Below are 71,486 nucleotides of genomic sequence, written 5' to 3'. Positions count from 1 at the left end.
GTGAAATACAACTATGAAATAACAAACGTTACCACATCATCGTTCGAGTGAGATTGAGCCGGCTCAATGACCTATTTTCATCGTCATACGTACGGTGGGACGTATGCCGTTGGTCGTTGATGGCCGAAACACCATTTTTAAGCATAATGATACTAATGTCGTTTCAACTGTGAAGAAACGATACCGATGTCGTTGCACTTATAATTTCAACTGAAACGATTTCTAACTCGTCAGATTTGTAAAGAAACGAGATGGATCAACTTTCAGAAACCATTACGCTAGAACAATATCAATGTCGTTTTGAACGAGAAGAAACGATAATCAGAGAAGCAGTGTGTATTTAACATTGAAACGATATAAATGTCGTTTTGTGTCTCGAAAACGATGTAGGAATTGTTTTAGTTTCAATTTTAACTGAAACGACTTATAAATCGTTATGTGAGATTATAACGATTTTCAAGTCGTTACTCAAGATCAGAGAAGCAGTGTGTATTTAACGTTGAAACGATATAAATGTCGTTTTGTGTCTCAGGAACGAGTTAGAAATCGTTTTAATATCAATTTTAACTGAAACGACTTTTATGTCGTTATTTCTGTTCATAACGAATTCTAAGTCGTTACGCAAAATCAAAGAAGCAGTGTGTATTTAACATTGAAACGATATTAATGTCGTTTTGTGTCCAAGAAACGAGTTAGAAATCGTTTTAGTATCAATTTTAACTGAAACAACCTTTAAGTCGTTATTTAGGTTCATAACGTGTTCTAAGTCGTTACGCAAAATCAGAGAAGCAGTGTGTATTTAACATTGAGACGATATGAATGTCGTTTTGTGTCTCGAAAACGATGTAGGAATCGTTTTAGTTTCAATTTTAACTGAAACGACTTATAAATCGTTATGTGAGATTATAACGATTTTCAAGTCGTTACTCAAGATCAGAGAAGCAGTGTGTATTTAACGTTGAAACGATATAAATGTCGTTTTGTGTCTCAGGAACGAGTTAGAAATCGTTTTAATATCAATTTTAATTGAAACGACTTTTATGTCGTTATTTCTGTTTATAACGAATTCTAAGTCGTTACGCAAAATTAGAGAAGCAGTGTGTATTTAACATTGAAACAATATTAATGTCGTTTTGTGTCCAAGAAACGAGTTAGAAATCGTTTTAGTATCAATTTTAACTGAAACGACCTTTAAGTCGTTATTTAGGTTCACAACGTGTTATAAGTCGTTACGCAAAATCAGAGAAGCAGTGTGTATTTAACATTGAGACGATATGAATGTCGTTTTGTGTCTCGAAAACGATGTAGGAATAATTTTAGTTTCAATTTTAACTGAAACGACTTATAAGTCGTTATGTGAGATTATAACGATTTCCAAGTCGTTACTCAAGATCAGAGAAGCAGTGTGTATTTAACGTTGGAACGATATTCATGTCGTTTTGTGTCTTGGGAATGAGGTCGAAATCGTTTTAGTATTAATTCTAACTGAAACGACTTAAAAGTCGTTATGTGTGGTCATAATGACTTCTAAGTCGTTACGCAAAATTAGAGAAGCAGTGTGTATTTAACATTGCAATGATATTAATGTCGTTTTGTGTCCAAAAAACGAGTTTTAAATTGTTTTAGTATCAATTTTAACTGAAACGATTTCGGAGTCATTATGTGTGGTCATCACGAGTTCTAAGTCGTTATGCAAATAAGGATAGCAGTGTGCATCTTACATTGCAACAACATGACAATGGAAGATAATGAAAAACATGTAGGCTTGTACATGTAAGACTCAACAACCTGACATGGACAATGTCTAAACTTTAAAGTTATAGAAGACAATGGAAAATATGCATATTGAAATTGTATTCAAACTCCAAAATAGCTGCTTCTCCAAAGCCAAAACAACCAAGTGACTACATAACGTTATAAAAATATAAAAAAATACGAGCAAAGCACAATCTACGGCTCAAAATCCCAAGCCAACAACTCTGCAGCTAGTTTCTTTCTCCATACTGGTACGTAATCCGGTCAAATTGTATTTACATCCATATTTGCGTGCAGAAATTCTATGAATTTGATAGCGAATATTCCACAATCGGATCTACAAAAAAGTTGTAAAATTTTTGTATTAATTTTCAACACTCAAGATAATATGGTACTACTAATTATGAAATTAGTCATTCTTACCCGTTCACTTGTTGGGGAACATCTTTTACGTTGACAAATTTGAAGTTCTCCGTACTATATTTGCTTTCACTGGTGACATGAGATTTTATTATCAACGGAATAAGCACCTGTAGAGGCAAAAGGTAAGCTTCCAACGCTGCTCGGCGAATGTGACCCTTCAGACTATCAAACATTAAAATGGCCCGTTCCTCAATGTCGACTTGAACTGCAAACCAATGGTCGCGGGTCCAACAAGGAAGATACAAATATTTACAGTCCCTCCAAGGTTTACCGAGCTCCGAAGTAGCCCCTCTCACATAATTCATTAGACTCTTACTACATTTGAGCTCTTTACTGGACTGTAATTGGCCATATGCATTGACAACAAATTGATAGAAATAAGTGTCCAATATGCAACAGTCTTGCCGAAACAGATTGGGAAATCTGGAAGCCCTTTCTCGTATCTGATATAGGGCCTCGTTCATAATCTACAAAAATAAACTAATAAATTCAAACTGAATTCTTTTGTGACATTATCGTAAAATCATTAAAGTTGGATTACTTACACTGTTATTAATCCAACCATCCTCTTTCGAAAGATCCATCAAACTTTTTGCTTGAATATCATAGAAGCGCAAAGGTATAATTTGGCTGTGCATACAACAAAATCAACACGAAGTTATATTTAGGTAATACTATCATTACTTTCACATGTACTTACAACTATATGTAATAATTTACCACGAAGGTGTAGTTTCCATCCATTTGCAAAAATCCTCAACCTTGCTGGGATCTACTTCTCGATAAGGATCGTAAACATTGATGTCCGACAATTTTCTCCTCTTCGTCGGGTCAATGTACGGAGAACACAGTAAGCGCGCTTTTCTCTTCAGACAATACCCTCATCCTTTCAATGGATCGGATCCCGCCTCATCAATTTCTACAACGTCCCCTATATGTTGCAAATAACAACAATTAGAAGTGGAAAATCTATTTCATTTGGATATAAAGATGTAAAACTTAACTTTGAATTCATTTTTACATACCTTGCGTGGATTCATTTGTATCTACATCATGCTTTTCAGGCATCACAAAATCAGCAATCCCTTTCTCCACGTCGGGACGCTCGTCCTCTAATATTATTTCTTTTCCAACACTCTCCTTGATCATTTTTTCATTTTCTTGCTCATCTATATCATTCCCAGATCCAGCTTCCTTTTCCAAGTCCTTACCTTCTACATTTTTGCCTCTAACCTCCTCCTCTAACTTTGGGTCCTCCTCACGCGCTTCTACATTTGTTTCAGCGGCAGGCACATCTCTCACATCATCAAATCCAGGCTCAGTTTCCAACTCCTTCCCTCCTACATTTTTTCCTCTAACCTCCTCCTCTAACTTTGAATCCTCTTCAGGCAGATCACCTTTCTTTCAACAGCATGCACATCTGTCACATGATCAAACCCAACCTCCTTTTCCAACTCATCCTTCGGTTTATTTTCTGGTACATAAGCTGTGCTACTAGTGGCACCATCAAATGCACTAGTTGCTGGATGGAACCGACCCGTCACAGCCAATTCAACTAACCTATCAACCTTTTTCTCCACCCGATCAAATCGAGTCGATATAACTGCTTGTAGCCTTCCCTCAAGTTTTTCAATTTCCGTTCTCAATAAATCCTCTATGTTGATCTCAAAACCACGTTGTGGTGGTTGAGCTGCTCTAGGAGACTCTTCGTGGTATGCATGCCGTGGCTCGGCATCTTGCTCAGCCTCGTCTCCTTCGGAATGATATGAAACACTCTCATCTTCTTCCACGATTGATTTCAACTCTTTCCAATAGGCCTCTTCGAGTTCAGCTTCGGTGGGAATCAACGTGGAATTAACCTCCAACTGCAAATATTAAAAGGTACAAGTCATTAGTCATTCATGAAGCTAATTCCACAATTTGTTCCCATTAAACTTAATAAAGACAATTTTACCTCCTTCGAATTCAACACATTCTCAATGGCAGCAGACGTTAACCTCTTCGGCATTTCCCAAGCGACCATTCTTGGTATTATATCTGGATATTTCATACCAAACTTCATTCCCAAAGTTGGGATCGCTTCAAATGCCCAAATCTATTGCAAAACAAACATTTATATTATCTCACAACACAAATTTATATATATAAAAAAAAATATGAGTCAAGTGTATTATTTGTTCATACCATCGTAGCCCACAGGACGTACGCCAAGATTACGATCAATCCTAACTTATACTTATCGCTCTTTCTTTTCTTGCAAATTACAAATGCATTGTAAGCATCTCCCTTCGTTATCTTCCCCCCACTATTCCTAAAATACTCTTTCACGATCCGACACTCTTCCCCCAAGGTCTTATCTACGTCGTTCTCATCACCCGCATTTAAGCCGGTAACTAAAATAAATTCTTCCAACCCAAATTTTGTATTTTTCTCTCCTATCTTAAACCAAACTTCTTTTTTGTTGGTCCTTAACTTTCGCAATAATAACTGATGTATAACTTGTGAAGCCAACTTTATGTCCTTCAACCTAAGGAGAGATCCAAAGCAGCTTTCACTAAGTTTGTTTTTGTAATTTGTATCGAGCTTCTCATACACATCTCGCACTATTTGCAATCTGCATCTCGTCGTAATCGTAGCATCTACTTGAAGAATCTTCTCCATAGCACTGCAAATTATAAAATATGTACTAATATTAGAACTGATTATAGTAAAGCACATAATAACAAATATAAAAACTAGAAATATTAAAACAAGCTACCTAGTTCTTCTAGTTTTTCTTGTAGTAGAAATTTTTTTGAATATGAAATTTAATAGCATGTATTATCATTGCTAACAACAAAGTATATTTTATTTGATATTCACTTATTAGGCGTTCTTAGCTTATGTGCTTTATAGAACTTGTAAGTACAATGCATTATAAATTGTGTATAATGATGAATATATATTTCTTGTTTGAAAGATCAACGTGAACTCAAGAAAGCTCTTAGAAGAAGAATAGGCAAAAAAAATGACATTACTTGATATTGCAAATATTTCATCTGATGCAACTTTATTTGTAGACTTACTTTCAAATGTATTGACAAATTCAGAGCCTTGACTTTGTATTTATTTAGAATGAACCTCAACTTAGTGATGTTGCTTCAATAGATTAGTTCAAGTGGAATGACAATCATGAAAATAAAGTTAAAATGATCTATAATTCAATGGTGTAAGACATTTGAAGAGCGGTGTACTCAACAATGCAAATCAAAATTTGGATCGAGGAGAGCAGAACGCCAAACATTCAAAGAAACTTTTGTGTACAGATAATACAATTTTCATACAAAGGGGCAAATGAATATGTTCAAGTAAGAGATGTACTAAATTAAAGGTATAAACAAGAGCAATGAGCAGATTACATCTCTTCATCTTATCAGTCTTTAGCATTTAACTAGACATAAGATCGAGTTTAATTTTTCAATCTAGAAGATCTTTGACAATGTCTGTGATGGTAGAAAACTGGTTTGTGGTATGATGCATGACAATCTCTAGTTGGATGCAACCTAGCAGCAAATCTAAGGGTATGGTGCAGTTCAAAACATTTTAACTGAACAAACTAGTCGAACTAATTGCCAGGGATGAACAAATTCTTAGGAATATGATCTCCATCACAAGAATGTAGAAAATAGTTTGTCTACGTGAATTTCCACATTATTTTGGTTCGAGATGCAGAGTTCATAGGACACTTTTGGCAATGTCTTAGAATGTATATAATCAGCTCGATTAAAAAAAAAAACAAAAAAAAAAACCCTATTTTCAGTTGCTAATTAATCACCCAACATCCAACAAAAAATAGTATCAAAACTTCAACAATTCATCATCAAGTCATAAATTAGTATACTTATACAAATATATCTGTTCATAGCAGAGAAAAATTTGAGAGGGGCGACAAACCTGTGAGTGGGAGATGGAGAGGCGAAAAATTTGTTGTAGATAATCTTGTAAGAATCTTGAACTTTTGAAGTGGAAGGAAAACAGATGGTGAGTTCAAATGTCGAAGATGATGAATTTGAAAGAGAAGAAGATTTTTAATTTGGAGAAGAAGAAGTTTGGAGCCAAGGGAGGTTTTCACGTGATGAATGGTAAAAAATCCCCAATTCTTTCTTCCTTCATTTTCATTTTAGAGGATAGGGTAAAAGGGTCTTTTGATAGTTTTAAATATTTAAGATTTCTTTTATTTTGTTATTTTCGATCAAAGGCCTTTTGAACAAATATGATTTTAGTGGTGGCCATTCCAACTTATTTTCCCGAATTTTATCTCGCATATTTTAAATCTATAAAGATAGTGACTTTTAAAAAATTGATTTTGGTTTGCGAAATATATTTCCAGAAACATCTGTTTGGTTTTGCTTGAATTCCTTCAAACGTGCCCACCAACAGAAAGAAGAATCAAAACAATAGCCATGGCTCTTTGGATGGAGGCGGGTTCGGAACCTAAAACCCATGATGAAATAGCTGACCTTGAAGCCATATCTGCCCTAAAAGAGTCTGCTGCTATTGAATTTAAGGTTTCCTTAATGGCTTCCCTTTTGCAATTATTGATTTTATTTTAAATCTTTCATTATTCTTTCTGCTTAATTTGGTTTAGTTTCATCTTTATGCTGGGACAAATGGCTTTCTTTTTTGGCCTTTTGAGTGATTCAACAGAAAATTTGCAGAATATGATGATTTTATATTATTAATTTTACTATGATGTTTGCATGTCTGATGATATACGTTAAATAAACTTGGTCAAAATTCGATCTTTTATTGCATTATCAGTGAAGATTCAATCTCTGAATGGAAAAATCCTTCACTATTTCTCCGACCCATATGCATATGCGTACTTAGTACACTGGTCCAACCTTTGAACTCAATGACAAGAGAAGGATTTGTAAGATGTTTCTTGATGTTTACGAGATTGTCTATTGATACCTGAAATTTGTTTTGCTTTTGTTATAGTCCTGTTTGCATAAGTAAGGGAAACGATGTTTTTTGAGCAAGCTCAAAAATGATTATAAAGAAGATTTATTGTTGTTCTGTCCGCTTTTAGGAAAAGGGTAATGAGTATGTGAAAAGGGGCAAAAAGCACTATTTGGATGCTATTGATTGTTACAACAGAGCTATAAATCAGAAGGCTTTAAGCAATTCAGAGAATTCAATTGTTTATTCAAATAGAGCTCATGTCAATCTGCTCCTGGGAAATTACAGACGCGCTTTCCAGGATGCTGAGGAGGCAATCAGACTCTGTCCAACAAATGTTAAGGTTGTAATTTTGTGTTAAATATCTTGGTCATAAGGTGAATTATTATTTTTCTATATCATTAACAGCTATACTCCATTTTAGGCACTTTACAGAGCAGTCAAAGCATCACTGTCACTGGATTTGTTGAATGAAGCGAAGTCATACTGTGAAAAAGGACTAGAGCAATCACCTGATAACGAAGAATTGAAGAAGCTATCCAAGCAAATTGATCTAAAGCAAGCAGTACATGAACAGAGCCTAGCTGAAATTTCCAAGGCTGTGGAAGCAGCCAAGGTTAAAAATTTATGGTGTTAAGCAAAACTCAAGTTCTTAAATATTGGGTGTGCTTTTTACCTTTTAGTTTGAATACATGCAGGGCCTTGTCTCCGCCTTTGAGCATAGAGGACTACGAATTGGGAAGGCAATGTATCAAGAACTCACTGGACTTAAAAAACCAAAGCTAGACAAAAACAATATTCTTCATTGGCCTGTTATCCTTCTTTATGCAGAGGTTATGTCCAGTGACATCATTGAGGATTTTTGTGAGACTGACATGTTTTCAGCTCATCTTGACATGATATCCTTGGGCCACCGTTTTCTCTTCCCCCCTTCCCCTCCCAATGTACAGGCTCCATTTCTTCGTGATTATATTCAGTATTCAAGTTAATTCTTGTGATCCTTAGCTTCCAAACATGTTCTCAGATGATTGCCTTCCTTTGTCCTGGGATACAGGAAAAGCTTACACTCGTGGCGCTATTGAGTTGTACTATGAGGTATGCATTTTTCTGTGACTTCTTGATTTTTGCGTTGGTAATTCTTATTTGGGCTATTGGTTTTGCAAAAAAGGGGGTCGTGAATGGTTCTACTTGAAAATCTTTATGGTAATTGTTTAACACAATCTTAACCATTAGGAAGAGTTTCTTTGAGAAGTCAGCATACCGACTCGCTTTCATCCTTTCCCGTTCGTAGTCCAAAATTTTCCTTTATTTCTTCTTTTGTCTTTCATTATAAATTTTTCTATACTAAGCATTCATCTTAGATTCAATCGGATTCAAGAATCAATTGTCGAAACATCTACAAGAGTTGGCTGTTCATTTATGATGTTTGAGGATCATAGTGTTGCGTTACTTAGTATTATGCTTCCTGTTTTATGATTTATTCGATTAGGGAATTTTAACAATCTATGAAGTTCATGCAACAGTTTTTGGCGCATGGCACTGAGATTTATTTTTTATTTTTTATTTTTATTTTTTTGGGTTCAAATACAAAACAGAGTGCTAGATTGTTGATCAAATATTTGTTTGAAATATTTAGCATCTCACCTAATTAAGATTCCTTCCAAAAATAGAAGAAGAAAAAACCCAAAAGATGGTGAACATAAATAAATAAAAGTGAAACAGAAATGGACTTTCTATGCTGGAATTATTTGAGTGTTTTTTGAGAGGTTTTATCACAGAGTTGAGTCTATAGCTAAAATGAATGCTGTGATTGTGTACGCCCTGTAATAATGATTAGGTTGTATAAAGTGGAAGAGCAGATACAAGATGGTGTACCTTGATTTTGGGGCGACGCCTTCTCAGGAGTAAAGTTTAGTGAAGAAGTGGGTATGAGTCCGTCCTGTAAGCACGTTTGTTCACATAATGAACAAGTGGGATATTCCCCTATTGTAACCTGGAGAACAAATCAGCACACAGAATATCTGCTTCTTGTTGTGATGCTCACTCTGACTTGCGGATCATGAGGGGGGCAGCTTTATTTATTAATGACAGGATGTATGACACTGTCAAAATAGAAGCCTCAGGATTGAACCAGATCAGTCTTACATTGTTTAAGGAAGACACACGTCTTAAGAAGACCAGATGTAATCTCAATCCCCATGGAAGATCTGAATTGTTCCATTCTTTTTGGTTTTACATTCTCTTCCAACAGAGTTGAATTACCACTAGAAAGGTTTGCTGGTTTGATGTAGTCAACGACTCCTTAGGGACTAAGGTTGGAAGTTATAAACATAGCATGACAGATAAAATCGAAGATATTAATGTATTGGAAGTTCAGGCTGGAAGGTTCTTCACTTGGTTTTTGGAAAAGGTCGATGAGTATAGGAGTTGGAGATGTGGAGATTGTTATTTATTTACTTCAAAGAGTCTGGACACGAAATTTATTACCATTTGTTCTTTAGACAAATAAATCCTCTAAAAAATCTTAACATACTGTAGATGGTGCTCTATATGACGTACTTGAAAGCTTGCATCCATTTAATTGTTTGTACCATCCACTTATGTTGGAAGCTTAATTGATTGTTACTTTGAATCTTGAAATCCACATTGGCTTGCATTTCTTGGTGACAAAAATCTTGATTCAACAGGCTGGTTCTGGAGTTTGTTTATCCAATAACAAAATCATCCAATATCTCTTAGAAGGTACAGCTGCTTCTCATCTGGAAAACGATGACAGTGAAGATAAAGATGTCGTTTCTGGTTCAGTCGTTAGAGGTAAGTTTTCGTGCATCCAACAATGACGAGTTTCTTATCTAGAATTCAATATTTCTTTTATCAAGATAAGACGAATCACTTGGAAATTAGGCCCCTGTTTGGTTTTGCTAAAAATTAGACTTTTAGTATATTTTGATAAAAGTTTATGAAATATATGATTGAAAAGTCGATAAAAGCTGTGAATCTCATGAAAAGTGGGGTTAAGATTAATTGTTGACTTTGACTTCAATTTTTATCTACTTTTTTTAGTTGAACCAAACAGGGGTTAGGTGTTAATCCTCTAGATTAGCTTTACTGTAGAAGTAAAATCATTTGGATGGCAGTTGAATAAACTACGAACATCTAATCTGCATTGAAGAACGGCAAATTAGTTTCTCTCTTCTTTAGCTCTGTACAGAACTGTATTGCAAGAGTACTTGATTGGATGCCTAAATTCAATTAAACTGAAGAATGGGGAAATGTTACTTTCTTCGCAATTGAGTCCACCAACTGGTAGGAAATCTTGAGGTCATTGGTTCTGGTGGACATTAGTATTCTGATCATTTACAATGAGGCTGAAAGTCCCTAACATCTGAGCTAAAACAACTTGGTTCAGAGGAGGAATTCTTTGCTCTTGGTTTTAATCTCGTAGACCAATGACACATGATTTGAGCTACGTAATATGCTAACACTGGTTATTTCTAATGCGAAGTAATTGTCTGAGAATCTGAGGGCCTAAATTACTGCTTTTATTCGTACAATGACGTGTTTGGATTTACTTATTTTTTCATCATATAATCTGTTGCTAAAATATATGTCGATGAATGTATGTAACATGGGATATGTCGTAAACCTCTAGTAAGATTTCAAATTACACTCTCATGTATCTGTTTGAGTAATTTTTCCTTGATCTCTTCACTGATTGATTCAGGCACTGATTCTAAGTGGGTTAGAGTCAACGAGAAGAGAACACTTCATGATGTTCTAAAAGATCCTAATATGATTATTCCTGGAATTCCTGGTATGTTAATTTCATTCGAGACAATTGCTGCTTGTTTCATTTTGATTCTGAGAAGTGCTTATTTGAAAAGTGTGATTTTGGTGAAGGTGTGGTTAAAAAGTAGGGAAAAGTTATGGGGAAATGTGAAATTTATTTTTTTGGGGAATGTGTCGTTGAAAATGAGCGTGGGAGACAATTGACTGTCGAATAATCAATATCAAACAAGGGCGTAGTTTGTCTTAAAATTTTTATCCATTTCAAGGCAATCCTACTGCATTGTGTCTCAAATCTTTATTTTACATTGCGTTGGTTGCAGTATTTTTTGCTGTTTCTAGGAAATCCAGCTTCTACAAAGATTTCAAATCTGGAAATTGGGCTCCGCCAGAGATTGCATGATCAAGACGCTAGGTAGTAACGCATGCATTTTGTCGAGGCAACCTGGATGACGTGGTTAGTGCAGTTGGTCGTCTGTGTATTAGCAATTAGATTAATTGACGAGTGACTATTTTTTCCAACATTTTTATTACATAAAAGTTTTTACAATTTCATCTCGTTTATCATACCTTGTCTTTATTAATGCACGTGAATTGTAGCATGTATGCTCAATGAGTCGAGTAGTTCTTACTTGTGCGACACACTTTCTGAGAGAATAAAGGCACACATTATAAAATGAGCCGTGTATATGTTTAGGTGATATAATATACAAGAGTGGGAATTTTGATTCTTGATTATGGTTAGGCAACAAGCATGAAAACTGGAATTTTACCAATTTGTTTCTAATCAGATTAACTGACTGAAATCATTGATGTCTTCACTATTGCCTAAATGTTTTCTTGTGTCAGCAAGCAGAAATGAAATGTTCAACAAACCAAACCTTGTTCCGTGTCAACATTTGTTGTCGATGTTGCCACTAACCTGGATATTATGGGAGTCAATAGGTCGAGGTTTTATTTTATTTTTTGACCCAACTGAAGAACTTGTGCAAAAGAAACTCTAGAAACATTAGAAGCCTTGTATTTCTGGTTATTTAAGCAGTCGCAGTCATTGAATTTGATCTGTAACATGTCCTTTTTGCTGCACACTGGTGAATAGGTTACAAAGGAAAAACCTATAAAATCATTGACATTGTAGGACAAGAAGAGACAAGTGTAGGAGGATTAACCTCCGGGAGAGCCATTCAAGATTTGCCGCACAAGGCATTGGAACATCTGTCCCAGCAATCCTCTCAACAGGTGCATCAAGATAATCCAAGTATTCTTCAACATCTCATGCACTGAAGAAATGAATATACTTAATAAGTACGAAAGACGAAAAAGGGGACAATCTCAATGACTAAAGAGAGGTGCAGTATCGTAAAAAGGTACCATATTTCTGCACCGATACCATGTTGGGCAAACCCTTCTTCGACAGTCACAAGCCTATTGGTTTTTTTGACAGAATCATATATCGTCAATCTATCAAGAGGGCGGATGGAGCGAAGAGTTATCACCCGCAGATAAAAAAAATATGAACTAAAATAACAAAAAACTATTTTTCTTTGTCATCGTGTATAAACATTCTCCGAGTTACCTCAGTACTGATTCCATCCTTTGCGAGAATCTCGGCAGCCTAAATATTATTATACGAAAGGGTAGAACATGCATATTTATTCATACAAATATGATGACAAACCTGAAGAGCATAGCCAACCATTTTTGAGAAAGCAGCGATTGTCACATCCTTTCCTTCTCAGAAAGCAGCGATGGTCACATCCTTTCCTTCTCGTTCTATATAGGAGAGAAATGACAAACTTATACACTGCAAGCATAAAAAACAATATATAATTTAGAGTAAATACCTTGGCTTTCCCAATTGGAACACAGAAACTAGAATCAAGAGTTTCTACTGAAACAGGAAATGATTCGCCATACCTATGATAAAAACCACAAGAGTAACTAACACAAAAATAGGTTTATGCTGAAAAATCATTCGTATAAAAATGGAACATTGCTGCTTACAGCAATTCGTTTTCCAGAGACAACAGCATCTGGATCCCTTATAGCAGCTTTTAGGAGGCCATGAGCATCCTCTGATGAATATGGAGGCATGGAGCTAGTACTTTTAACCCTTGACAAGAGGCATATCATGCTGCATAGCACTGCAAATGTCAAAACAAGGCTATAAGAAGAATCCACAGTCGAGATAATGCATTCATTCTCTCTCGTTTGAAAAATAGAATCCATTTTTCCAATCGAAAGAAGGCCTCTTGTGTTAGAATTTTCGCCATTAGAAACTAGAAATGAAATCGTGTATGTTAAGGTATAAATCTCACACCAGTTAATAATCTAAATATAAATTAACTTATAAGAGTTTGAGCTACTCCTCTTAATAAAGTTGATCGTTTCTTAATATGATGTGAGAGATCAATAAGCTTCAACTAGTCATTCGATTCAATAAAGACTCAAATAAGCACACAGATTTAAGATTGATATACTCAAATGAGTCATTATCTTATTGGGACATGTTAAGGGATAAATTTTATATCGATTAAAAACCGAAATATAAATAGATTTATAAGAGTTTGAAATACTCCTTTTGATAAAATTGACATTTTAAGATGAAACCTCAAGCCTTAATAGTGTAGTTGTAAGGACGCTACTCTATCCCACTCGACCTTCATCTTCTACGCTGTAACAAAGAGCCTTGCTTATACACAGGCACATAGAAATCTAAATGGAATCCTATAGTAACCTTGCTTAAACAAGAAGATGGCATTAAGAGAACTCGTACGTGGGAATGTTAAGCGCCCACACCAGCGGCAGCACCATTAGGACCTCTAAAAACAATAGGCACTGATATCTGACCAGTGGACATGTCGTTTGATTTTGCTGCAGAATTTATAATATGATCAATGGCTAGCAACAGATGAAGATGAACACGCTCAGGTTACATGTGACAGCATCAAATTGTGAACCCAGTCATTTCTATTTAAAGGCAAAATATTTCACTTGCCAACAATAACGTCCAATCCCACTCAAGTAAACATAGAGACGAGGATTAGCTAAAGACCTGCAATGAGAAGTTAATCGTCATGAACTCGACTACAGGCTTCAGGCCATAGTATCCCAGCAAAGCCAGCCTACAAAATATCATATTGATGAGCATGGAAAAGATTTCCTACCAAAATCTAACAAATCATGGTACACAGTATGATAAAGAAGATTTCGACATTCTTTTCTTATTTAATACTGTTTAATCATATCAAATCTTCTGAGCCAAACGTGTTATAAAGTAGAGGGCAAAAACCAACCTCGGTAATTGGTGTATCGAAAACCCTTTCAGGACCATACTTTTCTGGAGCCCCTTGGTGATCTGGAAGGCAATGCAGTGACTCAAAAACTGATTACTAAAAGAACATAAAAGTGCGAACGAAATCCCATATTAACTAGACAATTTATAACGAAATTTCTGAATATGTCAATTTTTGGGATTAAACATTGGCCAACGCTCACCTTATATGCACCTTGATATTCACCAACCTGTACAAGAGCACATAATAAGTCCTAAAAAAAAAAAAAAAATGTTGCGGCAAGTAAAAAGATTAAATGAACCAGGTCAACATTTGTACAATTACCTCTTCATCCATCAAAAACACTCTGGGATCAGCAGACATTTCTTCATCAAGTGCTGAATTTAAAGCATCACGCGCTGTCATCTGTGCAAAAATGGTGCAACCAATTGCATTAATCCCTTAAAAAGGCATTTTTGTACGTATACTCAGTCAGAAATGTGGATGTGTGGTGGTTTTAAAATAGATAAAGTGAACACATATTACCTTTTTCCTGTTAGAAAAATATGCCTGGGACGCAACTACTCGAATTCCTTGCTCCAAAGTCTCTCAATAGAAAGCATAAAAAATATCTTCAAGTCACATAAAAATCTAAAAAAGTGTAAAATTCAAAATAATTAATTCAAACAATCTGCATTTACCAGAGCAGGAATGCCTTTACAGGATGATATCATGTGGTTCAAATAATTAAAAAAAAGGTTGAACCCCAACCTTAAGGGCCCCCACCGACCCTGCCCTGGGCCATCGTGGAGGAGGTAAATCGCAGGATGTGCCTCCCAGGAGCCAGGGTGAAGAGCTCATGGATAGGCCAAGGCTGTTAACCCATTTGGTAACTCCCGCTTGCAACAAAGCCAATTCCACCTTGCGGGGAATCGAACTCTGCACACTGCCGCGCTGAGCCCTATCCACCCTCCCCTTTGCCACTGGGAGATATGCCCTGGGGGCAAAACTGTGTAGGGTAAACTTTTTAAAGTGACTGGCCCCACCGCACTGCGGCCCCATACTCCAGAAACCCCACCTCCGGCCTGGCCCTACGGGTTAGTATACACCGCTTGGCCCTACACGTATGGAGGGATTTTTTGGAGAGGCACAGTACCACCATGCTGGTAAGAGGACGGTTCAAATAATTAATTGGGATGACTGGTAGAGAGAGGATGACACCCGCTATGTCGGGTAACGCTTATCATAATATGGCGACTCCCATAGTGTCAGCTCGACCGACGCTACCTTCGCTTGCTCGTAAGGTGCAGACAGCTTTGACATGTTAGGTGATGCTAGTCATATTAGAATGCTAATTGCTATGCTAGTTCGACTCCCGTCACGCGCGGAGCAATCGCCGTCTACCCGAACAACATTGGAATCAGTCAACAACCATCGAACGATCATCATTAAACCCACTACCTGGGTAACTGAATAAATGGAAAAAACCGTCTGAGGAGTGGGCAGGTTTCATGAGGACACGTGGATGACAATTGTCCGGCGATTATGTGATGCTAGACTGATGGGGACACGTGGATGGCAACTGTCCAGTTGTTACGTGATGCCAGACGCCTATAAATAGCTTATGGATGTATCACGGGGTTCTTTCTTTTTTCAGGAAAAAATACTTTCCTCTGTAACTATTGCAATTCTTTATCTAAAAACGATTACTGATTCTCACACCGGAGATAAAATGGGAGAGTGAGCCCCCAGCCTCTTTTTGCAGCATCACCAGAGGACAAGAGACCACTCTTTCATAAAAAAGACACGAGTTACACCAGAACTATTTCACGGAGGCCACTCTTCGCCTTATAATTCCCAACAGTTGTCTTCTTTTCAATTTACCAGATTTACACCAACGGTACAAAAGATCATATAGAAGTAAAATCAGATCAAATCATATTCTGGACAGAGAATTCTGTATACGTTATGGTACAATTATATATATATAGCAGTTACCAGTAAATAGAGCTAACAAGATGTTAAAAGAATGTTGCTGAGTGTGAAACTATACATAAATGAATAGTACGAATAGAGAGAGAGTGGGTAGACCTGGTTGTTTGTGTATTATTGCGGGAATTCTGTTGGAGAAGAAGATAATTGGAATTTGACTGTCAGGGTGCTATATTTGTTACGAACGCATTTTTGTGCTATTTATATTAATTTTTCAAAGTTACCGAACTGGCCCAGGCCCAAATCTTCAATCCTATTTGACATCTCTTTTCTTGGGTTTTGTTAGGGTTTTTCTCCCATTAGATTAGACCGTGACAGAGAGTGGTTCAGATTCACGTTTCACTTACCAGAAAGGAAATTATCGGATAATCAATGGATTCTTCTTCTCTTAACTCCCCTGAATTGCAGCAATTTATCAGTGTAAGAACTTCGAAAACTATGTATTCGTTTATTTATTATGTTGTGCTCCATACTGCTAAAATTTCCAAACGAACTCGATGTTATAATGTTATCGAGCTTGTTCAAATAATTTATGCATCTACTGGAAGCATTCAAATGCATTGTTTGCCTGTGGTTTGGTGATGGGGATTGTCTTCTTCGGCCTTGAATATTTCTTTTATGCAGTTTCAGGAATATAAATCCAAATTTCCATGATGGGTTCACTCATTGCCAGTTCAATGAGGAAATTCTATAGCTGTCCCTTATTACTTGTTTTATTTCACTTTCAAGTTGTTATTTACATATCAGCTTTTGGGATAAATTGAGGTTAAAACCTTTTTTTTTTTTTTAATGCTGCCCTAATGTCTGAAACTATTTTCTGCTTTGGAGGGAGAAGAACATTTCTTCCAATTATGAAAATTGAATTATGGAGGTGGAGGAGATGTAGGGACATTTGAATATGGAAGAAGACAAGAAGTTAACTAGATATCTTAGACCTTTTGTCCCTTATTCTTCTTTCTTCTTCTTCCTCTTTATTTATTTATTTCAAAAATAAAAATGGCTTTCTTAACAATCTGAAAAATGAAGTGTTCACTTTGGCTTATTCATGCCTATGCTGGTTTAGATGCTAGAAGCCCATGTGCCTCGCAGTTGTCATTTTGGTATTAGTGCTCGAGTAGATGTCTATGGCATGTTTCATGAAGATTTTTTGAGAATAGATTTTGTGAAAAGTGACTTTTTTGAAAAATGTGTGGTTAAATGTAGCCAAAAATTGTTGGTTTACGTGCAAACTTATTGTATTGGGAGAATGCAAGCCTAATCTTCTGCCCACTCGGGGCAGGATAAAAACTTCCTACTGCTGGTAAAAGAACCTTAATTATTGTTCCTTAAAATAGTCATAAATTCAGAGAACATAATTAAGGTTCATTAAATTTCTCTTGCTACATCAGTGGTGAGAAGTTTTTATCGTGCCCTCAGTGGGCAGGAGATCAATTCTTTGAAAGAATGTGTGACTGAAATGAATTTGGGGAAAAAATAAATTTTAAAGAATTTTTAACAAACAGAGGCTTAATTTAAAGAGTGGAAACTTAGAGAATCCAAAAGCTGCTGCATATTTAGACAAAAATATGGTTTCAATTTTATACATATTAGATGGCATGTTATGTGGACATTGGGCATCTGGTAGATTACTGTTTTGTTTTGTGCATAACTTTGTAAAACCATATGTGATAAATTCAGATTTTTATGGGGGATAAAGGGTCTTATGTTCAACGAAGCAGTACTCTTGTCCATTGTTTTTTCATGTGGCATTCTAATTATTGCCATACCCAGTCTTCATTTGAATCAGTCAGAACATCTCTTTCCAATAAACCCTCTTAGTATCCAAATAAGCTTCGTCTATAGTTTATGTCATTTGTTGACTCGTCAAAGCTTTGGCATGTAAGATCCCGTCTTTCTGACTTTTGACAATGATATCTGAATCTTTACAGCAAGAAAAGGAGAAGGCTATGGTTAATGAAATGATTGCGAAGCTTACAACTGTTTGCTGGGACAAATGCATCACAGGCACTCCTGGGAGCAAGTTCAGTTCTAGCGAGTCGTCTTGTCTCACCAACTGTGCTCAACGTTACATGGATATGAGTCTCATCATCATGAAACGCTTCCAGAACATGCAGTGAAATTAAATCTGTGTCTCTGAGTGACTTTTCTTGATCTCTAAAGCTTATTCTTAGTAACCTTTTTGCTACTTCTACCAAGTGAGATGTTGGTTATATTTTTGCTAGTAATGTTATGAATTGATAATTTCCTGGCGAACCAAAAGGGCTGCAACTTACAAGTTTTTGCCTTCAATGCATTGCTAAATAATACTGCAAAGAAATTAGTATCGTGGATAAAATGTAGTAATTTATCGTATGGCTGTACAGAAGGCATATCTTGAAAGATAACAGAAATTTGCCACGAATATGAATGCAGTCGGCTGAGCACGGGCATCATGTTAGACAGACAATTTATAACCTGTTTTGAGCAGTGAACTGGAAAAGGTGAAGGGTCGAGGATTAAATAGCTTAATCTGGGTTGCATTAGAGTCAAATGCAAGGTCACAATTAATCGAGTTCTAGCCAAGAATCATTTTGATATTTTGACGTTCGATGGCATTTAATTGGGACATAGAAATTGCACTTTTGGACATAAAAATTATATTAAATTTTGAATACTAAATCCGTTGATTCCACGACACGAAAATAACTCAAGAGTTGAGCTTTGGGTTTAGTTTCTGATGACTAACACATTTTTTAAACTTCTAAAATTCATTTTCATGCATAAACTTTATTAACTTTTCAACATTGCATTCTTAAATTTTATTAAAATTTACTAAAAAATTAAATTTTTTTAATGAATCGACTGGGGATAATATTTAGTGACCAACACAAGTTTTAAACTGCCCAGTCCATTTTATCTCCAAACAGAAATTGGACGAGCAGCCCCAAAATTTATGAGGCTTTCAAACTGCAGTTATTAATAAAAAAAGGTCCTACCGGGAGTCGAACCCAGGTCGCTGGATTCAAAGTCCAGAGTGCTAACCACTACACCATAGAACCTTATTTACAACAAATGTGTAGATAGAAACCCTAATTATTCATAGACGACTTAGTTGACTACCAACCATCTCTTAAAATCTGTTCTTTGCCTGTTGTTAATATATTTATAATATATTAACCTTTATAATATATTAACTATCACGTAAAGTGAGAATCATTTTTAAAAAGATTTTAACCCTACTATTATTCAATTATTTCAATAACACATTAATTTTCTTTTTTTAATATGTATTTAATTCATTTAACAATTTAGTTACCGTTAATGTACAAATACATTTGACAGATTCATTTCGCCTGTGTGCTCGTATTAATGTATGAATTCCCTATTATTAATTCTCAATTAATTAACATTTAAAGTCATTTAATTAATATTCATCTTCATATATGTATTTTAGTATTATTCATTATAATTATAAGTCAATTTGAATTTCACATTCGAGAATGTATTTCATCATTTACGTTCATGTATGCTAATTAAAATCCAATTTCATTTAATTGGAGATTAAATAAATGATTTAACATTCATTATCACGTATATATTCTTTGGTATTAATTTTAAATTAATTAACATTGACACATCTTCCAATATTACTTTTACAACGCTTATAAAGGATTTTATAATAACATGCAATGAACGTTCAATGTTGACTAGTATTATATAAGTCTCTAATAGAATTGATTTATTTTATTTTTGGTGATTGAAGGATTGAGATACTGAACATCATTTCCTAGTTTAGAGGTAAAATGGTTGGGTACCCGGTCCAATTCGTGTCCTATACTATGAGTAATGTTGTTTATCGTTAGTAGTGATAATGAATTGCATTATTCCCACTATATCAAATATCAAATGAATTTGAGATAAACATGTCTCGCACAGCTTCACATTTTCTCTAGAATTCAAGCACACAATTCAAATAAACAATAAGATTGAGTTACTCAAAAAGCGTTTTCTAGTATCGAGTAAAATTTCACTCTCACAGTTACTATTTGCATTATCTTGTATTCAAGAAGGATATTGTAACATAATTATGTGATTAAAGTTAATTTTGTGTTGTTTCTATTTTGTTTATTTTATTGATATGTTATTACGTGTTGAAAAGATAACGTCTACATATGGGTATTGTCTAATATTTCAAACACTATATTTTCATCCATTACAGCTGGCATCGACCAACTTTGCGATACAGATGGACATGAAGAAGAATGCGAGCAGTGGAAATGCAAAAGAGCATAGCAAAGATTCCCAATCCAGCCTTAGGGAGGAAAAAGCATTTTGGCTTGTAATAGAATTTTAACAATCTTGAGTCTTGATGTGACTGGCTTTGATCTGATAATTCCACTATCCCATTTTCTAGCAAAAAAGGATTCCTATCAAGCTGTTATTATTACATGGGTTTGCCTTGTTTTTTCTTTACGTGTATTTGTTGCTCTTTGTGCATTGTGGTAAGGTTAATTATTGGTAAGTTGCTTCTTCTTTACATGTTTGACTAAGCTTAAGAAATTTACTTATAAGTTTTTGCAGAGACAAGTTATAAGGACTAATAGTGTGAGATTCATGACATTTCTTTTATCAATTTTCCTCACATTAAGCGTTTTTACTTGGTTCTTCTATGACTTATTGTGCAAGGACTATAAGAATATATCTAAGAGACTCTTTAAATATGAGATGCTCTCTATTTCAAGGGTTGAATCTTTAATTTATAGTTTTTTTTTTTTTAAAATTCAACCCTTAAAATCATACTCCAAAATTTCTTTAAATTAACATTTTAATTTAAAAAGTGGATTTGGAGAGCTAAACAAAACTCTATAATTATATGCATTCAAAATATTTCAATTTTTAATATAAAAAAATATATATAATAATTTTAAAAAAAGTTAGTTAAAATAAAAGATAAAGGAAAATAATAAATATTTTTTTAGAGTAATAAAATTAAGTGTTAAATATAAAAAGTCTATTGGAGTGCTTCAAAATTTTTATTCTTCGAATTTATAGATGATTTCTAAATAATAGAATATGTTCTTTAAAAATAGAGAGTCATTTGGAGATAATATAACATTGCTGTAAATCTATACTATACATGATGCGCACGCATGTGCACGTGCTCATGAACATAAACATTTTTATTTTTGGATACAAAGTTCCATGCATTTTTTATATTTATTACCTCTTTTTTGACAAAAAAAAAGGGAAATCATGCAAAAATCGGGACCAAAAATTCTCCGAGTTCTTTTAATGTGCTTCTATTATCTCTAGTATAATGGATATATCTGTATATAAAAAAATATACATAATGGATTACATAATATGATTTGAAAGGAAAAGAATTGATGAAAAAGTTGATTATGTTTTAAAGTGACAAATGATAAATTGTCATATGATCTTATGTAATCCATTATGTAAATCCTTTCGCAGATGTAGTAAGATCCAATGGATATTTGGTAAACAAGACAACGCTATAAATAGTAAAAATATGATATATTTTTGTATACAGTATTTTCTAGCGCTCTTATAATCATTTTCTGCACATATTTAGCACATTACAAGTGCATTAAAAAGGATTTTAGTCAGCAAGCAATGGAAGAAACAGAGAGAGGATAACTGTAGGTGTTTGCATACTGGAAGGAGATTGTATAACCGTACTCTAGAGGTTTACCATCATTGACCAGGCAATCGTTGAAGTGGAGCCGCTTGAAGACATGGGGGTTGATGAGCCGAGCGGAGCTGAACCACCCACAGCTGACATGGATCCTTGAAATGTTGCATGCCGCAACACACACGTTCATGATCTCCACTGTGTAAGTAGGTATCCCATTTGGCAGCGGCTGCGTTTGTCCTTGGCTTATAACTATGTCTGAACAATTTCTTTTAGCATATTTTCTATGTCGCCATCACTTAAATATAATCCTTTATGTCCATTACGTTTAAAAGAAAGGTCTAACTTAAAAAGTGTCAAAAACTACCAAACTCCACTAACCCGAGTGCCCAATATAGACACAGCATGGACTGTAGACCATCTACCCAGATCACAAGCCAGGCCATGGCCATGGCCATGCCGCGACATCTATATATATTTTTTTTTTTTTTTTTCACAATTTCTTTTAGCATATTTTCTATGTCGCCATCACTTAAATATAATCCTTTATGTCCATTACGTTTAAAAGAAAGGTCTAACTTAAAAAGTGTCAAAAACTACCAAACTCCACTAACCCGAGTGCCCAATATAGACACAGCATGGACTGTAGACCATCTACCCAGATCACAAGCCAGGCCATGGCCATGGCCATGCCGCGACATCTCAAAATCAAGTTGTGTGCCGTCCAACATTGACACCTCAAGACTAAACTGTAGCGTTGAACAAGATGTTCAAGGTAATAATAGAAAACTTAAGCTCCACTTTGTGCCTCATTTTTTTTAAATTCATTTTTTCTCAAATTTATTTTCAATCACATTTTTCTAATGAAAAAACTTTACACATAAATCCAATATTTTTGGTATTTTTTAATCTCACGTTCTCCAAAAAAAAAAAAAAAAAGATCACTTTTTATAGTATGAATTCTATAAAAAATAGGAATCGGAGGCTAAAACTTTTGGGAGGTGCTGCAAAGGCAAAATGAAAGAGACAATAGAGCCAAAAAGAGTGAATAAATGCTTTCAAGTCAACCTAGCCAAAAGAGGCAAAGGATTAGGGGAGAATATAGACCATTTATTTAATTTATGCATTCAATCTTTCTTCCAGCTTTTTAAAATTAACTATTCCACTCTGTAAAGCTAACATGCTGCAGCATTAATTGTTAACAATTGAGAGGTCTTAATCAAAACACACGTGAGCCAACATCTACTTGAAAGCAAAATAATGCAGCCAAATTCTTAATTACTTACCTAATAACTCAAAATGTAACTTTAAAGTAACACATAATCCTAGGAATATAGGACTTCAAGAAGCAGAAATAGGCTCTAAGAAAAAGGGGTAGGGTATCGGTCGGCCTAGAGCATACCAAGCAATGCAGAGTGCGCTTGGCGACTCAGGCTTCGATGGCCCAACACATTTTAGCACCGAGGGACGGAAGAAGGGACCGAGATGCACCACCCGAAATGGACTTGAAGGAGTAGGTAGTAGGCTAGTTCGTTGGGGAGGGCGTGGAGCAAAAGTGGCTAAGGACCTGGTGAGCCAGTAAAGTAGGCACAATTGTACACAGACTGAGAGAAAAAAGGGTGGCTAAGGCTGTGCCAATGGTGCTTGGTGCTGCAGTCTTGCCTCTCGCATATATAGGCAAAGAAGGACAATGCAAAAAGCAAAACAGTCACAGAATACAGAATTACACATAAACACATACATGTTTGTAACAGTGCTATGTACACTGGGCATTCAGAGTCTCTTTTTTGTACTCTTTGTTCATGCATAATCCAAATCCCATTAATGAAGGAGGTTTATCACTGTACGAATAATGGATTAATTATTGAATACTTTAAAGATAGAGAATGGATTAATTACCAATAAAGAAAAGTTTCCGATGAGAAGAATAGAAACTGTTGTTCTGGGCAGTACTGTTTGTGCTCTTCTTCACAGAAGAAACTGGACTGAAAGTGAACTTCATCAAGCCATGATCTGAAACTAATAAAACAAAAGATTAGGAAAAAAAAAAGAAAAAACCAATTCTTTGCAAATCTAGCAATATTATTCAATTTTTAGGAACTTTAAAAGTTAAATGGAATTGGAATCATTGAATCATCCCGAATCACTTAAATTACAAAACAAGAACACGACAGAAAAGGGATTAAATAAGGAATCAAGCATGTCGTCGCTGAAAGAGAGGCCATAATTAAACAAATTAAAGCAATGTATTATAGTGTGTACCTACAAAACAAAGATGGAATACAATACACAAAAAACACGCACAAACACTCATGTTCAATGAATACTGACCTGTATAGATTCCCATAATTAACAATAATGCGATAGAAAACACCACCGTGAGTGGAGCGTTGATCCGACACCTTATTGATGATTCGAAACTCATTTTTTTCCCCGAACGAAACCCTAAAATTTAATCTCCGGGCAAGATTAGGAGCTAGTTAGTTGCGTTTTGTTGAGTTCACTCGGAGATAGCTGCTAATAGCCCTGGGAACTAGACCAGCAAATCACCGCTAAAACGGAACAGGATAATCAGTACACTGATGAAATCTCAGCTTTATATTCTTTTAATTTTTGACTGACTAGACAACTCTGCCACACATGACACATTAGCATCAAACGATTTATTTTTCACATCAATATATATATCGATACAAACTATAACAGTACATATATATGTATGAATGAATACACATGTAAACATTATTCTAGCCTGGTTTATTCACCCATCAGGTATTAAAGGAGGTAGAATTTTTGCTTATTTTTAGGAACTTTAAAAGTTAAATGGAATTGGAATCATTGAATCATCCCGAATCACTTAAATTACAAAACAAGAACACGACAGAAAAGGGATTAAATAAGGAATCAAGCATGTCGTCGCTGAAAGAGAGGCCATAATTAAACAAATTAAAGCAATGTATTATAGTGTGTACCTACAAAACAAAGATGGAATACAATACACAAAAAACACGCACAAACACTCATGTTCAATGAATACTGACCTGTATAGATTCCCATAATTAACAATAATGCGATAGAAAACACCACCGTGAGTGGAGCGTTGATCCGACACCTTATTGATGATTCGAAACTCATTTTTTTCCCCGAACGAAACCCTAAAATTTAATCTCCGGGCAAGATTAGGAGCTAGTTAGTTGCGTTTTGTTGAGTTCACTCGGAGATAGCTGCTAATAGCCCTGGGAACTAGACCAGCAAATCACCGCTAAAACGGAACAGGATAATCAGTACACTGATGAAATCTCAGCTTTATATTCTTTTAATTTTTGACTGACTAGACAACTCTGCCACACATGACACATTAGCATCAAACGATTTATTTTTCACATCAATATATATATCGATACAAACTATAACAGTACATATATATGTATGAATGAATACACATGTAAACATTATTCTAGCCTGGTTTATTCACCCATCAGGTATTAAAGGAGGTAGAATTTTGGCTTTGAAAGAAACAATCACGTGGGGGTTTTTTACATACACGTGTGTGGGTGAAGAAGAAGAAGAAGAAGAAGAAGGAAGAAGAAGAAGAAGAAGAAGAAGAAGAAGAAGAATGAAATTTTAAAATACCTCTGGAATTTTCACAGAACAAATTCATCAATAAAAGAAAGTTTCTCTTTATCAAAAAACAAAAAGAAAAAAAGAAAGGAAGTTCCCCAAAACTGTTAACGGCAAACACAGTATTATTCCTTTCCAGTTTAATGCAAACCCAGAAGGAATAAAAAAAAAAAAAAAAACTGATGATACATTGGCTTAAGCATGAAGATGTATTTATATATAAGACACACACACACACACACATTCAAGGAAACAAAGCATTTGAAATCTATGAAATGCAGCGTTCACCATATCATTTTCACCTCTGATTTTTGGGAGAAAGGGAGAAGAATCCAATTCGAGGACGAGTGCGCGCAATTGCAATTTCCTGCTAAGAGCTTTTGCTGCAGTGTGGGTTCTTATGTAGGAGTCTGGACTTGCGGGCCTAAGGCTCCGTTTGTTTCCATTCTTTGGCAAAAAAAAAAAAAATGAAGAATATTCATCACATCAAGCCATAATATTTGACTTCCTATCTCCTGTGTAAATTTCGTAATGACTATATTTTTTATTCTCATTCTTATAAGAATGAGAATCAAATGGGGGCTTAATTAGAGAAAATTTCAGACATAAAATACAATGACATTGAAAAATTAAAAGTAACATATTGAAAAAAGAATCTTAGTGTGTATTTGAGCCACATTATATTGTCATAATGTATTTTGGAACAGTAGAGTAATGGAGAATGTGTGGCTAAAAAATTAGGAAAAACTTTCAATTTGCGTGTAAAATTATTTCATTGAAGAATGCGTGATTGAAATAATATCATATTACTATTTAAGAATGTATTTCTTTGAAAAAAATGTAGTTCAAACAGGGCCTTAAATTTATTGGGCCAAATGACCCTACTAGCTCAACCTCCCTCTACCACCAGACCTTATAAAGAATGAAAATTTTCAAGGCGAACGGTATGATACTAATTACGTGAACATTAAAGGTGTTTTGACAATTATCGTGATCAATTTTTGAGACTTGAAGCAAAAAACACCTGTAATTCGATCTATTCCGAAGTCAATGAAGTCCACTTACTTCTCTATCTACTTGTGTGGTACTTAAACATTTAGGACAACGATAGAATGCAAGATTGTTGCTCCATTGGGAGGTACAACGAATGTATGCATTTCGACGACGATCAAATTAGATACAAAAATTAGGTGTGGAGAGACAAGTTGACATAATTTTGACTAGGATTAATCACATATCTAGCTTAAATGATTATGTAGCGTATATATAGAGTTCAAATATCTAAGGGACATTTTTACCTCATGGTCAAACTTTTTTCCGCCCATAAGTTGATAGTAGATGAGTGGTGAATCCGTTACATCACTTTTCTAAAGTGGCTGTTCACGGAAGTCATTTCTATCTGTACCTCAAGTGTACCTAATTTAGTAATTATAATAGGGCATGAGAATGTTGATTCTCTAGAGCTTCAACCCTATTATGCTCAGGGAATCGGACTCAAAGCTCGAACCCTAAGTATATTAGCGTGGGGTCCAACCCAAGTTTGGTCTGATTCTTCGGCTCTTCTACGTGTTTAAAGCCTCCACATGGCTTGTGTAGGATGACTAGAGCTTCCCATGAGGTGGAAATGTAATAATACTCCTCCAAGTTCGAGGCTATTGTTTATTTCAGGCTTCATGACTTAGGTTAGATTGTGCTTTTTGAGCTCGATGTACTCAAATTTGGACTTCTCCAACTTTGAGGATTGTCATTTATCGTATAGGATTGCTTGACTAAGCCTCAACCACCATTTTGAGCTTTAGGCTTTAGCCTGCTTGACTTGTTAAGTTCCTAGGCTTGAACTTGAGCTTAGGCCCCAGTGTTTCATTTAAGTCATATGAGACTCAACTAGACTTTTGATTTGCCAATTGAGGTTTTAACTCATTTCGGCTAGTCCATAAGTGTGAGACTCTATGTCGTATGTATGAGCATTCACTTGCCCTCTTACATAGACGTGATAGACCTACGCAAGGTGGAGGCTTAACAATAATTCCCGAGTCTGAGGCTATTCTTTAGGCTAGGCTGTAGGACTTATGGCTTATTTGGTGTCTCGGGTTGTAGTTAGCCTTCGGTTTGACTAGAGTTAAGGTGCATCACATGTTGCTTGCCTTGGAGATTCAAAAAGTGGAATGGGGTGCGTGTTTGGTAGGGCCTACTGATTAGTGTCAACTGTCAGTGCGAGATGCTTTGACAGGCAATGATGACAGATAGTCATGATGACCATTTATTGTGCTATCCTAGTTGCGCGCGTATAACGCGTGCGCGATGCGTGCGCGATGCGTGCGCGATTTAAGCTACTTATTCAAAATCTTTAATTCACTCATCTTCATGTCCGCTGTTTACATTTAATCTGGTCAATGAGCCCAATTCAATTGTTTTTATCAAACGTTTAAGGTTTCTAGAGGAAAAGCTAAAATAAGGATTTCCTCCACCATTGGATGTAACGCGCCCAATTCGTTTGTTTTTATCAAACGGCTGAGGTTTCTAGAAGAAAAATTATAAATAAGGATTTCCTCCGCCATTGGATGTAACGCCACAAAAATTTGTAACCTTTTTTTAATTTATTGAAAAGAAAAAAATAAATTACAAAGTCAAATTAGTTTTATGATCCAAAAAAATCAAGACATTGATGAACAATTTTAGATTGGAATTTATTAGAGATGCGATAAATAATTTAGAGACCAACTGAACTCTGATTAGAAGTTTTTATATGTTTAGGAATTAATTGGAAGAAGGCAAAAGTTTGGGTTGAGGAGCAAAAGAGTTGAAAAATTAAACTTAGACACCCAGCTTGGCTCGTCGAACGACCATTTTTTTAGGCTTTTACACGACATATGTGTTCATTAAAGTTTATGATTCCAAGTGCTTGCGAAGTAAACGACGAGACCTTGAAATGTCATTCGATTTGCATATATTTAGTTATGGCTTGTTTAACAAGGCTCCAAGTATAGTTCACATGGCTGTAAATTAGGAAGCCTTATTAGGCCCACAATCCACATCACAATCCTATTTGTCCTAAATGAGGGCATAACTAAGATAGTCAAAGTGATGCATCACCACACCTGAAGTACTATGTAGAGGCAACCCTTCATGACATAAGCGAGGTGCTATAACCAATTGTAGATTAAATTCGAGGCACTTACCTTTTATATGAGGAGGCATCCCCCACTTTACCTATTTCGAAATATCTTCCATACGAGATCTCTTCTACAATTGATTGATGTGATATCTCTACGGCAAACTCATCACAGTCAACTTGTCAGTCTATTTTTTGAGGTCAGACCTAGGTTATAAGTTGACTACTTTTTAGAAACATTAAATTTTCTTGAGCTTAACACCTAGGAGAAGACGTATCAACCTTCAAGATGGGACAACATGTCTTTCCATCCGATCGTAACCACTTATCATATTTTTACTTCAAAAACTCACACTTTATTCCTATTTGAAGGTAATGGAATTTTACATTCTTCATAATATTGCTATTATATGTGTTCTCTTATTACCTTCGATGCCCATACATTGGTGTGACTCACATCTTTTGTCCGTCTAACACTCAAATACACCTACAGAAGTTGATTGACTTGATTGTCGAAGTGCTTGCGATGGTCTCTCCCATCTTAGAAGAAGGCCACACACTTTTAATGATTTGTCTTAGTATGCATGAGATATACCATGTAGGCATAAGTGGAACTGCGATCTATTGGCCACATCATCGTGCAAAATTTGAGGTCAACATGATTAACTAATCCCCTGTTTAAGTCCCAATCTTTAAAAAAATATATTTTTAAACAATATTTTGACATTATTTCAACCACACATTCTTCAATAATATTTTATTACATTCAAATTCAAAAAATGTTCTTATTTTTTAACCTCATATTTTTCATCAATACATTATTCAAAAATGCATTCTTATAAAAAAAATGGAGCTCAAACAAGGGCTAAAACGCAAGCCACAAAGTTAAGCATCAATGTAAACCCGAACATGATAATCTAGAAATAGAGATGGCAATGGGGCCCGAAACTAGCTCCACTTAGACGGGTTGGGGCCCGTTTGTTTTTTTTAAATATTTTCATTTTCAAAAATTTCTTTTTCAATAACATTAGGTTTTTCTTCCATTTCAATCAATATTTCACCTGAAAATTTCTATTTCTGTCCTTATTTTGATAAGAAACAATAAAAGAAGAATGAAAAAAGGAATAAAAATCTGTCACCCCCTTCAAATAACCTAGCCCATCCACTCCTCTCTGATAGAAATTTGCAAATGCTTAACTCTCGACTTTTCTCGCGATGAAGGTTTAGAAAGAGTATGGGAAATGAAACCATCGGTGAATGGAAAAGGATATCATCCCTCTGGTTCTGCAGACGAATGTATTGATTGGATGAGAGCCCCTTTTTTTAATAAGAGGGCAGTGGGGGCAAGGTGGCAGCTTCCTCATTTTTTATGAGGAGGGTTTGGGCCCGCCCTGTCAACCTATCGGGACAGATTTTTTTGGCCCCATTCGAGCAGGACGGAACGGGACAGGGCAGGTTATTTTGTCATTTCTATCTAGAAATTTAGAAACATTTCAACATTTATAAGTCGAACAGCAATTTATAAAGAAGTTGCAGTTGTCTATTTATGCAATTTAAAATGCATTACAAGCTCTACGTAAGGTGTTCCAGATAGTATAAAAGATGTAGATTTATCATCATGGGACGACCCTTAAATATAAGGTTAAAGATGCCACTTTGATATGTGAAATAACTAATTTATTATAAGTTTTATCTTATCTTCGACAAGTGGCATTCAATTGTTTTTTATTTTATAAAATTTTATTATTATCGATAACATGTGAAAGTAATATATTTGTTTGGCCCATAGTTTGCATAAACCATAGCTTTGGAAATTCTATGGAAAGTCGATGGGTATCAATATCCTCAATGACGAGTATCAATATACTTGCAAGGATGCGTGGAGTTATCTATGAATGCTTCAAGAGAGGTCACATCCACACACCCTACATCAGTCTCTCATTTCTAATCTCTTCTTTCCCCAATATATGTAATAATATATTAAAAAGGGAAAAAGGGTTTTCTATATCTAAAGCGTCAAAACCTAAATCACGTGCCATTTGAATGGATGAACCACCAACCTTTTAGGAGCTTCTTCAATCCCAAGATGTGATGAGTCGACACCGATGTGCCAAACGAAATGCTCTTGGGAGTCATTAGCTTGTTATCCCCAACATAGCTTTGATCCCTTTAGTAAAAGCCTTTCCACACGAGACTCCTACAATACTATGTTGACTTTCATCTCTATTTGACCAGTTGATCTCACAATGAGACAGATTTATACAATAAAATCTCTCTATTGTCATACTGTTGAGACAAAAGTAATTTCCTTACTATAAGAAGATTATAACTTAATACAAAAAATTAATAGAGAATGTTAAATCAAAGGTATCGATGAGAATGTAAAATGCTATATTTTTTATCTCTTTATTTTATGCTCTTGTGATTAATTGATGTCTAGAAGCACGCATTATTCTTATATTTTGATTTAGGTTGCAATTGGATGAATATAGTGAAATTTAGAAAAAATAAGAGAAAAATGACTAAAGTGAAAGAACATAAAAGTTCAAGGACTAAACTACAAATATCCAAAAGATGGCTTGAAAGGCAAAATGGAGATGTTAAAGATTTGAAGACGAAGAAGAAAAACGAGAAAAAAAATCAAGAATCGAGAAAAGGGAGTTTGAGAACTAAAATGCAAAAGTTGGAAAGTGGCTAACACTATGCGGGTGCATAGTGTTACAACAATGCAGTTGCATACCCTATTATAGAGAAAGTGAAAATTGAATTTCATTGTTGTATGCGATCATATTCATTTTAACTATGCGGTCATATAGTACAATTACGGCAATAAAATTTTGGTTTCCTTATGAGATCTACATTATTTTCATTGTTTAATTCATGTATTAAATATTGAATGTTCTTCTATACGTATTTTCATAATTGTTGCGTTTAATTGCGAGGAAGCCTACTAGTTTATCATATATTGCAATCTATAGTTGAGTTAAATATCAAACCCGTAATTGTTTGATCCTTTTAATTTGTGAGGTAATTAGGATTTAATGATTTGTTGGGTTAGAGATTGTTAAATCTTAGGAAGCACGTTTGACTAGATTAAATACAACCGATTATACTTGTGTTATTTAGTTTCATTGATTTCTCTAATTCCTAAAACACTGTTATTAAATTAAACCTTAGTGCTTGTTCTAGGTTGGTTAATTGGATTGCTTGTTTTCTGATTAACTACAATTAAGGAGAGATAGGAAAATAATTCCAATGATGAATGCTAAAATTATGAACTGATAATCATACGTGGATCAATGGCTTGTTGTGAAATTTCGACGGTGGATATTGACTTAGATCGATGTTTGTTCTATTGATTTAATTCAATTTGTTAATCTGCATTGTTATTGGTTATTTTCTTAAAATTGATTGCATTATAATCAAAATCCTAGTTTTTGTTAACAAAGCATAATATTATACTAGACACTCTTCGTGAGACTATCCTTACTCACACAACTACATATAAATTTGAGGAGTATATGTTTTATTTTCAGGTGCCTATAACAGCACGCCAAGTATATGTGTGGAGAAAAGAGATAGACTTGATTTTTAAAAAACTAGTACATGTTACTATGTAGTATTAAAAGTATGCAAAGACTTCTTAAAAGTCTAAACTTTTATATGTTCTTTAATGTTTTTTCTAACGTAATTTTATAAAAACATTTTATATAAAACAAACCATGCAATCGTCAACTAACTCAACTAATACTTTTCCTTTTTCCTCTAGCAAATCAATCATGCCATCCGAAGTTAATGCACAACATTAACAAGTGAATTACCCAAATGGTTACTGAACTTTGTAAAAGGTTTTCAGGGGGTCACTGAACTTTAAAAATCATCTAATTCATCATTGAACTTTGCAAAATATTTTCACGGGGTCACTGAACTTTACAAAAGATTTCCCAGGGGTCACTAAATTTAGTGACCCCTGAGAAAAATTTTGTGAATGTCAGTGATCCCGTAAAAATCTTTTGCAAAGTTTAGTAATGAATCGGATGATTTTTCAGGTTCAGTTCCCATGAAAACTTTTTGCAAAGTTCAGTAATGAATTTGGTGATTTTTAAAGTTCAGTAACCATGTGAAAACCTTTTACAAAGTTCAGTGACTATTTGGGTAATTTACTCCAAAATCAACCAATCGAAAGTATTCGTGTCAAGTTGTGCAAAATAAAAGAATTAATCCCCAACTGAAAGCAATAATATCATGTGTAGTGATTAGAAGATACTCATGAACTTAATGTATCTCAACCAGCAATATCAAATGATCAATCGACATCCTTCAATGGGAAAAATTCCAGTGAATGAAAAAAAGTTAATGTATTATTTGTAATACACTACGAAAATTGTCCCATTTAGAACTTTACCAGGAAAAACTCAATGGGACAAATTCATGATCAGAGGAAAAGAAGATGATATTTTAGTGAATTGCTACAAACATCGTCATGATAACCACATGTTAATGGGTAAAATAATTGATGACCTTTATATGGATCAAATAATACCAACATCATCATAATTAACTAACTTCGAATCATGAACTATGGTACTTTAGGATCAACAAGTTTTCATTATAACATCAAGGATGAAAATGGTCTCATTTCACTTTTTAAGTGACAATTAACAATCAGATCAAATGAGTGTATCGTTTTTCCATTGAAATATTTCAAAACTTTTCTGTACAAGTTGATTAGATGAAGATTTAAATTGACTAAGTTCTCGACCTACATGCCGAGAAAAATAAATTATTTTCCTAAGATATTTCATCATGATTTCCTTCTTTATATAGTTAACCGTTTTTGAAAGCTCTGCAAGAGTTGTGATAGTATTAAAGTCATTAAGTTATACATCAATAATCAAATCTAGATATTGATTTCATTACAATAAATGTGGGCCTATACGGTCATTCTTGTACCATCTTTTCAATAAATTCATTTAGACAATCATATTACATAATTCAAATTTGCAAAGTATCTTTGTACTTTGATAGCCTAAGTTTCTAGGAAACTAGAACATATGCTTCAAGCATTCATTCTTGTACCATCTTTTCAACAAATTCATTTAGTCGATCATATTGCATAATTCAAATTTGCAAAGTATCTTGGTACTTCGATTGCATAAGTTTCTAGGAAACTTGAATATATGCCTCAAACATTCATTCTTGTACCATCTTTTCAGCAAATTCATTTAGACGATCATATTGCATAATTCAAATTTGTAAAGTATCTTTGGACTTCGATTGCATAAGTTTCTAGGAAACTTGAATATATGCTTCAGAAATTCATTCTTGTACCATCTTTTCAACAAATTCATTTAGACGATCATATTGCATAATTCAAATTTGCAGACTATCTTTGTACTTCGATTGCGTAAGTTTCTAGGAAACTTGAATATATGCTTCAAACATTCATTCTTGTACCATCTTTTCAACAAATTCATTTAGACGAACATATTGCACAATTCAAATTTGCAAAGTATCTATATACTTCAATTGTGTAAGTTTCTAGGAAACTTTCAAGCATTCATTCTTGTACCATATTTTCAACAAATTCATTTAGACGATCATATTGCATAATGTTCACGAAATATTTCCTTTCAATTTAAATTACTATAAGTGTACGATTTGTTAACAAGTAATAAAGTAGATTTTTAGAGTTCGAATATCGTCCCACAGAAATTGAGTAGCTCAATTGTATTTATCTCGACCTTAATCGAATCTAAATGATCAGTTATGAGTTTTTATCCTAAGAAATCCTAAATCTAAGATAAAGTACCAGTATTATGAATTGGATGGTATGCCATGCAATACAACGTTTAAATTAACTAAAATACAATTTGATGTTTGAGACGCAAGTTAAATGTATTCAATGAACGTGAGATATACTAGGATCACGAATTCCCAAGTAATGTTCAATTTAACGTTAATTCCACACTTTAACAACACGATGAAATTTTGAAGAATCTATACTCGTAAATCTATCCAACACTCTCTCTTGAGATGAATTGTACCTATTCTCATATACCACCAGCCTATATCTCTATGACAGATGTAAATATACGAGAATGCATATAGTTTTGTGAGTACTTAGAGATTCACACAAAGTATAGGGGTATATTTCTATCCCCTATCGAACCCTATGATGATTTATACCTTGTCGAATTTATTCATTTTCTTTCAAATAGATGAAACAAACCACAAAAACTCACACAACTACATGCCCATAATCACGGAAGCAATTAAATGCATATAAATCATTCAGACAATCAATACGTGTTTTAATGTCAAAATACGGAACAAAGAATTAAATATCACATTAAAAGGTTCATTGGTCTCTTAGTATAGATTTTTCTAGCCTAACATGATGGGAAGAAGAACACAACAATAAAAATCAAGAAAAGACATTACCCTATTGAAATTCTTGAAGAAAGACCTTGAATCTTGGATTGAATCTTCTTGTTCTTCTTTCTCTTCAAATCCTCCCAAAATAATGTATAATGCGTGATCCATTTTTCGGACGTCCCTAGGGCTTTAACGACTCCTCAAGATTTGTTTCCATAAGAATTTCATTCAGAAAAAGAAACCAGATTTTCTTGTCGCGATTCGATTGGGCTGTAACCCAGGCAAAGCTCGAGCAGTCGCTTAGGCCAAGAATTTCTTCGCGGTAATTAAAAATTTATGTTGAGTGATCGCCCAGGCAAAATTTCTTCCATATGTTGCATTTTAGCTTTCGAAGTCGATTTTTGATTATTTCAAGCCCTTTCTCTTGCATTTTCAACCCTTTGACTTTTAATTGCATCCAATTAAACCTGAAACATCTTTAATCTTCATTTTGTGATCCGAATCAACTATTAAAATATTGTAATTTAGTCCTCATACTTTGGATTTCCCCTTTTCTTCTTTTCCATTTGCTTAGGAACTGGTCCATTGCTGAAATAAACGAAAAATTATTCAAGTTAAGTAACAATCAACACTTTTGTGACATAAAAACTTAATAATATGGTCTAAATAAGTGCGCAAAATGCACATTCAAACACCCCCAAACTAAAATCTTTGTTTGTCTCCGAACAAAACAAAACTCAGGCATAGATCATATTACTAGTTACACATAGGTAACAAATGTTGGACTCAACATTGAACATCTTACCGTATGCCTTAGGTTCGAATTTAAGTAACACTTTAGAAAGCTCCAAACGACATCAAAAACAAATTTTTACTTATCCGATGCTCGACTTAGTGTGGGTGCGATTAGCCAACCTTGAACTCACACTCATACTAGAATATAATCAATCAAATGTTGTTGATTTATTTGCAATCCCAACCCTCTTAAGGTCATTTTTCCTTATACCTCTCGTGTATAATCACTCCTTATGCTTTTCTCTCCAATCTCGAGGTATTTTTAGCACATGGGGGTTTTTAAAATTATCATCATGCATTTTTCCCTACAAAGTGATCAGAGTTAGATACATGTTAACCTAGAATTGAGGTGGTAAGTTTTCTCAAAATCACACTGCCAGTCTCTAGAGTTCAAATCTTAAAGTCCTTATTGGGCACTTTTTTTTTCTATTCTTTTTCTTTTAAAACATCTCTTGTGCAAAATCTCTCTGCATTAAGCTTTCTAAATAACTTCTGTAGCGAGCTTTAGGCCGTTGACTTTAGAGCACTAGGTTTTAAAATACCCTTATAGGCTTACTGATCGAGTTATAAAGGCTTCAAAGAAAGTTAGAAGATGTATCAATTTTTTATGAGAATCTAATTTTTACCTTTTTTTTAAAAAACATCTCCTGTGCAAGACTTTTCTCCATTAAGCTTTCTAAATGACCCTTGTAGCGAGCTTTAGGCCGATGACTCTCAAGCCAGATGACTATTGGGTACTAGGTTTTTAGATATCTTTGCAGACTTAATAACTCGAGTCAAAAAGGCTACGAAGAGAAGTAAAAGATTTATGACATTTGATTTTTCATTTTATTTTTGTATGATCAATACCCATTTTAGACTCTTTAACTCAAACTCCTTCAACTATAGCTGGGATCCAAGAACTTCAAACCCTCACATTTCTATGACAACAAGCACTAACCATCTCACCCCCAAACTGATCTCAGCTTGGTTTCTATATAAAGGTTTTGAGAATTGTATTCCAAACTAGGTCAACAACATCAACAATCAAATCCACTCAATCAAATTATGCCCCAATGTGTGTGTGTGTGTGTGTATATATATATATATATATATATATATATATATATATATATATATATACAGACTTGATTAGAAATTTAAGGATTCATCAAAATGAGCAGCATATGTATCCTAGCATTTACCCCACCTCCAAATAAAACATTACATTATCCCCAATGTAAGAGTAAAAGTACGCAAAAATAAAGATTAAAAGATCATATACTCCCTGAGGGTGGATGCAGATGAGTAGAGGTGTCAGGTTGGTCTGCCTAGCTAGATGAACTTGTAGTTCTAAGAGATTCTATGGTTCTTGCTATCTGGTGTACATTACGAACAATTGTCTCCAGCTGACTCCCAAAACGCATCATGTGCACATTCACTTGACTATAGGCATAAGTGATTGTTCTTTGATCATAACGTGTCCGGTCATCACTTAACTGGAACCCTCACACTTGTACACTTACTCATTGTAACTCCCTCTGCATATCTAGCTACATTCGCTGCATTGCCTCCAAAGAATTTGTCATGGTGCCAATAGATCTACCTAGCTCCACTTGAGTTTCCAACATCTAAGACAACTGTCTACTGAGGAGGACTACTCTGGGACTTGCTGGGGTTCATTAGGACCCAACTCGAGATGATGTACTCTCTCTGTTCCTTTCAATCTAGCCTTTGATTTTTCAATTTTTCTTCTGTTGATTGTGACTTCTAGAGCAACACTCTCTTCTCTTGGCAACAATGGTACCCTGGCTGTTAGACAAAGCCCATTGGTTAAGCACGAAAACATAATACTACGCTGAGTATCAATGGATGATGCCAACTCTCGTATAAAGGCATTTATATGGGCTCCCAGGTCGAACTTATGCACTCTTGCCATATGATAAGATAACCTCGCCCTTTCTTCATTAAATTTCATCCTTTGGGATGTAGGGTAAATGTTGGTGCAGAAGATGATGTGCAAAAGCTCTGGAGTCAACTCATTATATAGGAATCGAGATGAATTAAGTGGCCAATCAACCTCTTTACAATATAGAAAATGTGCTACCAGTGCCATGTCTTGCTCCTCTAGTACTGGCTCTACATGAGTGTGATCCAAACTATAATATCTGTTAATTGCTGCTGGCTGAACAGAATCCATTTTCCTCTAACCCATGTTTAACTTCTGTGTGGGGATTCTGGGTTATCAATATCAACATTGTAGTTGGCGAACAATTCCTTTACCAATGTAGGATATGTCGCATGAGGTGTATCAATAACTTTGTTCCACCCTCAATGGTGTATGATTCTCTCCAATAACGTTTCTCCAAAATCACTAAGTGTGACTTGGTGTTCTTGATAAACTTTCTTATCATTCCACTTTGTCTCAAAATTATCACGATTCTCAACATTCACAAATCATGGAATATCCCTGTCATCTAGATTTTCTGTTGCCTGTTGGCATCAGGTCGAGGTTTTGTCGACTTTAGACTTTCCTTTCTCTTGAGTTGTGACCTTCCTTTTTGGTGGCATTTTGTACCTACATATGAATATAGAAAATGTAAGCATATAGGTAATAAACATATGAGTAAGGTGAAGTGGAGAATACCCCCAAACCATGCCAATTCTCATTTACCAAAATTTACATATACCATGCTTGAGAAAATGTCATTATATAGGGTATGTATCTAATAAATGAATATAATACAACTTACCTTCCCTAAACCAACATAAAAAATATTGATCTCATGTTTATACCCCCAAAACCGACTAAGGATTTTCACCACCTGACGACTTTAGAAAAGATTGAACTTTTCCCAAACGATCTCTGGGTATATGAAAGTTCACATGATGATCTAACTCATGCTCAAATTTGAGGTTAAACGGAGGTTGTTTGGGCTAGACGAGTGGGGGATGAAGTTTGGTGCCTAGGGTGTACAATTCAAATTTTTGGTGTTTCTAATGTAATTTCTATGAATGTCAACAACAAAAACAATCTCCAACATGTATCATTGCTTCCAATTACGAGACTCTCCCTACTCACCCAATAATCTCTTCTTAGGCAATTTATCAAACATCTTGAAGGCACTTAATTTTTTCTAAAGTTGCAAGAGAGCAATGTTTGAATCAAAGTCCCATTTTATTTTTTCATCACAACACAAACCTATTAAACCATTATTGATTTCACCAAACTTCTCAATATGCATAGGAAATCCGAATGAAATTGTCGGCTCAAAATGTGAAGAGAAGAGATAGGAGAAAAGTGCATACCTTGAATTCCTTGAAGAAGTTGAATGCAATGGATTGAATTGGCCAACCAATCTTATTTGTTAGATGAGTTCTTGTGTGTGTAGTGTTGATTTTATGTCGTGAGTTGTGAATTTCGTGTTTGTGTTTGTGTGCCATGTGCGTGCGTGCGTGTTGGCCGTGTGTGTTGTGAGATATGTACGTGAGTGAGTTTTTATAAAAAATTGTTTTTGATTTTTTTTATTAAGAATATGTACCTAAAAATTTTGAAAATACATTTGATTCCACACACACGAATTTAATCAAATATGTCCCAAATGTGATTTTCGATTGGTGAATTGATCCGGCCTCTCACATGCGAAAATATTTTACCCAACTCGGGGTATGTGCTAGCCATAGACTTAGTGTCAAAACCAGTTTTTTGAATCGAAATCACACCATAATCCCAGAAATTTTTTGAAAAACAACATTATGCCTTGAAATGCGTGATTGTCACACCCAAAACACTCAAATCAATCCCAACTCACGTTAGATGCATAGGGCTTCGTGTGGATAGTGTTTAGACTATTTTGACATGCATGGTTGATCGATGACCTAATTATCAAAAAAGAAAAATGTGAACGTGAAATTGAAAGGTTCCTAAGCTAATGTAAAAGGCAAAATAAATTAAAAGGATAGAGTGGGTTGCTTTCCACCCAGCGCTAGTTTATAGTCGATAACTCGACTTTTCCGTAGCTGCTTCATTCTAGTGTCCCACGTTGAACGGTCGACTTTTGCTTGGAGAAGTCACCGACCTAGTAGTGTTTCAGCCTTTGCCCATTAACTGTAAAGGTACCCTTAGTTTCATGGCTGATTTTTATAACTCCATATGACAAAACCTTTGTGAAAGCATAGGGACCCGACCATCTTGACCTTAATCTTCCTGGGAAGAGCTTGAGTCTAGAGTTTTACATTAACACTTTATGCTCCACTTCAAATTCTCACCTCTGAATATGCAAGTCATGCAACTTCTTGGTTCATTCTTTGTAGAGCCTTGAGTTTTCATATGCTTCCATCCTGAATTCATCTAACTCATTAAGCTGCAGTAAACGCTTTTCACCGACGGCTTTCAAATCCATGTTCAACTGTTTCATAGCCCAATATACCCGGTGTTCTATCTCTAGTGGTAGGGTGGCATGCTTTTCCAAAAATCAAGCGACATACCTATCCATGTCTTGAATGCTGTCCTATAAGCCTACAATGCATTTTTAGACCAATCCTTTCGAGATGAATTCACTGTCACCTCAAGTATTCTCTTCAATTGCCGATTGGAAACTTCAACTTGCCCGCTAGTCTATGGATGATATGAGGTAGCTACACGATTTTTAACTCCATATTTAGTCAACAACTATTCAAACTGGTGATTGCAGAAATGTTTGCCCCCATCATTGATTATCGCCTGTGGTGTGCTAAAGCGAGTGAAAATGCACTTCTTTAGAAAATTAATTACCATCTTCATATCTTTAGTAGGTAATGCAATAGCTTCCACCCACTTCGAAACGTAATCAACAACCACCAGTATGTATTGATTGGAGAACGATGATGGAAACAGCCTCATGAAGTCGTTTCTCCAAACGTCAAATATCTCAACCTCCAATTTATTGTTTAATGGCATTTCATTTCTCCGTGAGATATTCCCAATGCGCTGACACCTATCACACATCTTCACAAATTCAAAGACGTCTCTGAATAATGTAGGCTAGTAAAACCCCGACTGTAGAACCTTCGCAGCATACTTGGAAGCTCCAAAGTGCCCCGCATATGCAGACGAATGGCAATGCTCAAGAATATCCAGTACTTCTTCTTAAGGTACACATCTCCTAACAATCTGATCTGTCCCGCGCCTGTAGAGAATAGGATCTTCATAGAAGTAGTATTTTAACTCCGAGAAGAACTTTTTCCTCTGGTAACTTAAGTAATCTGGTGGTGAAATGGACTTGGTCAAATAGTTTTCAATATCGGCATACCACGGTGCTTCTTCAACACTGAACATTTGCTCATCGGGAAAAATCTCGTTGATGTTCACTAATTTCTTCGGTTCTTCGAACTCCAATTGAGACAAGTGATCTGCCACCACATTCTCACTCCCTTTTTTGTCCCTGATTTCGATGTCAAATTCTTGTAAGAGTAATACCCAGCGGATCAGTCTCGACTTTACATTCTTCTTTGTTATCAAATATTTCAGTGCGGCATGATCTGTGGAGACTATAACTTTAGACCCTACGAGATATGATCTGAATTTATCGAATGCAAAAACTACGGCTAAGAGCTCCTTCTTAGTGGTAGCATAGTTGATTTGTGCATCATTTAAATTTTTGCTTGCATAGTAACTCACATGAAAAACCTTATTTCATCGCTGTCCCAACATGGCTCCTACGGTATGATCGCTGGCGTCGTACATTAGCTCAAAGGGCAGTTCCCAATCTAGTGCTACAATTATCGGTGCTGTTGTGAATTTCTCCTTCAATGTATTGGAAGTTGTTAGGCATTCCTCATTAAACTCAAACAGTACGTCTTTCATCAACATATTGCATAGTGGTTTAGTAATTTTTGAGAAGTCCTTGATGAATCTCCTATAAAACCCGGCATGTCCCAAGAAACTACAAACCCCTTTAATTGATGTTGATGGCGGTAGATTTTCAATAACTTGAATCTTCACTTTATCCACCTCAATTCCCTTCGATGACACTCGATGTCCAAGTACAATCCCTTCCTTAACCATAAAGTATCATTTCTCCCAATTCAAAACCAGATTAGTCTCCTTGCATCTCTGTAACACCAAATTCAGGTGCTCCAAGCACTCATCAAATGATGATCCGAAAACTGAGAAGTCATCCATGAATATCTCAATGAAATTTTCTACCATATTGGAGAATATCGCCATCATGCATCGCTGGAATGTTGCAGGAGCGTTGCAAAGATCAAAAGGTATCCTACGGTATGTGAAAGTACCGTAGGGACAAGTGAAGGTGGTCTTCTCTTGATCATCTGGTGTAACTGGTATCTGATTATAGCTAGAATACCCATAAAGGAAACGATAATGTGAATACCCCGCCAGTCTCTCTAGCATTTGATCAATAAACGGGAGTGGAAAATGATCCTTCCTTGTAGTTGCATTGAGTTTGCTATAATCGATGCAAACCCTTCATCCCGTCACTGTTATGGTGGGAATTAGCTCATTCTTCTCATTATATACCACTGTGACTCCACCCTTCTTCGGCATAACTTGAACTGGGCTGATCCATGTGCCGTCTGAGATTGGGTAGATAATTTTTGCATCTAGTAATTTAAGTACCTCTGCCCTGACCATTTCCTTCATGTTCGGATTCAACCTTCTTTGACTTTCAATACTCGGTCGAAAATTATTTTCCATGAGAATCTTGTGCATACAGAGTGAACGGCTGATCCCTTTGATATCTGCTATGGTCCATCCAATCACCATCGTTTTTTCCCGAAGCACTCTAAGATATTTTCTTCTTCCACTTCATTGACGTTGTTAGAGATAATCATTGGAAGTGTACAAGAGTTCCCCAGATATGCATATTGGAGATGTGGTGGCAATTGCTTAAGTTCCAATGAGGTGGCTTCTGAATGGATGGTAGTAGCTTTTTAGATCCCACTCCAAGCTCCTCAAAGTGCCTTTTCCTTGTGTAGGGCGGATTAGTCTCCAAGAACCTTGCACATGTTTCAATCTCCACAGAATCTGAGTGAATTGATTGAGACTGTGCAATGTATGCCTTATAAGCATCTTTTGAACCTTAAGTCGAAACGTGTCCTGAACTACCTTATCGATTACATTAATTTGGAAGCAACTATCTGACTCTGTAGGAAGTTTCATAGCCTTGAAGACATTAAATGAGATCCGTTCTTCTCCAAGTTTCAAAATTAGTTGTCCCATTTGAACGTCAATTAAAGCTCTATCGATAGCCAAGAATGGTCTGCATAATATCAACAGAATGTCTTTGTCTTTTTCCATGTCCAAGATGAGAAAATCAGCACGTTCTCTATTATTCCTCTGGGATGTGTCAATGACCTATCAGCTAATTGCAGCGTCACGGTAGTCGCCTTAGCCTCGCCTAAATCGAGTCTCCTAAAAACAAATAAAGGCATAAGATTAATACTTGCACCAAAGTCCCACAAAGCTTTATAAAAATAAACTTCACCAATAGTACAAGGGACTGTGAAACTCCATGGATCTTTCAATTTTGACGGAAGCTTTTTCTGAATTCTTGTACTGCATTTTTCTGTCAACATTATCATCTCATGTTCCTCCAGCTTGCGTTTATTAGATAGGACATCCTTTAGGAATTTAGCATAGCTGGGCATCTGGACTAATACATCGGCGAACGGGATGTCGATGTGGAGTTTCTTGAAGACTTCCAGAAATTTCTTGTACTGTTGCTCCATTTTGTGTTTCTTCAACCTCTGTGGAAATGGAATTGGAGGTTCATATGGGTTGACTGTAACTGTTGCTTTATTCCCTGCTTTTTCTGAGCTTTCCTTTGCGATGGATGTTTTTGGTTGTTCATCCTGCTCCATAGTTTCTTCTTCTATAGAAGGTGTAGTCTCTTTGTTCTTAACTGGCCTTTTGACATGTATATCAGGTAGCTGTAATTCACTTCGAGTTGTGATGGCCTTGGCATGCTTTTTTGGGTTGATTTCCGTGTTGCTTGGCAAATTTCCCTATGCTCTTCTAGTCAAAGCAATGACCATCTGTCCCATTTGAGTTTCCAAGTTTTTGATGGCAACATTCTGGTTTTGAAGAGTGATTTCTGTTTTCTCCATGTATTGATTGGTCCTCCCTATGAATTTTCTGAACATGTCTTCCAATTGAGGCTTCTTCTCTTACTGTTGAAACTGACCCTGCAGCCTATTCTGATTCTAATTGCTCCAAGAGAAATTGGGATGCTTCTTCCAACTATTATTGTATATTTCCCCATATTGATTGTTCTGTTGGCGTGGCAAAATTTGCCTGCTCAACTCCTTGCATTAAAATTGGACACTCTGATGTTTTATACTCAGCTCCACATTCTTCACAACTAATCTTCTTATTTTGTGCTATTTGTGATATGCTTTCTACCTTGTGAAACAACGAGTCAATCTTAGCTGAATAAGTATCGACCTCATAAACACTCGGAGGTTTTTTCTAAGTCATCCGCTTAGATGCCCACATCGCTGAAGTAGTTGTCATTTTCTCAAATAATTCCAGTGCCCCATTAATGTTCGTGTGGATATTGAGTCATCTGATGCTGAGTCCACAATGCTTTTGTGGTACGGAAGTAACCCTGTATAGAAAAATCGAATTTGGGTCCTTTTGTCATACCCATGTTGAGGGCACTTCTGGAGCATATTCTTGAATCTGTTCTAGGCTTTGTCAAATGATTCGGATTCTCCCTGGTTGAAAATGGATAATTCGTGTCTAATTTTAGCTATCTTGGCCAGTGAGAAGTACTCCATGTAGAATTTGTGAGCCAGGTCATTCCAAGTAGTGATGCTTGCAATAGGAAGCAAATCCAACCATTCAAGTGTCTTGTCCCGTAAGGTGTGTAGAAAAAGCCTTAGCTTAATAGCATCATCCGAGATTCCTCGATATTTGAAGTGTTGACACATATCCAAGAATCGAGATATGTGTGTATGTGGATTTTCTTCGGCTCTGCCATAAAATTGATGCCCATTCTAGAACAGCTGTATCACATTAGTCTTCAATTGAAAATTGGGTTGCCCAAATGGTGGATACACAATGTTGGACTGGTTTTGAATCACTTGAGGAGTCAAGAAGTCGTCCAAAATCTCATTTCCTTCGTTCACTGCCTCTCCTTCATTGGTTGGGATAATAGGATTGTTTAGTTCGTTAGCCATTTGCAATTTTGCTTCTCTATTCTCTCTTTGTAGTCGATGAAAAGTGCGCTCAATTTCAGGATCGGATGGAATCTATTCTCCTCGAGTATAACTTAGCATGCAAATCTGAGAGAAAAACAAGAATATCACTTAGACATTAAAGAGATAGATTGAATTCAAAAACAAAACAAACACAAAATAAACGAATAGAGAAACTAAAATTCAAGTTCGAGTTAGTGCCTAGAAAAATAAGATCAAACTAAACTCAATCCTTGTCAATGACGCCAAAAACTTGTTCACGAAATATTTTCTTTCGATTTAAATCACCGCAAGTGTACGGCTTGTTAACAAGTAATAAAATGGATTTTTAGAATTCGAATATCGTCCCACTGAGATTAAGTAGTTCAATTGTATTTATCTCGGCCTTAATCGAATCTAAGTGATCATTTTTGAGTTTTTATCCTAAGAAATCCTAAATCTAAGCTAAAGTACCAATATTATGAATTGGATGGTATACTATGCTACACAATGTTTAAATTAACTAAAATGCAATTTGATGTTTGAGACACAAGTTAAATGTATTCAATGAATGTGAGATATATTAGGATCACGAATTCCCAAATAATGTTTAATTTAACCTTAATTCCACACTTTGACAACACGATGGAATTTTGAAGAATCAATACTCCTAAATCTATCCAAGACTTTCTCTCGAGATGAATTATACCTATTCTCATACACCACCAGCCTATATCTCTATGACGGATTCAAATATACAAGAATGTATGTAGTTTTGTGAGTACTTAGAGATTCATGCAAAGCATAGGGATATATTTCTATCTCCTATCGGATCCTACGATGATTTATACCTTGTCGAATTTATTCCTCTTCTTTCGAATAGATGAAACAAACCACCAAAACTCACAAAACTATGGGCTCATAATCATGGAAGCAATTAAATGTATATAAATCATTCAAACAATCAATACGTATTTTAATGTCAAAATACGGAACAAAGAATTAAATATCACATTACAAGGCTCATCGATCTCCTAGAATAGATTTTTCTAGCCTAACATGATGGGAAGAAGAACACAACAATAAAAATCAAGAAAAGACATTACCCTATTGAAATTCTTGAAGTGAGACCTTGAATCTTGGATTAAATCTTCTTGTTCTTCTGTCTTCTTTCTCTTCAAATCCTCCCAAAATAATGTATAATGCGTGGTCCATGTTTTTGGACGTCCCTAGGGCTTTAAAAGACTCTCCAAGATTTGTTTTCTTAAGAATTTCATTTAGAAAAGGAAACCAAATTTTCTTGCCGCGATTGGCTTAGGCTATCACCTAGGCAAAACTCGGGTAATAGCTCAGGACAAGAATTTTTTCTTGATAATTAAAAAATCATTTGGGCGATCGCTCGATATTTATAACTGGGCTGTCGCTCAGGCAAAATTTCTTCCATATGTTGCATTTTAACCCCCGAAGTCAATTTTTGATTATTTCAAGCCCTTTCTCTTGCATTTTCAACCCTTGACTTTTAATTGCATCCAATTGAACCTGCAACATCTTTAATCTTCATTTTGTGATCCGAATCAACTATTGAAATATTGCAATTTAGTCCTCATACTTGGATTTTCCCTTTTTTCTTTTCCAATTGCTTAGGAACTGGTCTATTACTGAAATAAACAAAAAATTACTCAAGTTAAGTAAGAATCAACACTTTCGTGACATAAAAACTTAATAATATGGTCTAAATAAGCGCACAAAATGCACTTATCTCATAATTCAAATTTGCAAAGTATATTTGCACTTAGATTGCGTAAGTTTCTAGGAAAATTGAATATATGCTTCAAGCATAGTTAAATCCCTATTGTTGTGGCATACGAGTTGAGTATAATTACATTTATTAAACGTCTATCATCTTTCATGCATTGTTAGACTAACAAGATTATTCACTTTTTTATCTAATCACAATTAAAAAATCATTTATTTTAAAGGGTCTTTACGAAAATGATTCATATTTCTTTTAATTTCGTTTGAATTTTATCCTTTTATTTAGCCAATCATTTCTACGTTGGTATTCCTCATGGGTTTTGTTTGATATCCCAGCTATGATAAATAATATGCAGTTCTAAATCATGCACAAAAGCATTTTTGATAATTTTTTTATTTATTTTCAATTGATTTTGTTCCCTAAATTACTGAGGAGATATTTTCAATATTTCAAGTACCTAAATAGAAACTATTTAAGTTTTGGGTTGCTTGGACAGATCTTGGGCTCTAGTGGGCTTGAGACCGTTCAACATTGTAACTGTAATAAATTTTCTCTCTCTATTTTTTTTTGGTATCGAAAAAGATAGGTTCTTTTTCAAGTCTCAATTTAACCTCCATTTGACAAATTTATAAGAATAATAGTATAGGAAATTACATAAATACACTAATATTAAGGAACTTTTTGAAAAATCATTAGAAATCATGTTTTAAAATAAAGAACTCTTAATTATATATTGTCCGAATAAATTATTAAAATACATGATTACAAACTTTCCCAGAGTTCAGCCCTAACCTCAAGCTCAGAGAAAATTAAACTTCTTCATTACTTCAATAAATCTAAATTGAACAGACAAAATTGACTCCCATTAGAATATTGCAACGATAGTTTTGGCAATAATAATAATAATAATAATAATAATAATAATAATAATAATAATAATAATAATAATAATAATAATAACAATAATAATAATAATAATAATAATGAAATGGTGGTGGAATAATACCTCTTAATCTACTTGGTGGCCGATGGCTTTCCTGCTACTCCGGTGAACGGGTATAACCTGAAAAGTGAGAGCGGGGCTTTCTCCCCCATTTTACCTCCGCCGTGAGAATCAGTATGTGCGTGACGAGAAATAAGGATGGAATTCAGATAGCTAGAAAATGTCGAAAAATCCCCTTGCCTGTGTCGTCTTCGGGGGTATTTATAGGTGTTGGAAGCCGGGTAGGTTTCGGGTGATCGTGGTGCCACGTGTCCCACGTTGGCTTCCCCACTGACCCACGTTCTCATGGGGGATTTTCAACTGCCCGCCTGAAGGTTGTGCCCATAATAACCGTCATGGAGCTTTGTCAATTTACCTGAATTTTTGACTAAGTGTTGGGATGGCCACATAAGTCACTTCCGGGGAGTAGATGGCCTCGCGTAAAGGTAGAGCGCCCCCGGGGGGTTGACGGTCTCGTGTAGAGGTAGAGCACCACCAGGAGGTTGATGGCCTCACGTGAAGGTAGAGCGTCCCCAGGGGGTCGATGGCTTCACGTCGCCGTGTAGTGACCCGCCTTGTTCGTCGCTGGGGTGGAGCTGGTCGATCGAACAGTCCGCTGGTCGCTCGACCAGTGTGTACTGATCAATCGACCAGCACGCTGATCACTCGACCAGTGCGATTGGTCGGGGGGCTGCTTGATCGACCAGCCCCCCGTCTCCCACTCGTGAGGCTAGTCGCTCATACGACCAGCCGAAGCGACTAGCCGAATCCTTCAACTTCCCTCCTTTCGTCCGATGGATTTCCTTGGGAGTTTGATAGCCTATCCCCTTCAGCTGATTCTCAGATGTTTATTTCGAATTCCTCCAAGAGACATGTTGGCTCCACCAAGTCCCCAAACCAAAACTTAGAAATTGGGCGGGATCTGGCCGGTGAGATCGTCCCCCTTGAAATTCCAAAAAGTTATAGTCTCTATAACTCCCCACTTAAGTTGGAAAAATGTCTCGCTAGGTATGATAGGGTCGATAATTATATTTATAGAGCCCTAGGTCCCAAAGAAAGGCTTCCCGAATTCGATCCGCATGAGGTAGCCGTGTATAAGGACATTAAGGACGGGGGTTTTCGATTTCCCGTTCATCCCTTCTTGGCGTCAATTTTCAATGACTTCCACTTTACCCCTAGTCAAATTAATTCCAATACTTGGAGAAAGGCATTGTATTTCTTGTATGTTTGCCTTAAGATGAGAATTCCACTTTCTATGGACATTTTTAGGTGCGTCTTCGAGATGCACGAACTCGGTCAGTGCAATGCGCTTGTCTTTTTCAGTACTAGGATCCCTTTTCTCTTTCCCAAGTTTAGGAATTCGAACAGTGGGTGAAAGTCCCGGTTCTTCTTCGCTCGGCCTCGCGAAGGTCGATTCTCCTTCAATACCAACTAGCGGCAACCCCAAGTCCGCCTTTTCAATAGCCAAGTAGAAATTACTTCTCTTCTAAAAACTCAAATCCAGGAGTTGGTCGATGTACCCCCCTCGCACCTGATTTAAGATCGGTTCTGACCATGAAGAACATGTTAATAGTGGGGATGAGTCGTCCTCCAGGTAGGTGATTTCATTAATTTTTGTGATTTTTTGCTTACACATATTTTTTGCTTGTTGTTTTTCTAGGCTAATGAGTTTTGGCGTATGTATGTAGATATGGATTTTAACCTTGACGAGGTGTTGAAGACCCTGTCGGGTGGTGACGAGGACCTTGCTCCCATTGATGGTAAACTCTTGAGCCTCCCTTCCTTGTTTTATGTTTTTACATTCTTTTGTTTTGCGAGCCTGACGGGCCTTATCTTGCATGTACAAGGATGAAATTCAACCTGAAGGGGCCATAGACTCTATGCCTAAACAAGGGCATGGAAGTGATATTGAGCCATCCCCTGCCCCCTTAAAGAGGAAAAAGACAGCTGACCACGGAGGAAGGTCTCAGGTAGCAAAAGAGACTTCCCAGTCCTCAGACGAGCCTATTAAGGTTGCTCATGTACCTAGGTCGGGCTCTTCCAGTTGCACACGGGGGGTGCGCGAGGATTCACTTTCTAATTTCGAGTTTTCTCCCACTCGGGGCTATCATGAGATGGGGTGCTTAGGTCTTTGGTGACACCCGCTCGGGCCAGGGCGATCATAGGACGCAGGACAAATGACATCGAGAGGCCTGGGACGATTTATCTCCAGAGGGTATGTTTATAATTTCATATCTCTTTTACGCTAGGTTTTATTTTTTGAGCATGGTTTTTCTACTTGACTCTCACATTGTCTCCTCATTCTTAGGTGGTGGCCCTTCAAACCGGGCTTGTTGAATCGAGCCGTCGCTAGGCCTTAGAGTTGAAGACTCTTGCAGAAGTAAAGAATAAAGAGACTCATCACTACATGAAGAAGATATCTTCCTTGAAGAAATCTTTAAAGGTGTCGAAGGCTCGAGCCCGTGAGCAGGAGACAGAGAATGACAATTTGTAGTCTGTGTTGGCTCATGCTCCGGAGAAGGTGATTGAGAGCTATAAGGCCTCTGCTGAGTACATTAGGGACTTGAGGCATCTGTGGAGCAGTACAAGTCATCGTCTGATTATACGAAGGCCTTGTATTTGTACGGGAGGAAAGCGATGGCGGCGTCTATCAAACTAACCAAGGAGTGGGTATCGACCGAGCACCCTTCTATTGACCCCTTAGGTTTTGATAAGTTCCTTACGCAGCGCAAGGAGAAGGAGAGCGGGGTGTGGACAAGAGTACATCACATTTCTTTTGTATGAATGCTATGTTATCAGCGGTTATTAATGTTGAAACTTGTTTTTTCTAGTGTTATTTCCCACGTTTAGTTGTTTGATAGCATGGGTGAATTTCTTTAGTCCCGCGTGCGCTACGCTTGATTATAATGGTCGATGGCCTTAGCCAATTTTTTGGCTTTTCAAGGCTCTCTGCCTAGTCGCGTGGGCTATGTCAACCATCAGAAGGTGATTTGACGATTAAGGGCCTTAGCCAATTTTTTAGCTTTTCAAGGCTCTTCGCCTTGCCACTAGGGCTATATTGATAGTCAGGAGGCGGTTTGGCGATTAATGGCCTTAGCCAATTTTTTGGCTTTTCAAGGCTCTCTGTCTAGCCTCTTGGGTTATGTTAACTGTCAGGAGGTGGTCTGGCGATTAAGGGTCTTGGCCACTTTTTTGGCTTTTCAAGGCTCTCCACCTAGTCGCTTGGGCTATGTCGACTGTTAGGAGGTGGTCTAGTGATTAAGGGCCTTAGCCAATTTTTTGGCTTTTCAAGGCTTTCCACCTAGTCGATTGGGCTATGTCGACCGTTAGGAGGCGGTCTGGCGATTAAGGGCCTTAGCCAATTTTTTGACTTTTCAAGGCTCTCCACCTAACCGCGTAAGCTATGTCGACCGTCAGGAGGTGATCTTCACGGATGAGCATGGAGATTTAAGATTGCCTATTAGCATAAAAAATACTTGGATTCATGAGCTCAATAGGCGCACCAGGACGTCCCAGCTAGGCTGGCCCTTCCTTAGCGCCCTCATCATTAGCCACTACCAAGATCTTTCATTAAATATGATAAATAATTGTATCAAGGCGCCTTTGTGAGGCGTTACATGGAGGGAATAAAAAATGCAACGTATTCTATAGTATTTACAAGAACATAGCATGTGCATCTATCCTGAAGTCTACTGATAATATCTTTTGAGATGCTCTGTGTTCCATGGCCTACCCAGTGGTCTTCCTCTTATGTCTTTCAGGCTATAAGCTCCCTTCTCCAAGTTGCGGATTACTTCATACGGGCCTTCCCAATTTGGTCCGAGTTTTGCCAAAAGGTGTCCTGATGCTGCTATGTCCCTTAAAACGAGGTCTCCCGGCTGAAAGATTCTTGGCTTCGCCCTCTGATTGAAGTATCCAGTTGCTCTTCATTTATAGGCCATCATTTTGATCGCCACCTTCTCCCTTACCTCCTCAAGTAGGTCGAGTTCCCCTCTAGTCACAGAGTCATTTGGCTGCTTGATTTTCATCCTACCAGTCTCACTTAGAATCTCAACTGGGACTACTGCTTCCATCCCAAATGTTAGTCTGAATGGTATTTCTCCGGTCGTTTCTCGTGGAGTCGTGTGATGCGCCCATAGCACATTAGGCAGCCATTTGCCCACAGCCCTTTCTCCTTCTCCAATCTTGTTTTCAGATCCCAGCGGATGACTCGATTTGTCACTTCGACTTGCTCGTTCTACTGAGGGTGGGCGACCGAGGTCAGTCTATGATCGATGTGATAACTTGCACAAAAGGTCTTGAAACTATGATTATCAAACTGCTTACCATTATCCGTCACCAATACCCTGGGTATTCCGAACAGGCATATAATATTTTTCCAGACAAAGCTTTGTATCTTTCCTGTCGTGATGGTCGCCAGTGGCTCCGCCTCCATCCATTTAATGAAGTAGTCTATGGCGACCAGCAAAAACTTTATCTACCCTTTGGCCATGGGCAGAGGTCCTAGAATGTCCATTCTCCATTGAAAAAATGGACACACCCCGAATATGGCTGCCTATTGCTCGACTGGAACATGGATCGAATTCCTATGACGCTGGCATGTGTCACATTTTCGCACCAACTCTTTGACATCCTCTTTCATTGCTGGCCAATAGTAGCCCTGTCGTAGAATTTTGAAGACAAGGGTAGTTGTCCCCTGGTGGTTACCATAGGTCCCGACATGTATCTCTAACAGTATCTCTTTGGCTTCAGTGGGGCGTATGCATTTTAGATATGGCATGGTAAGACTCTGCTTGTAGAGCTGCCCATCGATGATAGCAAATGAAGTTGCTCGAGCTTTCAATCTCCTCACCTCTAGGGGGCTTTCGGCACCATATCTTCTGCTAGATATTTGATTATCGGATCCATCCAACTTTCCTCCTGTTCAATATTCTTCATCTCGACCCAGCACTGAATGCTGGGTTGTTATAGGACTTGCATACTCGTTGTCTGAGGTAAGTTTTTTGGGTTGGCTGATGCGAGCTTTGCTAGTGTATCTGTGCATTGATTATCTCTTTGCGAGACGTTCGTCATCTTAAAGCTGGCGAACCCTCTTTGTAAATTCCATACTTTCATTAGGTATGCTGCCATCCTCCCGTCCTTTGCTTCGTACTCTCCCGATACCTGCCCTACTATTAGTTGTGAGTCACTGCATACCTCCACTGAAGTCACTCCTAACCTTGTTGCTAAACCTAAGCTTGTGATGACTGCCTTATATTTAGCGTCGTTATTGGTAGCAGGAAACTCAAAGCACAGTGAGTATTCCAATTCTTTAGAGTATGGTCCGACCATTACGATTCCTACTCCTGATCCCTCTGCATTCGAGGAACCGTCTACAAAGATTTCCCAATCTGCTTTCTATCCTTTTAGGGGCTCTGTCAGGATGGTGAGCTCGACAATGAAGTCTTCCAGAGCCTGTGCTTTGATGGCCGTCCTGGGCCTAAATTTAATGTCAAACTCACTTATTTCGATCCTCCATTTCTGTAGTCTCTCGGAGGTTTTCGGTCAATGTAGGATCTGCTTGATGGGTTGGTCAGTAACTACTTACACCATATGTGATTTAAAGTAAGGTCTAAGCTTTCTTGCTGCAACAATCAACGTGAGCACTAGCTATTCACCAGACTATACCTTGTTTCTGCACCTTTGAGGATCTGACTGACGTAGTAGACCGGTTTTTGTGCCTTCAGGAGTTCTTTCACAAGAACAGCGCTAACTACCCGCGGTGACACCGCGAGGTAAAGCACAGTACATCACTTGGGCATAGGCTGGTAGAATTGGAGGTTGCTGTAGTGACTTTTTTAAGGATTCAAGTGATTCTTCGCACTCTTGAGTCCACTCAAAATTGGTAGAGCTCCCAATGGCTTTAAAGAAGTGGTAGGACTTGTTCGCCGCTCGACTCATGAAGTGATTGAGGGCTGTCACGCGCCCTGTCAGTCACTGAACCTCCTTCTTACTAGTGGGGCTCTTCATTTCTAGTATTGCCTGTATTTTGTCAAGGTTTACCTCAATTCCTCTTTGGGTGATCATGAAGCCTAGGAACTTCCCATCGGCAGTACCGAAGACACACTTCTCTAGGTTGAACTATAAGTTATTGTGTTGGGCCACATTAAATACCTTCTGTAGACAAGCCACATGATCGATTGCCTTGATACTTTTCACTACCATGTCATCGACATTGGCTTCTATGACATTTTCGATCAGCTCCCTAAAAACTCTATTCACCATCCTTTAGTAGGTGGCTCTTGCATTTTTTAGGTTGAACGGCATGGTCGTGTAACAATATGTCCCAGAATCTGTGATATATGATGTCTTTTCCTGGTCGGGCTCAACCATAGAGATTTGATGGTACCCAAAAAATGCATCCAAGAAGCTAAGTCTTTCATGACCTGACATGGCATCGACCAGGTGGTCTATTCAGGGGAATGGGTATGAGTCATTTGGGCATGCTTTGTTGAGCCCAATGTAATCTACACACATGCACCATTTCTCGTTTGACTTCTTCACTAACACGACGTTACTCTCGAATAAAACCATCTTGCAGTAGCTTTTCCACATTCTCTTTTGCCACTTCCTGCCTTTCGGAGACGAGGTTCCTCTTTTTCTGCTTTACTAGTTTAGCTCCGGGGAGGACGTCGAGGCGATGTTGAGTGATAGCTGGGCTGATCCCAGTAATGTCGTTCGGACTCCACGCGAAAACATCTAGGTCATCTGCCAGGCACCTTACCAACTTCCCTTTTTCATCAGATTCCAAACTGGCCCCGATGCTAAACTCTCGTCCTTCTGATATAGAGATCCTTTCAATCATGTCAAGTGGTTCGATCCGTCCATTCGGAGGTTCAACCTCCAACATCATGATCGATGGTGCTCCCTTCACTGATATACTATCGACATAACATTTCTTGGATGCTTGCTGGTTTCCTCGTACACACTCAACCCCCCTGCTAGTTGGAAATTTCATGACTTGGTGATAGGTAGAGGGGATGGCTCTAGCTGCGTTCAGCAACGGCCGACCGTAGATCGCATTATATGCCATGGGAGTTTTTACAACTAAGAAGCTTGCCATAATTACCACAGTAGTTGGATATGTGTCGAGTTGACAGGGAGCTCTACGGTCCCTTCCAGAATTACCGTGGCCCTTTCAAAGCCCTGTAGGGGGTGGTGACAGTTTTCAACTTGTCAGGGGGATCTTTAAGCCCAAAAAAGCATCCCACGTAAGTACATTTGTGGCGCTTCTCCCATCAACTAGCACCCTCTTGACGTTGAAGTTAGCTATGTCGCCTACTATCACCAAGGCATCGTCACGGGGGTGTGCTACGCCTACCAAATCCTCTTCGTCAAAAGTGATGTTTTGACTAAACCTCGCTTTCCTTTGGATGGAACAGATCCCAAGAGAATGCACGTAGCTTTTCCTTGTCGAGTTTGAATCTCCACCTTCTGCTAACCCCCCCCGACAATCACGTTTATCACTCCTGCCCTAGGTGGGGGTAGTCCTCCACTTTTTGTTTTCCTTAGTTGTCCTTCATATATTTCCCCAAGAGCCCTCGTCTCAGGAGGCGCTTGATCTCCTCTTTCAGTTGCAGACACTCTTCCAAATCATGCCCGTGATCCTTATGGAAATGACAGTATCTACCTTGGTTTCTCTTGCCAGGTGGCATTGCCATGGGCCTTGGCCATTCAAGTTCCTTCATATCTCGTATTTCCATCAATAACTTCACGCGCGGGGTGTTTAAAAGGGTGAACGTCCTGGGCTCCTCCCATTTTTGCCTGACTTGCCGGTCTTGGATAGTTCCCTTATTCATCTGCTCACTCCTTAGTTTATTTTTGTTGGCAGATCTCAGTTCGTCTCCCACCTTTCGCTTGTGACTTTCCATTTCCCATCCCTCTCTGAGATGTTTTGTGACCTTCCCGCTTCTTTAGCATCAACATACTTGTCTCCCTTTTTCAATATGTCGTGCATTGACTCTAGGGGATTCTTGGAAAGTGACATTTTGAAGGCCCGGGTTCGAGTTCTGTTCATCAACGCAGTCACCACTGCTGACATTTGAAGATCCTCTATTCTAAGGGCCGTTCGACTGAATCTGACCAGATACTCTTGCAAAGACTCGTCCTTCTCCTAGAACACCTGCATCAGTTCGATGGCCATCTTCCTCTTTCTTTTATTACTGAGGAAGTAGGTCACAAAGTTTTTGGAAAGTTCATCAAATGTTCGAATAGATCGGGGGCCAAGTGTGGCCACCCAGTCTCTGGCTTCTCTCCTGAGGGTCGAGGGAAAGATCGATACATGACTGCATCAAGTGCTGCATAGAGCCTTATTAAATCAACGAAGGTCCGAAGATGGTCAAGTAGGTCTGTGACCTTGTCGTAAGCTTCTATCATAGGCTGCTTGAAGCCCTTAGGCAAGGGGATCGCTATAATTTCAGGAGCGAATGGGTCCTTTTCTAAGACCATCTGCTTGTGCTTATCCTTTCTCTTTGATATAGCATCATCTATTTTTTGTGTCATGATCTCCTCCATCCTCTGTTCCAGATCCGTCATGGATGGGTTAGGCAGCAGGATCGTAACCCCTGGAGCCCTCGAGCTTGCAGTTACCGGTTGGATGATAGGCGGGGTTTCTATGTGTGCTTCCTGGGGTGGCGGTGTAGCTTCCATCGAATGCGGCGGGAGGCGGCTCCCCGCGTTTGACTCTGAAAGAAGGTCATCATAGTCTTTAGCTGGGTCTCTAGGGCACTAAACTGGCTTTGTGTCACATACTGCAGCGGGGGTGGCAGGTTGGGGCCCCTAGCAATTGATTCTAACTTCGTCTCTGTCGTTGCTGCTCTCAAGCGCGTGTCACTTCTTGTTCGTCTTCTTGACATGACTTTTGTGTTCAATGGAAGAAACTTCCCACAGATGGCGCTAATGAAATGGTGTTGGAATAATACCTCTTAATCTACTTAGTGGCCGGTAGCTTTCCTGCTACTTTAGCGAATGTGTATAACATGAAAAGTGAGGCCAGAGCTTTCTACCTTGTTTTACCTCCGGCGTGAGAATTAGTATGTACGTAAGGAAAAATAAGGATAGAATTCAGATAGCTAGAAAATGTCAAAAAATTCCCTTACTTGTGTCGTCTTCGGGGGTATTTATAGGTGCTTGAAGCCGGGTGAGTGCCGGGCGATCGTGGTGCCACATGTCCTACGTGGGCTTCCCCACTAACCTACGTTCTCATGGTGGATCTCCAACTTCCCGCCTGAAGGTTGTGCCCATAATAACCGTCATGGAGCTTTGTCAATTTACCTAAATTTTTGACTAAGTATTGGGGTGGCCACATAAGTCACTTCCAGGGAATAGATAGCCTCGCGTAAAGGTAGAGCGCCCCCGGGGGGTCGACAGTCTCGCGTAGAGGTAGAGCACCCCCGGGAGGTTGATGGCCTCGCGTGAAGGTAGAGCGCCCCCGAGGGGTCGACAGCTTCACGTCGACGTGTAGTGACCGGCCTTGTTCGTCGCTAAGGGTAGTTTTGTAGGCTAACTTATATCAAATAATAATAATAATAATAATAATAATAATAATAATAATAATAATAATAATATTATTATTATTATTATTATTATTATTATTATTATTATTATAAATCGAAAAACTCTAAATCTCCCATTACGGGTAATATTTATTTTTATTCATAGTTTTTATCAGAGCCTATTTCACTCCAATGAGTGATTCGGTTCGACTAAAATTTAATAAATGAGTATACAGATTTCAAGATTGATTTGTTCAAATAAGTCACTATCTTGTGGGGGGCATATTAAGGAATAAAATTTCACATCGAATAAAGATGAAAAGATAGACCAACTTATAAGATTTTGAACTACTCTTTTTAATAAGATTGAACTTTTGAGATTGAACCCCAAGTCAATTTGGGTTATAGGCTACATTGAACTCAGGCACGTGGACCAATTTGTTAATTGGTTTCCTTGAATTGGAATACCCATATGAAAATTTAAAGAATGAAAAATAGTGTTTAATGAAATTAGGATTTCTATTAAACTTTCTCCAAATCAATATAGGATTACAATTCATACTTAACCTTTATCCTACACAAATCATGGCTCTCGTCAAAAAAAAAAAAAATAAATAAATAAATAGTATCCACAATATTAGCACGGTGGGAGAGATTTAGGAAAAGAATTTGGAATGTGAATTCATATCTACTTTTGTGCAAGTAGTTTATTTTCGTATATTTTTATGTTTAATAATTTATGCATGAATTACTAGTGAACCTTTGGGTTTGACATAACGGAATGTGAACACTATTGGGATCTTTATAATGAAATGAGAAGTCTTTCGTGAATTCAAAGTACTACTGATAGATGTGTCGCTTGGTCATTATTATACTTCCTAAGAAATGTGGTATGAAGTGTTAATTTATTGTTATATAATTGTTAATGGAAACTGCATGTATCTTTTTGGGTATTTTTAATACTCATTCATACAAAAAAATTTCAGGTTAGTTCAGATTGATTGAATCTGTGATAGGATAGTGATGCGGAGTGTCGAGTGAATCAAAGAAAAAGAAAAGTACATACTAAGCCTATGTTTGAGCTACATTCTAGGAAAAAATGCATTATTCATGTCAAATCAATGGAAAAAATAAGGAAAAATTTTAGATTTGCATATAATATTATTTTATTGAAAAATGTGTAGTTGAAATGATGTCAAATCACTATTGAAGAATGTATTTTTTTTTTTAAATAATGTGGCTCAAACAAGTCCTAAGTTTTTAAGTCCATAGTTAGTTTCAATTTATTCAAAAACATGTTTTTAAATTAATTAGTTTTTCATGTTTATTTTTATGTTTAACTTAAGTTTGAGGAATTTTAGCATTTTTATTTTTAAGGAAATTTATTTTTATCATTTTATATTTAAAACAAGCAAAGGTACGTTTTTGGTGACACTTCAAATATATGAAAATTTGGAGTGTTACTATTTTTATTTACCAGATTATAAGTTTTAAATTGCAATTACTTAGGGGTTGTTTTCTTTGGCGTTTTCGGGCCATTTTCCGTTTTCGATTTTTCGAAACGGTGAAAATGCGTTCTCTTTCCCATTTCCAAAAACGCGTTTTCAAAAACAATTTTTTTTTTTTGAAGAAAACACAAAACGACCAAAAGGTCGTTTTGGGTATTTTCTTTACAAAACACGTAAAAAATGGAAAACGCGGAAAAACAGCCTTTTGCATTTCTTATCCATTGTGCGTGAGAGAACCATGAAAAAATAGCCATTTCTCCACCACTTCTTCCTCAACAATCGATCACCACTGCTGCTTCTTCCTCAACAATCGAACCCCCTCACACCGCCTCTATCAGTCACGATTTTGGACATAAATTCATCAAGGTGCGCCTTGATAAGTGTAGTTTCTACACTTATTTGGGATCTTAAATGATGATATTTTGTTATTCTTTGAATGGATTAGAACTTGATTTGTTATTTATTGCTTCTATTAGGAAAAATTCATGTTTCAAAGAAGAATTGGAAAAAAGAACGAAAAATGGCTAAATGAAGCAAATTCAAAGTATGGGGACAAAGGGTAAATATTTAATGGTTGATTTGGATCACAAAATAAATTTTGAAAATTGATAGGAGTCAATTGAATGTAAATTGGAGTCAAAAAAGAAAGGGATATGGTTAGAATATTACTATAAATCGACTTCAAATCATATAAGATATTTTCAAGACTTTTGGTCAACTTGAGACCCATTTTTTGGATGGAGGACGTTTGAATTGAAAAAGTTTTATTTCTAGGAGAATTGTACATCTTTTAATTAGCTTTCCAATGCACTTTGAATCACCTGAATTGGACACCGATAGAGAAAGTTATTATCAAAATACTAAAAGCTGTGTAGAGACAAAATTATGTGCGCACGAAGGCAACTTTCCTTATTTGATTCAAACTCTTTTGGAAGACAATTTGGACGTGAATTTTGATCCAATTTCATCAAACAAATACAAGATATGGGCAGCAATGAAAGGGTCTCTCTCTTACTTCTTCATAAACAATAATTTCATCAAATCCATCAAGAACAAGGGGCCAATTGCTCTATTTTGAGAGAGAAGATCAAGCCATAGCAAGGAATTGAAGATCAATTACATCAAATTTTGAAGAATTCAACTTTGGACGTGAAGATCAACATCTTTTATATTCTTTCATGATTCGGGTGATATTTTTCTATTATTCTTCTTGTAATTTATATATTAATATGTTAGGCTAGTTTTTCATTGTATTGGATGAATGATGAACCCTATCGTTTGTTTATTTTAATTCAAGACAATTAATTTAGTATTTCATGATTTTTTTTCTTGATTGGTTTTGCATTCCCATTGAACTATTTAATTGCTTGATCACCAATTAAATAGTAAGTTGCTTGTTGTAGTGTAGGAATACTGACAATAAATCTAGAATGCGGTAAAATCAACACATGGACAATAGGTGTTAGGAATAATATCTATGGCATGTGCAATCATGTGTGATAAATCATGTGAATCAATGCATGTTTTTTATATGAATTTAGACTAGGAATAGGATCGGATCGTGTTAAACATAGGTTTAATATATCTTGGGAAAGAATATTGAATAAAAGTGAATTATCGATTGTCTTGAATGCATGAATTTACTAGATTATAAATTAAGAGTTGAATTAAATGGAAATAGGGGGATTCACGATTCCAATACAAATATTCACATGTTAAATAAATATTTTATTTGCTTTCTTAGTTTAAGATTAGCATAGAAAACATACAAATTACAACTTTTTTTGATTTTATATTACTTCGAGTTTAGTAAAAGCTACTAACTAAATATTAGACCTTATTTCTCGTGGGAACGATACTCTTAACTTACTAATTTTATTACTTGTACAACGATCTCGTACGCTTGCGGGTTTCACACGAACAAGTTTTTAGTGCCGTTGTCGGAGAATAATGGATTTAATTTTTGTTTAGTAGTTTATATTAGATTCGATTTTTTTCACTATATTATTATTTTTTTAATTTTTTTGTTGAATTTAGCTACCCACCCCGATCTCTCTTATTTGGTATTCTTTTCACATGCTGTTCAGTAGCATATGTAAGATTCTGACATTAATATAGTAGAATTATTTTTGCAATAATTAATCTCGATATGGACGATGAGGAAGAAGATATATATTGTGAGTTCTGCTATGGAGTGCATTATACTGGCTAATACTTGTATACATGCACTGACCCAGGAATGCTCAAGCTCCTGCGATTTCAACAATACTTGCGATGTTGAATATTAGCATTTGACAATGCTAATGAAGACTACATGCCTGTGGGCGAGTGTGTCCCTTCAGACACGCTTGTGATGTTGAATATTAGCATTTGACAATGCTAATGAAGACTACATGCCTGTGGGCGAGTGTGTCCCTTCAGAAACGCTTGTAGGAGTTGGTCCTTCCATGTTGAACGAAGAGGTACTTGCAAAATACTACACTGATATTGCCAAATTAGATGAAAATAAAATGTGCGTGGGAGATGGTATATTCTGGATCGAATTTAAAAGGTGGGGATATAATCCACTCGAGAAGTTTAAAAGAAAAGAGTTTCCATTACCCGTGGATATAGATTGTGAACCAGCCATTCAACCCGAGGAGATATCAATTATGGAAGACGAGAACGAAGACGATAAAAGTTCAATTACAAATGAACAAAATGAAGGGAAGGTAATTAATGAAGAAGATGTTAACTCACACTCCACCGACTTCATTGATTGCCCTATCATTGAATTTGTAAGTAAACCCGAAGAGGAGGAAAAAGTCTACATAGTTGAATTTGAATCGGATGAGATAGGCAAGTCATATAAAATTGGAAGGGGCAGTGCTAATATTTGTAGAAGCAACGAAGAATGGAGCAAAATTAAAAGGGGCAAACTAAGCAAGGCATCAAAAACGTTCTTCAAAATTCCATGATGCCGAAATAATAAAGTCAAGCTAAAGACTGTAAATAAGCGCTTGTTGGGAGGCAACCCAATCTTTCTATCCCTTTTATTTATTTTGCTTTCTACTTATAGGATAATTTAGTTTATTTTTATGGTTTTAATTAGGGAATTATCATCCATATCCCATTTTTCCTTAGATTACTTGTTGGTTTATTGATATTTGAGCCAAGTAACACTTGTTCCAGATCTTTTGTCTCTTAATGCTTTATTTATCCATATTGTGCAGGAACATGACGTTGTGAAACACTTGAACCAACCATTACCAAGGAAACAATGGGAGACAAGGAAAAGCTAGCCATTGAATTTCATTGCCATATCAGGGGAGTCTTTTCTTCATTTTTTCACCCACCCCTTATATGCGGACATAGAATTTAAGACATTGAGGTCAATGTCTAATTTAAGTTTGGGAGTGAAAAATATGAGTTTTCATTTGTTTGTGTTTTTGTGCGTGTTTTATTGTTTTACATATTAAAAATACAAAAAGAAAAAAGAAAAAAATTGAAAATTTTCAAAAATAGTTTCTTTTTGTGTGCTTGTGTGAGTTAGTTAGCCTGGTTGGTAACAATGTATATATTGAATTATGAATTGATCTATGAATGGTGAATAGGTTGCATACTTAAGTTAATTTTTGCTTTTCCATGTGAAGTTGATATATATTGAGCACATAATTAAGTTAAGCATTGTGTAAGAATGAGTTGATTTCATAATTGGATAGGTTGAAATAGCGGACTATAGATGCTAAACCCAAAATGACTATATTTTACATCCTTACACCAAATTTAGAATAGTTTGGAGGATTTCACTGTTGTAGGAAGATTTTGAGATAAATGGGGATTCCATGTGTGAAACTAAAAAAAAAAAAAAAAAAAAATCTTGCGTGGATTGTCTAAGTTCAATAGGATGAAATTGGGTAAAAGTCTCAAGTTAGAAGTTGGTTTACTTGGATGAGTGTTTAATAAGGGATATTGCACTAATCAAGGTATAAAAAAAAGTATTTTATTTGAAAATTTCTCTTCGTAGCCTTTATGACTCGAGTTATTAAGCCTGTAAGAGTGTTAAAACCTGGATCCCTAAAGTCAACTGACTTAGGAGTCATTGGTCTAAACCTCGCTAAAGGGGTCATTTAGAAAGTTTAAGGGAGAGAATGCTGCAAAAAAAATGTTGAAATAAAAATTGAAAAAAAAAGACAGAAAAAATTGGTGCATGAAACAGAAGACGCACTGGATGCCTTGATTAAATCCCAAACACTTGTTTAAGAAATTTGACTTTTGATAAAGGATTATTACCCTGGTTGAGTTCTGGAGATTGAAGCAATCAAACTATGGAGAATCTTTATTTATTGATATATCGACTTACAATTAGTGAGATTTACCTAAACTAGAGAGGTGAGGATATATAAAAATTCAACCTTAGGTCACACGCTTCAAAATAACAAAAAGAATAAGTTTGGAGGTATGTGAATCTTACGAGTGATGAAAGGACATATTTGACCATTGAGGGCCGGGAATTGAAACTACTTGTGAATTCATGATGCTATGTTTAATTCTTCACACACACACACACACGCGTCGATTTTATATTGGAAAAGTAGATTTTAATTTCTGTATTGTGATTTTGAAGCTGTGCATAGATTTAATTTTATGATTTCAATCCTGAGATAAAAAGTCGAGTTAGCTAGCTAAATCCTTTTATATTGTTTGATTGACTGACCACCAATTAAGTAATTAGCATTGTGTGTTTGCTAGATTTTAGTTTTGTTTGAGGACAAACACGCCCATAAATTCACCAAGTTTGGGCAAGATTGGGGTTGACCCATGGTTGGACAAGGTGCGCCAGGTGAAGAGAAGTTCAACGCACATGGTCCGCGACCATATGTCCACCGGATGGAGCCGAAATCTGCAAATCGGTGTTCGCGACGGCCAATATGTCTAGTTTAATTCGATTGTTGGATTGTTGTTTGTGGTAAATTGGGGGCCATGGTTGGGGTCAGTTTGTGGTGTGCAATCGACCGGTGGTGGGCCCCGATCAATTTGGTGGCCAGAGGTGGAGTTTCCGGCAATTTTCAGATTTTCGAGTAGGCTACTTTGTGGATGGATTCCGAGCAAATTCAGTGGAGTTATGGGAAGATGTTGGTTGATAATTGAAGAAGTGATTAAAGGCTTTCTGATGGTACCAATATCTGGTGGCCTTGGTGGCCGACGTCGCTGTAAATTTGATACATGATGGTGACGGGTGAAGGGTGGATTTGGTGGTAGAGATGGGAATTGAAACAGGCTTGGGGTTTGGCAGGATAGTGAACAAGTTTTCGAGTTTTATGTTTTGAGAAACATTTTTTCAAAACGACAAAAGAACATGTTTTCAACAATTTCAATAATAACACTCAAAACACAAAACTCAAAACTCAAAACACAAAATTGAAACACAAAGAGAACAGCCCCTTAGATTTCAATAATGATTCAATAAGTTTTCAAATTCGTTCTCCTATTGCATTTGGAAATTCATTTTTCTAGGTAAATTATCAACACAATCTACTTTGCAAACTTGCAGCAATTTTATTATGGATACGAAACTTTTCGATGTTTTTATTTTTCAAATTTGGATCCATTGTGGTGAGTTAGGTCATGTGAGTAAAATGCTCACAAATTTGGTCACTATAAATGTTTTGTGAAAATCAATTTCAAGAATGTATACAAGGTATTTGTGAAAATATATATAGACAATAAATTGAGGTTCTACATTAAAAATTGACATGCTTTTACATTTTTACGAGTGCGTGTTCACTTTATAGGAGATATATGTCATTTTTATTTATTTTTGTAAAGGACATTGAGAGAAATCAAATGGAGGATGACAAAATTGATGAGACTAGTTTGGAATCAAGAAGTAACTGTAATGTTTGTTAACATGCTTTTTTAATAATGAATTTTACTTCTTTTATTATTTGCCACTTTTTACGTATTTGTCACTTTTTTAGTTAAAAGTAGATGAATTTCACTTCTTTTATTATTTGTCACTTTTTTGAGTTTTCAATTATATGTTCCTTTTCAAAGTTGATGTATGCCAATTTTTTAGCATCTGAAAATACAATTGAAATTTAGTTTAATTTCATTTTTAAAATATGTATCACTTTTTTTTAATTATTTTATGAAAGATGTTGAGAGAAGTTAAATTTTGGAAAACAATGTGGTTGGGGCTAGTTCGAAATCGATGGTACATATTATGTTCTGAATAAATTTTTTATTGTTCAGAATTTTTAAGAGATTTATCACTTTTTTACTTATTTTTATGGCTCAGACAATGTAGAAATTGACATGCTTTGACACTTTCAATTACAAGGTTACACAATATGTAATTTAAACTTTTTGAGGCTTGGCTCGAGCTTCATCGAGTTGAGCAGGCACGTGATTTTTAAATTATTATTATTATTATTATTTTTTAAATTTATGAAATTCTAAATTCATTTTAACAATTCAAATTTTGTGCAATTTATACTATTGTAGATTAAATCAAAGCTACAACCTTTCTCCTTTTTTCGGACTTGGGGATCAGAAACAATCAACTTCAGAGAGTTAAAATTGTACACAAATAAATCAACAAATGCCATTTGGCCCATTAGGCTTGTTACATGGGCCATTTTTGGCCTGTACAGCTCTACGAACCCTATTGATCGGCCCAAATTCTAACCAAGTATTGAAATTTGGCTTGGTGTAAGCTTTGGCTTCGATTCTACCGAGCTTTAGATTCGATAATCAATTTTTTAACTTTAGAGCCTTAGTGAGTTTAATTTCCCTAATAGTAATTAGTCCCAAGAATGTGCGTGAATAATTTTGAATAAACCAGAGTGATGCAAGACGAGTTAAAAAGAAAGAATAAGCAAGAAGAGAGGGAGAAACTGAAGAGAATGGGATGAGAAAATCGGAGAAGAAGTAGAAATAAGGGAAAAAGGGAGAAGGAGGAAGCCATAGGCAATAACCCAAGCATTCTATTCTTTAATTTATCAATTCATCAATTGTCTCAACTACACAACAAAACAGAAATAAATAGCAAAACAAAAACCCTAAAGAGAAGGGCTTGGGCCAAAACCGCTATACAAGCTCAATAATCGAAATATAAATAATAATCCAAATAGAATATAACTAATAGTCCAAATAGAAAATAAAAAGTAAATGGATGTCCGCATCAACTCTCCCGGGGTAGGAGAAAAACTCGACCCTGTCAAGTGGATAAATCAAAATGTTGCAATGAATCTGATGCTAAAGGCTCCAAGTCATGCCATAGGGAACGATCTTTCTGACGAACCAAATATCGAAATTCCACAAATAATGACTACGCCAATTGCAAATTACCCGCAAAAATATGAGCTGACCAAGATAACCTAAGCGAATGAGGATTTTGCTGACTCTTATAAAGCTCCAATGAATTTGGCTCACACTGCTGAAGTCTCTCTTTGGGAATCCATGTACCGTCAGAATCAAGTCGATCCATCCAACAAACAAGAAAGCATTGAATCTCTCTATCATTGGTCAACACAATCTGTTCGTCTAAAATAACATCAATTTTATTTTTGTGTGCCATAATAGGTGGGATTGAAGTAGACATAGCAAAAGATTCAATGTGGGAATTCTCATGTGGAGGTAGAAACGGGTCATCAGAGGGGTTAAAATAGCCTTTGCAAGCATCGAAGTCCGTAACAAATAAAATAGGGTGGTGGTCATAATGTGATAAAAGGTCATTGACATATGCATTTAGACCAACATGCTTTGAAATTTTAAAAGGACCAGCATTATGAGCTTACAATATAACATAATCCCCAATATCAAATTCAAAATGTTGTTTATGCCAATTAGCTCGAGGTTTATATAATGTGTTACTTGCTTCAAATTGTTTATTGATCTCAATATGCAAGTTATGAAAATGTGATACAACTACCTCAACTGACATAAACACACTAGCATGTGGGTACATAGGAATAAGGTCTAAAGGTTTCCTAGGTTCACAATCATGAATAACTTCAAAGGGATTTAGACCTAAAGACCAGTTCACAGGATTGTTATATGTAATTTGAAAAATTGGAGGGATTAAGTCCAAATTCTCAAGATTTTTTTGAGACTGTAATAAATTGCCAGGACTTTGGTTAGCAATTTCATTTTGACCATCAGTTTGAGGTTGGTCAGTAGTGGAGAATTTTGATTTAGTTCTAACCATAGGCGACTGGATTCTCCAAGAGCGACTAGTGAAATCATCAAACTCTTTGAGTTGGGTAAGGGTATGACATATAACATGTGATCGAGAGTTGTGGGAAACAAGGGGTCTAGTTTCTAAAGTCTTGGGAAGGGTCTGGATTCTACCTAAGGAAGTGTCCTCACTATCATCCAAGTCATCAAAATCTTCAAATTTAGGTTCATAGACTAAATCTTCTAGCTGCTCAACTATTGCATTCTTTTGTTCTTCCATGACTAAGGTTCGATTAGGACATTTGGAAGAAATGTGGCCAAAGACCTTACAACTGATGCACAGCAAATGAGAAGATTGGAAGAATATTAGGCGAGGGAGGTCCTAAAAGGGACTTAGTGGGAGGAAATGGAGCCAATGAAACAGAAGGATGATTGTCAATACGCCTTCTGTATGGAGAAGAAGGCTTTGGACTATTACGACCTTTACAATTATTTTCCCAAATGGGAGGGACATTGAATGGGGAAGACTTTATGATAGACACATGGTGAGGTGGAACTAATGGGATGGGTGAACGACGATGACCATACTTTTCATATGGGGTCAACTCATAATCTCGAGCTAAAGAGTAAGCTTGATTAACAGTAGTGACACCTCGAAGGAAAAGCTCACGCCTAAGATCATCTCTCAGACCTTGGCTAAACCTATTCAAAGTCATGGTCTCATCCTCAATGAAACGATATTTGGTTCGAAATTCCTAAAATTGTGTGATATACTCCGTCACTAGTTGATTTCCTTGTTTAAGGGCATTCTATTGATTAAAAATTTCAAAATTATCTCGTTCTCGCTCACGAACCTGGTCCCTACCCCTACGATCATGTCTAAAGCATTTTTGATCATGTCTAAAGCATTTTTGATCACCATGGTGATCATGATAATGTCTATTATGGGACACTTTAGATTTATGGACGTTGGTTGAACTAGGGATATGTTTAAAGTTGTTCCAATTAGCAGATACAACCTTACTCTCCTCAAGAGTAACAGTCATTTGAGTTTGGATAGTAGCTATTTGTCGAGTAAGTGCATTTTAATAGAACTCTACATCAACAAACAAACACATGCTATAACTGAGGCCCAAACTAACAATTGAGGCCCACTCTTCCAAAATACACAAACTGAGGCCCAAATATCAACCATAAGTAGGGCCCAACTGAAATTAAACACACAGTCTCACGTTAACTCGCCTGTCGACTCTATTTGTAGGAGAGCTAGTGGAATCAGGTGGTGGCGTCTACGGGGTGGAAGCTGCTGGTGGGTATGAGTGGCGTGGCTCGAAGAAGGTCGAGGAATTTTGGGACGGATTAGAGATTTCTGTGAATGGGTTGTGGCATAATTAATAGGTTACTGGGTTTTGGGTTGTATATGAATTCAGGTTTGGGATGCTTATATTTTTGTTCCCGATACGGTGGTATGAGATGAGTGTGGGGTCGGTTGTTATGGTATTCGGCAGTGGAAGTTGAAGGGATTGGTGGGACCGAATGGGGAATTAAAGGAGTCTGGGCTGGGGTTGTGATTTGGCAGCAGAGACGAGTTTGGGCTGTGGCGAGGCGACCACTACAGGTGATAGTGGTCCGAATGTTTGGTCGGCGGCGTTGGGGCGACGACGGCTGGAAGGATGATCGGCGATAATAGTAGGAGAGATGGTCGGGTTTGTCAGATTGTTTGGGTTGGAGTTTCAACAGCGGTTATTGGTGTGACTAATGGTGTTTGGATTGAAATCGATGGTCATGTGGTGGTGGGGCTGATTGTGTTGTGGTAGTGGACGGTTTAGTTTATTCTCTTCACAAAATCTTGGTGGAAATTTCAACAGATAGAGCAGGGACTGTAGAAGGTGGAGGCAGTGGAGGAGAAACTGAATGAATAATTACAGGCGAAGGAGGTGAAGGTGACTGATGATGTTGTTGAATGTTGGTGCTGTGTAAATTGTTGTCCAGGTTTAGCTCTGATACCACTTTGATGCAGGACGAATTAAAAAGAAAGAATAAGCAAGAAGAGAAGGAGAAACCGGAGAGAATGTGATGAGAAAATCGGAGAAGAAGTAGAAATCAGGGAAAAGGAAAAAGGAAGAAGCCACAGGCAACAGAAGAAGCCATAGGCAACAACCCAAGCATTCTATTCTTTAATTCATTAGTTCATCAACTATCTCAAATATGTAACAAAACAGAAATAAATAGCAAAACAAAAACTCTAAAGAGAAGGGTTTGGGCCAAACCCGCTATACAAGCCCAATAACAGAAATATAAATAATAATCCAAATAGAATATAACTAATAGTTCAAATAAAAAATAAATAGTAAATGGATGTCCGCATCACGAAGACTCAGAGAAGTGAATAAGGAACAAAATGTCTGTTTAAACTGAACGGAACAGGAAACACAGTATTGCCACTTTCTTTGTATATTCAGGAATGGAATATCAACTCTGCGCCTCAAGTAACATATTCTAGCATGAACTGCATCGAGGGATCAACATAAATTCACCAATAAATAATACGATTCAACTTGATAACTTCAATACAGAAACTAAACCAACAAAGGACCAATAAGGAAAATATTCTCTTAGGTATTCATCAGTCGTTCAAATGGTTCCATGGCAGAAGCAAGCAATCCAAGAAACATATTAATGCTTTTCCTTTCTTTCTCGTGTGAAAGAAAGAGAATCACTTTCTTTTCGGGCAAAACTACAGGCCCTGATAGCACTGGCTCTCCCCAGTCGAAATTTGTGGTGTGGAGCGATAGCCTCATCCATGTAGTAATCAGCAAGGTTGCTGTCAAAGAAGGCCTAGCTCGCGTTGCCTCGAAATAGTCAATAGCAGATATCATATAACCATCTGTCACCATTTTCACAGCCTCTTGAACTAGTTTTACTGCAAATGAAAATGGATTGTACTGTAATTCACCTGCCTTGCAAAGTGAATTTGTTAACACAATTGCATTGCCTAAGTATCCTTCCGAAATTTGGGGCTCGAATCTAGACCGTTCATCTACTGCAAAGAGTAGCTTTGTTTGTTGATCTGGCTTCATATTTAGTACCTCGCAACGAGCTTTCCATTCGTATGCTGAGAGGGCTTCGAACGTGGTGCACTTCTCTAGGTTTCCATCTTGCAGTGCTTTCTTTCTAAGGTGCTCGAGCTTCTCTAAGTCGAAAGAAAATGACTTGTAGAGCATTTCTTCTTTGTAAAGTTCAATTGTGTTTGATATATCCTCAATCTCTGCAAATTCATGGTGGGGAAATTCCAACTTAGGAGGATTTCTGGCTCTGAGAATGCTTTTGTCCATAAATGGATGAATTTTGATTTTAAGGCCTCTGGCAGTTTCGCCCCAAGAATTCACAAATTGCATGGCACCAATCCCATCAAACATGCAATGGGTTCATGCATAGCCCAAGACCAAGACCTCCACATTTTAACTTTGTCACCTGAAAAGCAATTTAGCCTTAGTAAGGATGTCTGAGATGAACATGGAATGTTTGGCATGTTGTATTGAACAATACTCGATATAATTAATTAAAGAAGTTCAAAATTTGTTCGACTTTTCGATTTCATGTACAATCTTGTCTAATACTATGTATCAAAACTGAATTTCAATACTCTACAGAACTGATAATAAGTTACACCAACGACACTTGAGCAAAAAGAGTCATTCTTAGGCTGGATACGCGAACTTGAGCGTGTTAATAATCTTGCAAATTCAAGCTATACTTAAGTCTGGGATAAACCAAGAGACGTACTTACTTGAGCCACCAGAGGAGGAATTTCTAGTATGTTTTTGGCTCCAGGAATGTCATAAACTGGCTTCCCAAGAGTCACGGGATCAGGCTTCATAATGTCACCCAAATCTTCAAGCTCACAATCTGCCTTAGCCTCGACGAATATAGCACCTTCCCCCGTACAATCCACAATAAGCTTCATTTTCGAGCTAATTGTCAGCCGTCTTGCAAGAGGATAATAGTGCACCAGAACCTTTGACAAGGCATCCTTAATAACTTGCGCAGCATTCTCGTTGCCCTTTTCTTCTGATTTAAAACTGTTTCGCGCGGGTTAGTCGCTTACAATTAAAAAGGGATCAGACGATTGTGTAAGGGACAAACCTCTTGAGACAAAGTCCCAAAAATGGGTGTTTTTATTGGCGATGACTTTACAATTGGAAAATAAAAACAGCATGCCTCCAAGGGGCGCAAGCACACGAGTTACTGAAAAGAAGTGTTTAAATCTAAACTAAGAAATTTAAAGTTACATATTCTCTGTTTGAGAGTGTTTGATTCAGGGTCTTTTGCTCTATGTCTTTTCTTCCTTTTATACTCCCTGGATGATCTCTTCGTGATCAACCGCTTAAAAACTGTTTGATCGCTCTATAACTGCCCACTTTCCTCATAGTGGCCAACTTGTCATGGAATTGCCTTCTCTAACTGCTGCCATTATTTTTTGTCATTCAACCGTCTTCAATTGAATTTCTTGAATCGTGGAACGTGATAGGGCTACTCAATAACTGCTTCATTAACCGCACCTTTGGGTAACCATAACATCTTACGTTTGCTAAGATCCTGGGTGACTCGAAGGTTTGGGAGAGAATAGGGGCACAGTTCTGGGCGACTGCATGGCAATCCATTCGCTCAAATCTTG

At 36.7% G+C, this 71,486-nt stretch overlaps 6 protein-coding genes, 1 non-coding gene and 1 pseudogene across 7 annotated transcripts; 2 read left to right on the top strand and 6 right to left on the bottom strand.

Annotated features, from left to right (window-relative positions):
* Window positions 1-1,888: 1,888 nt before the first annotated feature.
* On the bottom strand, window positions 1,889-2,681 carry LOC111391249 (ubiquitin-like-specific protease 1A). The gene is made up of 2 exons (XM_023016419.1): window positions 2,179-2,681; window positions 1,889-2,092 (listed from the first exon to the last, which is right to left on the bottom strand). Exons 1-2 carry the CDS (start codon window positions 2,640-2,642, stop codon window positions 2,020-2,022), a joined length of 537 nt encoding a protein of 178 aa, XP_022872187.1. The 5' UTR covers window positions 2,643-2,681; the 3' UTR covers window positions 1,889-2,019.
* Window positions 2,682-6,470: 3,789 nt separating this feature from the next.
* Window positions 6,471-11,472, top strand: LOC111391248 (tetratricopeptide repeat protein 4 homolog). Its single transcript, XM_023016418.1, has 8 exons — window positions 6,471-6,725; window positions 7,250-7,462; window positions 7,544-7,735; window positions 7,818-8,018; window positions 8,134-8,214; window positions 9,807-9,933; window positions 10,844-10,933; window positions 11,229-11,472. Exons 1-8 carry the CDS (start codon window positions 6,621-6,623, stop codon window positions 11,306-11,308), a joined length of 1,089 nt encoding a protein of 362 aa, XP_022872186.1. The 5' UTR covers window positions 6,471-6,620; the 3' UTR covers window positions 11,309-11,472.
* A 2,079-nt stretch (window positions 11,473-13,551) lies between these two features.
* LOC111391250 (pyruvate dehydrogenase E1 component subunit beta, mitochondrial-like) lies at window positions 13,552-14,908 on the bottom strand. The gene is made up of 6 exons (XM_023016420.1): window positions 14,727-14,908; window positions 14,526-14,606; window positions 14,404-14,430; window positions 14,202-14,263; window positions 13,961-14,030; window positions 13,552-13,779 (listed from the first exon to the last, which is right to left on the bottom strand). The coding sequence occupies exons 2-6, from the start codon at window positions 14,604-14,606 to the stop codon at window positions 13,666-13,668; spliced, it is 354 nt and encodes a 117-aa protein (XP_022872188.1). The 5' UTR covers window positions 14,727-14,908; the 3' UTR covers window positions 13,552-13,665.
* A 1,505-nt stretch (window positions 14,909-16,413) lies between these two features.
* On the top strand, window positions 16,414-18,461 carry LOC111391259 (mitochondrial import inner membrane translocase subunit TIM8-like). The gene is made up of 2 exons (XM_023016432.1): window positions 16,414-16,592; window positions 18,101-18,461. The coding sequence occupies exons 1-2, from the start codon at window positions 16,545-16,547 to the stop codon at window positions 18,287-18,289; spliced, it is 237 nt and encodes a 78-aa protein (XP_022872200.1). The 5' UTR covers window positions 16,414-16,544; the 3' UTR covers window positions 18,290-18,461.
* Window positions 18,462-19,138: 677 nt separating this feature from the next.
* TRNAQ-UUG lies at window positions 19,139-19,210 on the bottom strand. The gene has a single exon. It is a non-coding gene; the product is annotated as a tRNA-Gln (tRNA).
* Window positions 19,211-21,775: 2,565 nt separating this feature from the next.
* LOC111391269 (TPD1 protein homolog 1-like) lies at window positions 21,776-22,262 on the bottom strand. The gene is made up of 2 exons (XM_023016441.1): window positions 22,186-22,262; window positions 21,776-22,088 (listed from the first exon to the last, which is right to left on the bottom strand). Exons 1-2 carry the CDS (start codon window positions 22,260-22,262, stop codon window positions 21,776-21,778), a joined length of 390 nt encoding a protein of 129 aa, XP_022872209.1.
* Window positions 22,263-42,578: 20,316 nt separating this feature from the next.
* Window positions 42,579-43,552, bottom strand: LOC111391268. The gene is made up of 2 exons (XM_023016440.1): window positions 43,047-43,552; window positions 42,579-42,951 (listed from the first exon to the last, which is right to left on the bottom strand). Exons 1-2 carry the CDS (start codon window positions 43,550-43,552, stop codon window positions 42,579-42,581), a joined length of 879 nt encoding a protein of 292 aa, XP_022872208.1.
* Window positions 43,553-69,423: 25,871 nt separating this feature from the next.
* Window positions 69,424-71,486, bottom strand: part of LOC111391267 — a 14,594-nt pseudogene continuing 12,531 nt past the window's right edge.

Source organism: Olea europaea, unplaced genomic scaffold (genome assembly GCF_002742605.1).
Source record: "Olea europaea var. sylvestris unplaced genomic scaffold, O_europaea_v1 scaffold770, whole genome shotgun sequence".
Lineage (NCBI taxonomy): Eukaryota > Viridiplantae > Streptophyta > Magnoliopsida > Lamiales > Oleaceae > Olea > Olea europaea.
The sequence above is the reverse complement of the archived record's forward strand: the minus strand, read 5'-3'. Positions and strand labels throughout refer to the sequence as shown.

What these genes read in the sequence shown, in the direction of transcription:
- LOC111391250 (XM_023016420.1), bottom strand. Translation starts at nt 14,606, where the DNA reads ATGACAGCGCGTGATGCTTTAAATTCAGCACTTGATGAAGAAATGTCT. An exon ending in AATATCAAGGTGCATATAAG is followed by an intron (nt 14,264 to 14,403) that starts GTGAGCGTTGGC and finishes ATTGCCTTCCAG; the next exon opens with ATCACCAAGGGGCTCCAGAA. An exon ending in CGATTAACTTCTCATTGCAG is followed by an intron (nt 13,780 to 13,960) that starts GTCTTTAGCTAA and finishes TAAATTCTGCAG; the next exon opens with CAAAATCAAACGACATGTCC.
- LOC111391268 (XM_023016440.1), bottom strand. Translation starts at nt 43,552, where the DNA reads ATGGAGCAGGATGAACAACCAAAAACATCCATCGCAAAGGAAAGCTCA. An exon ending in ACGCTGCAATTAGCTGATAG is followed by an intron (nt 42,952 to 43,046) that starts GTCATTGACACA and finishes GATATTATGCAG; the next exon opens with ACCATTCTTGGCTATCGATA.
- LOC111391248 (XM_023016418.1), top strand. Translation starts at nt 6,621, where the DNA reads ATGGCTCTTTGGATGGAGGCGGGTTCGGAACCTAAAACCCATGATGAA. An exon ending in TCTGTCCAACAAATGTTAAG is followed by an intron (nt 7,463 to 7,543) that starts GTTGTAATTTTG and finishes ACTCCATTTTAG; the next exon opens with GCACTTTACAGAGCAGTCAA. An exon ending in TTTCAGCTCATCTTGACATG is followed by an intron (nt 8,019 to 8,133) that starts ATATCCTTGGGC and finishes TAGCTTCCAAAC; the next exon opens with ATGTTCTCAGATGATTGCCT.
- LOC111391269 (XM_023016441.1), bottom strand. Translation starts at nt 22,262, where the DNA reads ATGGCCATGGCCATGGCCTGGCTTGTGATCTGGGTAGATGGTCTACAG. An exon ending in TGTCTATATTGGGCACTCGG is followed by an intron (nt 22,089 to 22,185) that starts GTTAGTGGAGTT and finishes ATGGCGACATAG; the next exon opens with AAAATATGCTAAAAGAAATT.
- LOC111391249 (XM_023016419.1), bottom strand. Translation starts at nt 2,642, where the DNA reads ATGAACGAGGCCCTATATCAGATACGAGAAAGGGCTTCCAGATTTCCC. An exon ending in GTTCCCCAACAAGTGAACGG is followed by an intron (nt 2,093 to 2,178) that starts GTAAGAATGACT and finishes ACTTTTTTGTAG; the next exon opens with ATCCGATTGTGGAATATTCG.
- LOC111391259 (XM_023016432.1), top strand. Translation starts at nt 16,545, where the DNA reads ATGGATTCTTCTTCTCTTAACTCCCCTGAATTGCAGCAATTTATCAGT. An exon ending in AATTGCAGCAATTTATCAGT is followed by an intron (nt 16,593 to 18,100) that starts GTAAGAACTTCG and finishes GAATCTTTACAG; the next exon opens with CAAGAAAAGGAGAAGGCTAT.